At 32.5% G+C, this 70,715-nt stretch overlaps 11 protein-coding genes across 19 annotated transcripts in view; 7 read left to right on the top strand and 4 right to left on the bottom strand.

Moving 5' to 3' along the window:
• The first annotated feature begins 1,575 nt into the window (after window positions 1-1,575).
• Window positions 1,576-4,609, top strand: LOC11423424 (PLASMODESMATA CALLOSE-BINDING PROTEIN 3). Its single transcript, XM_003614033.4, has 4 exons — window positions 1,576-1,854; window positions 2,135-2,380; window positions 2,483-2,516; window positions 3,862-4,609. The coding sequence occupies exons 1-4, from the start codon at window positions 1,803-1,805 to the stop codon at window positions 4,298-4,300; spliced, it is 771 nt and encodes a 256-aa protein (XP_003614081.1). The 5' UTR covers window positions 1,576-1,802; the 3' UTR covers window positions 4,301-4,609.
• Window positions 4,610-9,061: 4,452 nt separating this feature from the next.
• Window positions 9,062-14,755, bottom strand: LOC11432057 (uncharacterized hydrolase YugF). Of its 2 annotated transcripts, none has more exons than XM_003614034.4 (10): window positions 14,387-14,755; window positions 12,517-12,611; window positions 12,333-12,430; window positions 12,185-12,234; window positions 11,751-11,846; window positions 11,537-11,626; window positions 11,359-11,451; window positions 11,073-11,168; window positions 10,059-10,124; window positions 9,062-9,870 (listed from the first exon to the last, which is right to left on the bottom strand). In XM_003614034.4, the coding sequence occupies exons 1-10, from the start codon at window positions 14,597-14,599 to the stop codon at window positions 9,700-9,702; spliced, it is 1,068 nt and encodes a 355-aa protein (XP_003614082.1). In that variant the 5' UTR covers window positions 14,600-14,755; the 3' UTR covers window positions 9,062-9,699. The 2 variants fall into 2 exon arrangements, with proteins under 2 accessions (XP_003614082.1, XP_013453824.1); XM_013598370.3 differs by lacking the exon at window positions 14,387-14,755 and adding an exon at window positions 13,295-13,522.
• An 8,718-nt stretch (window positions 14,756-23,473) lies between these two features.
• On the top strand, window positions 23,474-24,523 carry LOC11431588 (aspartic proteinase CDR1). The gene is made up of 2 exons (XM_024784801.1): window positions 23,474-23,570; window positions 23,754-24,523. The coding sequence occupies exons 1-2, from the start codon at window positions 23,474-23,476 to the stop codon at window positions 24,521-24,523; spliced, it is 867 nt and encodes a 288-aa protein (XP_024640569.1).
• Window positions 24,524-27,875: 3,352 nt separating this feature from the next.
• LOC11431589 (protein DMP9) lies at window positions 27,876-28,532 on the top strand. Its single transcript, XM_003614037.1, has one exon. The coding sequence runs from the start codon at window positions 27,876-27,878 to the stop codon at window positions 28,530-28,532; it is 657 nt and encodes a 218-aa protein (XP_003614085.1).
• A 4,241-nt stretch (window positions 28,533-32,773) lies between these two features.
• On the bottom strand, window positions 32,774-33,352 carry LOC112422069 (pollen-specific leucine-rich repeat extensin-like protein 2). Its single transcript, XM_024784802.1, has one exon. The coding sequence runs from the start codon at window positions 33,350-33,352 to the stop codon at window positions 32,774-32,776; it is 579 nt and encodes a 192-aa protein (XP_024640570.1).
• A 3,167-nt stretch (window positions 33,353-36,519) lies between these two features.
• Window positions 36,520-37,074, top strand: LOC11423425 (early nodulin-75). Its single transcript, XM_003614040.1, has one exon. The coding sequence runs from the start codon at window positions 36,520-36,522 to the stop codon at window positions 37,072-37,074; it is 555 nt and encodes a 184-aa protein (XP_003614088.1).
• A 3,507-nt stretch (window positions 37,075-40,581) lies between these two features.
• On the top strand, window positions 40,582-41,190 carry LOC112422070 (proline-rich receptor-like protein kinase PERK10). Its single transcript, XM_024784803.1, has one exon. It carries the CDS (start codon window positions 40,582-40,584, stop codon window positions 41,188-41,190), a length of 609 nt encoding a protein of 202 aa, XP_024640571.1.
• A 2,855-nt stretch (window positions 41,191-44,045) lies between these two features.
• Window positions 44,046-44,755, bottom strand: LOC11435821 (uncharacterized). The gene is made up of 2 exons (XM_003614043.1): window positions 44,323-44,755; window positions 44,046-44,245 (listed from the first exon to the last, which is right to left on the bottom strand). The coding sequence occupies exons 1-2, from the start codon at window positions 44,753-44,755 to the stop codon at window positions 44,046-44,048; spliced, it is 633 nt and encodes a 210-aa protein (XP_003614091.1).
• Window positions 44,756-54,280: 9,525 nt separating this feature from the next.
• Window positions 54,281-58,672, bottom strand: LOC11430041 (probable LRR receptor-like serine/threonine-protein kinase At3g47570). Of its 4 annotated transcripts, none has more exons than XR_003011995.2 (4): window positions 55,898-58,672; window positions 55,417-55,785; window positions 55,168-55,282; window positions 54,281-54,780 (listed from the first exon to the last, which is right to left on the bottom strand). XR_003011995.2 is itself a non-coding variant. In XM_013598371.3 (4 exons), the coding sequence occupies exons 1-4, from the start codon at window positions 58,593-58,595 to the stop codon at window positions 55,248-55,250; spliced, it is 2,814 nt and encodes a 937-aa protein (XP_013453825.1). In that variant the 5' UTR covers window positions 58,596-58,672; the 3' UTR covers window positions 54,955-55,247. The 4 variants fall into 4 exon arrangements, 3 of the variants coding, with proteins under 3 accessions (XP_013453825.1, XP_039690460.1, XP_003614094.1); XM_013598371.3 differs by lacking the exon at window positions 54,281-54,780 and having other exon boundaries at window positions 54,955-55,282; window positions 55,898-57,994; window positions 58,283-58,672; XM_039834526.1 differs by lacking the exon at window positions 54,281-54,780 and having other exon boundaries at window positions 54,955-55,282; window positions 55,898-56,563; window positions 57,872-58,667.
• Window positions 58,673-60,784: 2,112 nt separating this feature from the next.
• Window positions 60,785-64,881, top strand: LOC25494660 (probable WRKY transcription factor 31). Of its 5 annotated transcripts, XR_003011984.2 has the most exons (8): window positions 60,801-61,155; window positions 61,283-61,440; window positions 61,519-61,563; window positions 62,204-62,388; window positions 63,565-63,650; window positions 63,947-64,036; window positions 64,246-64,524; window positions 64,623-64,881. XR_003011984.2 is itself a non-coding variant. In XM_039834790.1 (3 exons), the coding sequence occupies exons 2-3, from the start codon at window positions 64,300-64,302 to the stop codon at window positions 64,719-64,721; spliced, it is 324 nt and encodes a 107-aa protein (XP_039690724.1). In that variant the 5' UTR covers window positions 63,947-64,036; window positions 64,246-64,299; the 3' UTR covers window positions 64,722-64,881. The 5 variants fall into 5 exon arrangements, 1 of the variants encoding a protein (XP_039690724.1); XR_003011983.2 differs by having other exon boundaries at window positions 60,803-61,440; XR_005646423.1 differs by having other exon boundaries at window positions 60,803-61,440; window positions 62,204-62,318.
• Window positions 64,882-70,550: 5,669 nt separating this feature from the next.
• The window catches only part of LOC11436395 (ureide permease 1), a 3,641-nt gene continuing 3,476 nt past the window's right edge, over window positions 70,551-70,715 (top strand). The window contains exon 1 of the mRNA XM_003614048.4: window positions 70,551-70,715. This exon is cut by the window's right edge and continues 101 nt beyond it. Within this exon, the coding sequence (XP_003614096.1) occupies window positions 70,589-70,715 (127 nt within the window). The 5' untranslated portion in view covers window positions 70,551-70,588.

The raw sequence follows: 70,715 nt of genomic DNA on the forward strand, positions 1-70,715 counted from the left end.
CAATTTGCAGATAATTACCTAAACCCAAGCCCATACCCACGAAATCGGGGTTGTACCATACCCATTACGGATATTTTTTGCGGGTATCCATCGAACCTGGATCCAATTGTCATCCCTAACTGTCAACCATTCTTCCACCATTGGCCGTTGTCGTTTATAATGATTACACAACCAAGGAAAAAAACGAATTTGGAAAAAAGAAGAAGAAAAAATAATAGTTAAAATAACCCGTATACTGAGTGTTTCTTAAGAAAAAATCATGGTTTAATTTTTTAGGTTAAATTACCGCAGGGGTCTTTAAGTTTGAGGTTTGTAATAGATTGATTCTTTAAGTTATTTTGGTGACACATAAGTCTTTTAAGTTTGAGATTTTTAACATTTTGATCATTTAAGTTATTTTGGTTACACATAAGTCATTTAGTCACATCATAGTTTATGTACTGTTTGGTTAACAGAAGGACTAAATTGAAAAGTTTACTAACTTAAATGAGTTACGTGGGACCAAGATAACTTAAAAGATCAATCTGTTACAAACATCAAACTTGAAGGACTTAAATAACTTAAAGGAACAATCTGTTACAAACCTCAAACTTAAAGGACCCATGGTGTATTTTAGCCATTTTTGTTATTTTTTTTAGTGGATCATAAATGTATAGTTGTTTCTATGATACTTGTGTTGTGCTGATATAAATTTGTCTATTCCTTTGTGTTTGTAGGGATGGATTTTGGCGCACTTTAAGACTCTTGTTCCGAGGAAGGTTGAGGAAGATTACCTGCGTGCCGACCCGGTTGTGAGTAAATGGAAACCTGACAGGGGTTTTTGATATAATATATTTACACTCGCGCGTTTGAGCATTTTTATGATATTTTGATTAATTTATAGGTTTTTGATTTTGTGTAATTTTTTTATTTTATTATGCGTATGTTAATTATTAATGAATGAATGATTGTGAATGAATGATGAAAATGATGGAATGGATGTATGAATGAAGGAATGAAGAAAATTAGGGAAAATTGAGTTTCTGCGTGCTCTGATTTTTTGCACAAACACAACGTGAGATAACTCATACAGATGTTAATCTATGTGTGAGTTAAGTCACACAACTGTTTAACACATGCGTGATTTAACTCACGCCGATTTAACACATACGTGAGTTAACTCACCAGAGACATTTTCGAATATTTAATTGAGAATGAACAAAACTTGTTGGGAGAAGAACATTTTTCACATGAGTCTAGGGGTTCAACAAAAACAAAACAAACCATATGCAAAAAGACCCATAGGGCAGTGGTCCATTTCCCTTTCCCACATAGTCAGCCTAAACTAGGTTGAGTTACCCACATGAGTTTAGGACCGTTTGATAATATAGACAAACTAAGTCATTTACGTATTTTTCTATGTATATACTAGTAGACGACACATAATATTATATTGTATAGTATTACATAAGCTTCAACTTTAATACAATTCCCCATATCACTCTCACCTTTTAAGCATACATGAAGTTACTCTTTCATTAATATACTAATTAAATACATATAGTACATAGTATAATAACGTTACACATGTAACATTTTTTTTTTTGAAGGAGTTACACATGTAACATAATAGTGCTAGAATATTGTACAAGACACACCTTCCCCACTTTCTCTATTCCAGAAAATCTCCATTCTCCTAGCTACTGTCTTTCTTCTTTTTTCTCTCTCTTTCTCTCTGCCACATATTAAAGTACCCTTCTGAACTTGATCCAATTTTCATCAAATAGATTTCTCTTATAACATCATCATAATTATTATTAATCATGGCTCTTCTTGCTTATTTTGTGCTCTTCCTTTCTCTGACTGGATATTCAAGTAAGCAACTAAATTTGGTTGTTTTGATTTCATTCACAAGTGTTTAAACATCCTTTTTAGTTCTAAAAATCCACTTTTTCATATCTTACTTTTGTTTTGATTATGTCATATAAGTCTGAAAATAGCAAAATTAATTTTCTTCTAAAAGTGCCTTTTCTTCTTCTTCTTTTTTCTACACTTTTTGCTTAAAGATTTTAGTTCATTTTAGTTAGTGTCAATTTCATTAAACCCTTTTTTCTTTAGTACCAATAGATAAGTTTATTTATTTTTTGTTCAATAGGTGGTGCTCTTTATTGTGTGTGTAAAGATGGTGTGGGAGATCAAAATCTTCAAAAAGCAATAGATTATGCTTGTGGTGCTGGAGCTGATTGTACACAAATTCAGCAAAATGGGCCATGTTTTCAGCCAAATACTATTAAAGATCACTGCAATTATGCTGTTAATAGCTATTTCCAGAAAAAGGGTCAAGCTCAAGGAGCTTGTGATTTTGCTGGTATGGCTACTCCAAGTCAAACTCCACCAACTTGTAAGTTAACTCTATTTTCAAGCATCTTTCAATTTTTTTTGACTTATTTATCTAAAAATCATTTTTACTAACTTTTTTTTTCTCTCTCTCTCTGATCTACAGCTTCAACATCTTCATGTGCTTATCCTTCAAGTGGGTATGTTTCTTGAATCATCATCTAGTGGTTTAGATCTTGCTCTTTTCTTTTTATACATTTTCTAATTACAGTATATTAAGTTAATTTATCAAGTTTTTTGTTTTTGAAATAAGCTTTTTATGAAACCAAATTAGTTGTTTTGTTTGGTTTCTTTCTATGAAACACGGACACTCCTCGGATTAGGTGTGTCCAAGTGTCGGACAACACTTGTCTGACACCGACACGACATCGACACTTATATACACTTAATTATGTGATTTTTTCAAATTATTAACTGTGTCGGCGTGTCAGTGTCCGTGTCGTGTTCGGTGGCCGTGTTTGTATATGGGCTTCATATAGTTCCTTTACTGGATTAAGTTAAGATTAAACTTAGAGTTTAGCATTTTCCAAAGTAGCTCTAGGTTTCATTTGTAGTGATGAACATGTATTTTTATTTTTATATTTATATTTTGTTACCTTTATTATGGTAATACTTTTTCAAGTTTACATTAGCCAAAAAGCCATTTTGTTAGGGGTTGATGTATCCACCGCCACTAGACAAGATTTACATTCAAGCCATGACATGATTGCTCTTTTGTTGAACATTAGCTGTCATGAATAGGATGTTTCACAATTTATTATTGTTTTGTACTCTTCATCCTCAAATGTTTATTATTCCTATTCCTAGATCTGTGATCTTATGGTAACCAAAAAAAAGATCTGTGATCTTTTATATTACATATCTAATCTTGCAAGTGAGAATGGATCTCAAGGGCAAGTGTGATTTTTTACATTAGAGGTTAAAAATCTAGTTATATAAAAAGTAACAATTATAATTTCCAAAATCTTAAATGTTGGTTAAGTGTATGTTTGGTTTCACTTCAACGGGACCAAAACTGATTTTAAATGTTGGTTAATTGTCTCTATAGCCGATTCTTTTTTAAGTTAGGATTTGTAGATTTTGATTCCAGAATGGATTTTTACACGAATGTATCGGAACACACATTATTTTATTTTCAACTCACTTTTAATCAGAATCTATGTGGAATCAATTAACCTAAAATCAATTCTTGTCACCATAAAACCAAATATACACTAAATTAATCTCTTGTGAGTACTAAAATATCACTAGATTTTTATATAAAAACTAATTTGATTTACCTTTGAGATATTGTTGAACAACTTTGACTAACAACTTTTTATTCTCAATGATATATACATTTTTTAATATTGTCAATATGGTCTTACATATAGAAATGGGAAAGTAGTAGTAATATTTAATCATATAGTTTCTAAAATTCAGATATTATCATAGTCCATATAAAAATCATATCATGTGTTGATTTTATTTGGCTTCAAAATGCAGCAATACAGGAGGGGGTACCACCACAACCCCAGCAACTAATACACCTGTAGGCATATCACCACCATCCACCGTAACTCCAACTACTCCTACAGGTACAACACCAAGCACCGGGACCGGCACACCAACCGGAACCGGCACAGGCACAGGCACAGGTACGGGCACGGGCACTCCAACTGGAACAGGCACGGGCACAGGCATGGGCACACCAACTGGAACAGGCACAGGAACAGGTATAGGAACTGGAACAGGTACAGGAACTGGAACTGGTACAACCACAGGTGGTCCTAATGTGTTTGGAATAAGTCCAACAACATCATCATCTGGTAATAGTGGCTTCAGTGATCCTAATGGAGAAGGGGTTCAATTAAAAAAATGCACTTATGTGTTATTAACATCCCTTGTTTTTACTATATGGCTAGCAGCAGCAATAAGAGACTAAATAATAGTATAAAACTTTAGGAAAAAATGTTGTGGGTGAGATTTTGCCACTACATGATGGGTGTCTATGTAATTTCATCACTTGGAATCATCCAGAAGCAAACCCCACTTTGGTCTTCTGTTCCTTTTGCTTTTGTTTTGTTCCTTCTATGTGCAAAGGGGAAAAAAAGTAGAGAGAATTTGGTTCCATTTTAGTGGTGAATATATTTGATGAGTAATGTGAGAGGGTATAGAACCTGGTCACTTTTTCTATTTGTAAATTAATCTATTTTATTATATCACTTATGAGTTTATGATCGACATGCACAAATTTTTAATTTGTTAGAACCTTTCTCCACCTCATATAATTTGAGTTTACCGTTAAATTTTTTCTTTAAATCAAATGTTGAACTATTTTTTCTCGTATGATTGGCATTGATAAAATTAGACATACATCGTTTTCACTTTTTCAGCAACCAAGACATTGCTTAGAATTTGAGTTGTCATTTTCCTATGGACACAATGATTTGCCACGTTTGTCAGCTACTACTTGTTTTGGCAATCAAAATGTAAATGAAGATGTCAAGGTATTTCTTGTGGCATCTACAAGTGTATGGTTGCAATAAATTCGTACTACATGCAATGTCAAGAATTAAAATGGAATAAACACTCAATTTAGTTTTTAAACTATTTTTTCTTGTTGATTTAGTCTAAAAAATATCACAAGTCTAAAATTGGTTGTTTTTATATAAGCTTTCAGGAATTTATGGTATGTTTCTTTCAAAGGAAAGAAAGAGTTTCCATTGTTTGGAACTCTCTAAAATAGTGAAGGAAAGAAAGGATTTATGTGGGGCCTATATCAGAAACCTTTCCACCCGCACATGGACACGGAAAGTTTCAAGAATACAAGTGTTTTGCTTAAAATTACCAATATGCCCCAACTTTCATTATTTATTCTTTATCAATTTAACTATTCAATTATTGTCTTTTTTTATTTAATTTTTCGATTCACCTCTAACTTCTTTTTTTAAATAATTCACCGCTAATTTCTTTTTATTTATTTATTTACTATAGACAATTTGTTTATATATACTAACATATTATTTTTGTTTAAGGATTTTTATGTCAATTACTAAATTTATGTCTTTCTTTCCTTCAACTTTCTATTCCACTTTCTTTTATACCAAACAACCAAAACAATCTTCTTACTTTCTACTCTTTTTCTTTCCTTAGACAATCTTTCATATCTCATTCTTTCCTTTCATTTTCTTTGTCCATGTTTGCACATCTTGAGTTGGAGGATATTTAGTTGATCAATGAATTGTTCTTTGCAGAAAAGAAAAAGAATTACTTTTAAGTTTATAACTAGATCGCACACTCGTGCGATGCATGGGTGAATTATATGTAAAATACATTGTTGTCATTAATCGACTTGAATAAACTTTTAGTTATGCATCCAATTTAAAACCAATTACTTATTGGTTAAAAATTGTTTTTCTCTAAACCAAACTAATTCGTTACATCGGCCCCCATTTTATTCTCAGAATAAAAGTTCAATTAAAAATGACAACATCATGAACTTGCATACATACAAAAATACCTATATATTCAGCAACCACTGAAGGAAAACCAATATGTTACAATTGCTATTAAAAATGGTTCTTAAAGTATTTCATCATTTTATTATAATTTTTTTAAAAGATAATTTTTTACAGAAAACTTCAAATGAAACATTGGATTAAACAATTTTACAATATTATTTAAGAGTTATTCATCCTTTTGCTACAATTTTTGAATAATATTTAAGACAAATGTTTAAATGAAAAGTTATTTGAGTAGTTTCTAATAAAAAATCGTTTTTGAGAAGTCTCTATTTGAAAAATATGTAATTTTTATATAAATCTTCAACAATGAATATCTAAGTTGCTACATGTCAAAATTAATATTTTAGTTTATAACAAATGAGTTCCAAGTAGATTTTCTATTTTTTTTTTTATAAGTTCTCATAAAAAACTTTATTTAAAATATATAGTTAAAATATATATTTTTAATCTATAATAAAAGGACCTAAATTACAATATCAATTATCTGCAGTTTGTGGTGTAATTGGTGAACTGTATCCAGAGTTTGAGTAGACCAACGAAAAACAGTTTAGAAATTGATACTTCCATATCACCAAGTACCTCGATACTTCAATGAATTTCAATGTTAAAATCATTATTATAACAATTAATGTGTTGCACAAACCCAATTTGAACCATCTTATATTTCCATTTACTTAGTTCTGTCAACCTCACTCAACACATACATGTATCTACTTGTCCTGGATTTGCTCCATTGTATTTATTTTATTTTATTTGAGAGATTGCTCCATTGTACTTGATGGACCAACACTTCATAATTAGTAGTTGTAAGTTCATTCCAAGTTCAATACATCACTACACAAATATTATAGAACCAAGGATTTATTTTCTCTTCCCAACATTGGACATAGTTCAATTAATACTATAAGAAATGAAGTCTCGGATGTCATTTTCAAAAATAAAATGTAACTAATTTATCAACCTGACTTTACTACAGCAAATAGAAAAAAAAAAAAAAAAACTTTTCAAAACAAATAAAAAAAAAAACATAGAAAAGTTTGCTTTGAAAAGTAAATTACTTGTTTACAAACCCTTTAAAAAATGATTTTTAAATAAAGTTTAAAAAATAGATTATGGTTAACGTTAATCATAAATTCACTTTTTATGTAACAAAAATAGTGTCCAAGACTTTAATAGAGCAAGAGGAAAATTGTTGCCAAATCAAAGTAAGATGATGATAAATTAATTTCCTCTTACTTTGATTTGGCAACAATTTTCCTCTTGCTCTCTTGAGTTTCGACTAAAGTGTTCCCGCGTTCATCCACCATAATATTATAAGTAAAATATACATACTGCAAGGTTTTCCAACCATATGTGCCTCATTTGGATGCTTTGTTAACACTATAAAGAATAGAAAATAAAAATTTACATAACGGTAAGAAGAAAGATCATTGCAATGATAAAAAAATTACAATTATGAATTCAATGAAAAAACAATTGTTATGAATTCAATTAAAAAAACAACAATCAAATAAATAAAAAACCACTAAACAACATAACATGTAAGTTCCATAAACAAAAAACCATTTCCAAACAATGAAAATCTGTTAATATCGTAATTTGTAGATAACAAATTGCTCCATCCATATGCAGATCTCTCCATGCAAACTGCAAGCATTATTGTATGTTCTTTCAAAAAAATATTGGATGTGAGCACTGAGTATACAAAATATATATGAATACCCTGAAAAAATGCAAATTCTCTTTAAGAGCTTAAATACTGATATATTGTTGGAACTGAGAAAGGATTATGAAATTAATCTACTTAAAATCTCATATACTCAATACAGGAAAATACTGCAACATGATTAAAGGATACTATTTGATTTGTGAAAAGAGAAGTTATTGGAACACGGAAGCTTGAAGCCTATTGTGGGCAGAACCTCTCAAGTATTGGTAATACTTTCATGCATTGGGAGTATGCATTTTCAATACTTATTTTTAGGGGAAATGAATTTTCAATTAATGAATGGCACAATTTTCATGTATTTATGTTTAGTGGCTCGGTACATGAATAAAGCATTGGAATGTTGGGAAGGTGTTTGAGTGGAAATGTTATTAAATGTCACAATAAGATTACTCTTCTCATGCATCGGCAGACTTCAAGAGTTATGGGAGGGAAAATTTGAATTTGAGATTTGTGTGATGATTAGGATAAGCACTTAGAAAAATTAAATGCTTGTACAATGGAGAAAAACATTAGGGTTAAATTAGGGTATGAGATAGCTTAACCAGATAAGCTTTAGTAAGAAAGATAGCATAAGGAGAATTTTTCATATGCAAAATTACGTTTATAATAACATGTGTTTGTGCACATAGAAAATAGAGAGAATTTGAAGTGGTTTTCAACACTTTTACATGAAAAAATCTCATACAAAAATGATAAAATAGTGTCATTTTATAACATAAAGGACTAAATCGTTACAGAAAAAAGATAAAGGACGAAAGTGTTACCTAAAATTAAGTTAAGGGACTAATTGTGTAATTTTGCCATGATTTTTCTACATTAGGATTGTAGAAAAACGGAGACGAGATACTACATTGTGAATAAAAGAGAGATAAAATGAGAGGATCAGTTCATGTTCAGAGAAAAAGAAGCACGCACAATTTTTTTTTTTTAAGAAGTTAAACTAGCCCGCCCAAATTGACATAAAAAATAATCGAACCTTGAGGAGGAGCATACATTATATGTGTCAAAGCTTTGAGTTAACATAGTGGATGGTATGTTGGTAACAATCTAGGCGAACAAGGCACACTAAGATGGTATATTCAACCAAACACGCCTTTCATCAGATATATGGTGGTAAAAAAAACAACGTCTAGGGTGATTCTTAACATATGTCTGTATAAAGTTATGCCGACGATGATGGGATGGATGGAGTTCGAGAAATCTATTACAACGATAAAGGCGGCAGGTTGCATGGACAACACATATAATGAAGTTAAATGATCTACAGGCGAAAAACAGTATTTAACAGGGTTCTCGTTTCTCACATTAACCAAGCATTCTAATGAGACCCTGCTTGCACGCACCGAACACAGTCATATGTTTCCATGACATCCTTGCCAAAGAATAACATAATAGATTTAGAAGGGACACAAACCAGACTCGACAAAAAATTATTGTCACTCCCAATCAATGGTCATAAGAGAATCTTGGTACTTGAGATTAAGTGGCCAAAGCGTCGCAATAGAAAAACAATGAAGTCTTCACACTACAGATGAAGTTGGTTACATGATAAAATAATGATATTGTGCTAGGCTACATGACACTGAACCAGGCTACTTCAAAAGATGACACTAAAGAATATTTATCAGAAATGATATTTTTGACAACACAAATGTTGCCATGACACCATATAATGACAATGTTGTGGGTTTTTCTATTGAACTTTCCTCTCTTTCGGTCACTTCCACAGTTGTGTTGGCCGTTGGAAGTATTTTCATTCATGTGCAGGAACGGTTTTGAATTTGTGATGTCCAAATAACACTGTTCAATATTTATTCACTGAAAACAGGGTTCAACATCGAAGAGTAGTGAGTAATATTTGTAAATTTTCGAGTCAACAACTAAAACATCAACAATCAATGTAAATGATATATAACAATATGGTAAAGGCATATCAATATTAGGCTACTGCAGCACACATTGTTTCTATCTTCCTCTAAAACCCATTAGGCCTGCAGCTATATGGTTTCTATCTTCCTCTAAATCCCTAGTTATGGAAGGAGCATTCCAAAAACATATGTAGCACTATCACCTGTAGGTTTGCTAAACTTAACTGCTCACTTGGCTTACTTGTGAAACACGTTGACTTAATTTCTTTTTCTCTGTCTGAATAAATTCAACAATTAATTTGATAGTTGAATCCGGTCTTTCCAAATGAGGAATATGCCCACAATCGGGTATTTGGCGTAGAATTGCATCAGGTAATTCACAATGTAGTTGCTGCAAGAATAAAAGTTTAAAGTCAACTTTAGTTGCAGCATTAGTGTCAAATATTGCTACCTAGCAGTCCAATAAAGGGAAAAATATATCAAATATGTTTCACAACCATTACTTTCCAGGATAAAAATAAGTATTATAGATTTATTTTTTATCGCATGCTATAAAAGTAGAGCTACATGATAACTAACCACTGCAAGCTTATTGCTGACAATGCGGTCATTTTCACCCCATATTATCAGTGTTTTCTGCTTTACCTGTTAAAACAAATTCAAAAGATCTTATTGATAAGGAAATCAAGCTTCATGAAATAAAATGAAATCTAAGGTGCGGAAATTAAGGAAATAAACTTCTTCAGTTAAGACAAACGGACTTAAACAGTTGCGAATATATGGACCTATCCAATTGGTTTTTCAAGTATACAAGCATGTTTTTGACATTAACTAACTCGTAGGATTGTTTATTTTTCTATGAAAACTGATACCTTTGTCAATCTCAAATTTCATCCTCAATTGATTGTTTTTCTAACAAAAATGGGGCTATGTTTTCATTTTGGTTTAGTGTGTGTAATCAAGAAACAACATACAAATATAAAAACTATCATGCAACTTAAGCATGTGTCATTAATGGTGATCAAAGTAATACCACAACATTCCATAAAACCAATTGCCTGTTTGTATTAGCTTTGGGAGCCTCTTGTTTGAATTGGGTAAAGTGCATGTTGTTTCAATTATGTGTTGGATTGAATCTCAAGATTCTCAAACAAGTAGTGTATATAGCACTTGCATCCAAATTTCAAATTCATAAGCATTTTCCTTACAATACATATGGAACCTAAATGAACAAGTCAAATCATAATCGTGTACACCTAAAGATCATGCCTACAAAAATAAGCTTTTGATTTCCTTAAGAAAAAAAAACATAACAACAACGACTAAGCCTTGTCGTACTAGGTAGGGTCGGCTGCATTGACAACACAATCACAGTACTTACTGAAGAAAGTACAGTTAAGAAATATGATGCTTTGTGTTACATAAATTTTCCAATGCTGCAAAATTGACAAGCAGTCGACAAGCAAGTGACTACTGTCATCATACCCCATGGTAAGAAGGTCCGATGCGAAAAATCATATTTCAAAGTATTCATTTGTTTCGAAGGTGATGCACTCCAAAATCTATAAAATTAACATAAAATGTTGCATATACCTTTCTTATGAGGGGTGCAATCTTGTAACCGCCACTAGTCATAAAATCAACAGTAGCATCATCCCACCAAGGCAATAAGCAATGCAAGCGGCCCACCTATAAAGAGGATATATGAAAAATGTTAAAACATATGTTGGGTTGTTAAAACTCTCGGCTATCCTGTTACCAACCAAGCACAAAGTTCTTGACCAAGTTATCAAAGGGACATGTGCCTAATGTCCCAATATGAAGACAAAAATGTAAACAAAATACAAAAAGTAGTCATTTTAAGGATAGGAAAACTCACATTAGTCCCATCAAGGATGGTGCGTAAGGACATGTTAGTGAAGGTCAAATAGTTGGCATATAAGCGTAATGGAAGACTCTTCAATAAATATACCTGATACCAAACAGTGTCAGCATTGAATTATAATGGCGATGATCAATATTGGCTTAATGTTTTAGTAAGAAGCGGAGATATTTACCCCAGCATAGGCTACCGATCTAGGCAAGGTTGCTAAGTTTCCAGTTCCCTCTGCATATACACTAGCATCAATCAAAATAAGTTTTTCCACCTGAAAAGATGAACTGCAAATAAATCACCAGAGTCATTTGATGAACTTTATTTTAATGAATAATCATTTCACAAACTGTGCCGTGGTGGATATTAAGATGTAAAATTATTGGATGGCAACATACAGCTTCTGGATAATTGACAGCAAAGTCAATGGCAACAGCAGAGCCGAGGCTTGGTCCAACCAATATCATTGGCCTTCTGATGTAGGACTTCCAAAACTGTTATACATAAATACAACTCACCCTCAACACAGTGTGAAACAATGCAAGGAAAAGAAGAGATGTTGAAAGAAATTGACCATCGGTGAAGACAGCCAATTCTTCAGATGATAGTTTATGAACAAGTCAAAGCCAATAATTTGACAGATTTGATACTATGTAGCACCCATACATGTGGTTACCTTCAACCAACCATTCAATTATCTTGAATTAAGTGTCATTGTCAGTGTTGTGTCGGGTGCTTGTGTCTGTGTCAGTACTTTATAGGTTTGATACAAGGTTTGATTAACACTCAGGGATACAAGAGATACATTTAAGTTAAAAGAGTACATAAGAACCTGATAGAAGTGATTGCGTTTTGATACCACGTCACAAGGAGGAAGATTTTCTGATGGATAAAACAAAATTTTGAGTTGAAAGCTAAAAAAGCCTTACAGTAAAAGGGGTAGAGGAACAAGTTGCATTAAGCAAAGTAATAAAACAAACCTAAATCAGAGAAACCCCAACCAAGAATGTCGATAGCCCAAGTCTCGAAACCAGATTCTTCAAGCAATGGATATCCATATCTCCATTCTAAACATGAACTGAATAATAAGACAATATAAAATTCAGGATCAACTTGAGCATAAAATGTAAAAAACTAATTTTGTCTCTTGCAAATTTTGAGCACCTATCGAAACCATGTAGAAGAACAATCGGAGGTTCCTTGTTCTGCACCAGTGGCTTCACACAACTGCTCATGATGGGATTTTCAACAAAGCTAACCTAATCATATCATACGAAACAAATCACACACTAATTAACAGCAAAAAATAGTTTTGAGAAAAGCTTATTCTTACCACAAGCACAAATCAAACAATCTTTTCAAGTGATTGCTATTCCAATTTTTTTTTTGGCAGATAAGCCGTTTTTCAAGCAACAGAAATCGAAAGTGAGTTAATAAATGTTAGGCAGAGAGAAAAATATACATCCACAGGGTTATGTTAGTCAGTTTTAAGATTTCAGCAAGTGAAATGAAGACCATTAATCCAAAGAAATAGTATTTTTGTTAATTGTGTATAATATTTCCACCAATCAACCACAAAGTGATAGTTCCACCAACCAACAATAATTCCAATTGTACTAAGGATATCTTACAATAAATTTAACAAGACACATTCTTTTAGTTTTTGATCTAAGATCCAGTGTATCTCAACAACTTGGATTAGACACATTCTACAACAACAAAAGCAGTTTTATACAATGTTTTGTAAGGAATTTCGGAGACATGTGTATGCTGACCCACAATAAATAACAACAACCACCACAAGTACCAAACAAATTAGAACAATACCCAACCATACAGCAACAGTGCCAAATAAAAATGTACACAATCACAGATTCAACAAATTTCCAGGTCTTCAAATCAAAAACTTTCAGTCACAGATTATTTTGAAATCAAAAGTTACCATCAGAAGTTTTACAAGACACATTGATCTATGATCAGGTCTATCAGAAGATTTACAACAAAACAACCAATCATTGTCCTGTTCGCAACTGCGGCTGGACAAGCATTTATTTTGTGCACACTAGAATGTCTCAGAATTGACCTTGCAACCACTTTGTTAAGAAACACTCAACAACCACAAAAATATTCTGTTTTGGGAGAAATGTGTCTAAAATAAATAAATAACAGCAACCACCACAATCAAACAAGTTAAAACAACACCCAACCAATTAGCAACAATATAAAAAAAACAATGAAAAAATGAAATTTTTATAATCTATTTTGTGACAACTTTTGAACAACTCTTTCTTTCTGATACTTTGAACAACTCTCTATCGGATTATGTTCTTACTCTCGCTCTTCCATTTTCTCTGTCTATTGTTTTTGATCAATTAAAAGAGAGAAAAAGAATATTGTCATAATTATTCAAAAAAATGTACCCAATTACAGATTCAACAAATTTCCAGGTCTTCAAATCAAAATCTCCCCAAAAGTTTCAGACAAAAACAATTATTTTGAAATCAAAAGATACCATCACTATTTCAAGAATAAAATAAGCAAAAAAGTAAATGTATGTTTGGTACAGCTTTTACGAGAATTGATTTTAAGTAAATCGAATGTATAATTGATTCTGGATAAAAATGAGCTGAATGTAAAATGATTTATGTTTGAATGTATTTATATAAAAGTATATTTAACAATGAATTTAAGACAAAAATCAATTGAAGAGACCAAAAGCTACAAATTATAGCTACTAGTAGAATCATAAAAGCTAGAAATTATAGCTACAGCTACAAATTATAGCTGCTAGTAGAATCATAAAATCAATTCTAAGTACCTCTAGAATCACTTTTGGCACTCTAGAATCGAAACAAAAGTAAATGTACGAAAATCAGAGTAACAACAAAGTGAATTTGCACAGTGAATTTTTAATATTTTTTTTAATTATACCCTACACACTGAACTTTATAAGAGTGAACTTTACACAGTGAATTTGTAATATATTTTTAATAAAAAAAAAAAAGTAGAGAGAGAGAGAGAGAGAGAATATTACAGGGACAGGTAGTCTCTGAATCCGCATTGCGAACTTACGAGCAAAAGGGTCTTTGATTGAGTGAATTTCTTTGGGAAGAAAAGGAGGGAAAGGTTGTTGAGAAGAAGAAAAAACAGTGAAAGGTTTGAGTTTGAGGGTATTGCATTTTCTAAGGGGTAATGAAGGAGAAGAAGAAGAAGAAGAACCAAAGGGTTGAGAAAAAAGTGATACCATAGTTAATGCAAGAGAAAGAAGGAAGGAAAGGTCGGTGTTTTAACGTTTAACATAGTAATGAGCAGAGTGAGCAGAAGAAAGATGTCATGTGTGTCAGTCATGCAAGGCAATGCAAAGTACATTGTCAATTTGAATTTGTCACCCGTCCCCTTCTTCCTGAACTGCCAAAGTTACTGTACTACTATTGCTTTTAAAAATACTATTTAATGCACTCATAAAACTTTCTGGTGTTCACATTGATATTTGGAATTAGTCACTTTAGTCCTTGAATAAAAAAAAAAAAGTAGTCACTTAGTCCATTAATACACAGAAATTGCAAAACAGTTTCTAAATGTAGACTCTGGTGATCAATTTCAGGGACTAAAGTGATTAATGGAGTCTACATTCAGAGACTAAATTGACTAACGGAGTATGGAATCAAGGAATAAATTGACTAACGAAGTTTACATTCAAAAACTATTTTGCAATTTATCTCCATTCAAGGACTAAAGTGACGACTGATTTCCTATTTAGGGAGGGACTAAAGTGACTAATCTCCCATTCATTTGTTAGTTCTTCTACGTATAAATTATGGATAATATTTATATGAAATTTTGATTTGGTTAAAACTATATGATCAGATAATAAATATTTTGCATTTTCATATAATAAACTATATTGTTCTTTCTTTTATAACGTTATTAACAATATAATAAATATGATATAAATTTTTATCTTTTTGAATGACATCTATAAAATAGTAGTGAAATTTGTTTAAGGCTGTATTTGGAAATGAAAAAATAAGTTGAATATCATGATTCTCTTTATTATAGTATATATAAATATTTTTAAGAGAATGTGGTGTCCAACATTTTTTCTTATTAATCATGTGAAATTTTCATCAACATAATTTAGCAAAATCACAATTTTAAATCTTAGTAAAATTTTCCGTCAACGTTTTTGTCCTTAACAAATTTAAATAAAAAAGTTACATGGATTAAAAAATACAATTTTTTTAAGGATTAAATACAATTCATAATTTTTATAGAGACTATTTTTCTGATTAGAAATACTTAAAATCAAGGCTAAAATATGGTTTTGGTCCCTGCAAATATGTCTCGTTTTGGTTTTAGTCCCTGCAAAATTTTTTTGTTGTTTTTGGTCCCTGCAAAATATTTTGTTTTTGGAAATAGTCCCTGCAGGGACTATTTCCAAAAACAAAATATTTTGCAGGGACCTTTTTCAAAATCAAAAGATTTTGCAGGGACTATTTCTCTAATAAATGGTTAAGTCATCATGTGACACGTGTGCAAATTATCACAAAAGTAGAGCCAGGGACCAAAACCAAAATGAGACATATTTGCAGGGACCAAAAACAACAAAATTTTTTTGCAGGGACTAAAACCAAAACGAGGCATATTTGCAGGGACCAAAACCATATTTTAGCCTAAAATCAATCATACGAGCCTTGTGGATTGGTGGTGAACAATCCTCTTATGTGGAAAATTGGGTTCTCCCCATCCAGTGAGGGTAATACTTAGGTCATTATGGAGTGAAGTTGGGAATGGTAAAGTTGACGAGTAATATTTTGTAGGAAATCAAAGAAGGCCAGAAAGTGGATTTGGAACTAGTAGATCGCTTGGTGTCGATTAACCTAGGTAAGGAGAAGGTTTTAGATTGGATGAAATTAGAGTTATGAGGTTTCGTGATCGAGTTTGCGTACCGGACGTACCCGAACTTAAGAGAAAGAATCTAGACGAATGTCACAGGAGTAGTTTGAGTATTTATCCTAGAGCAACGAAGATGTATCAAGATCTTAAGAAGTTGTTTTGGTGGCCAGGAATGAAGAGGGATGTAGCTGAGTTTTTGTATGATTGTTTCGTTTGTCAGAAATCTAAGATTGAGCATCAGAAGCCGTCTGAAATGATGCAACCGTTGTTTGTGCCAGAGTGGAATTGGGATAGTATTTCGATGGACTTTGTTGGAGCTTTGCCGAAGACTGCGAAGGGTAGTGACTCGATTTGGGTTGTTGTTGATCAGTTGACGAAGTCGACACATTTTATTCCTATTAAGACCGATTTGTCTATGGTAAAGTTAGCGGAGATCTACATTGAGCAGGTTGTCAGATTGCACAATGTTCCATCTAGCATTGTGTCAGATAGAGATCCGAGGTTTACATATAAGTTTTGCGAGAGTTTGCAAGCAGCTTTGGGAACTAAGTTAAGGTTGATTTTTGCTTATCATCCTCAAATGGACGGTCATTCAGAGAGAACTATTCAATCTTTGGAAGATTTGCTAAGAGCTTGTGTTTTGGAGCAAGATGTAAGTTGGGTCGAATGCTTAACATTGATTGAATTTACTTACAAAAACAATTTTCATTCGAGTATTGGGATGACGTCTTCTGAAGCGTTGTATAGGAGGAGATGTAGAACGTCGTTGTGTTGGTATGAGTCAGGAGAGAGTGCTTTGATTGGACTGAAAGTTCTTCAGCAGACTACGGAAAATTAGATTTTGGGAAGGTTTTGGGAGGGTTTCCCTGAGAGGAAACCCATTTTCTAGGTTCCCCTATAGTAGAGAGCTTGATGGGCGAGCAGGAATCTCGCCACGGCGAGATGTGCAAGACAGTGCGAGCTGTTCTGTGCGTTCTGGCTTTTTGCGGACGTTCCTGGACATCCATGAGTGTTCCTTATGTGTTGTTTTGATGCTATTTTGATGAATTGAGTTTATGTAATCATGTTTTCTTCGGATTGAATGAACTATGTTAATTTGAGATGAACTTTGAAATATACATGAGCATGGATTTGGAATGGAATTGAAGTGATGTTTTTTCTCAAATGAAATGTTGATGTTACGATTTAACTACTGTGATAATGAGTATAGAAGAAACATGTAGGTTTGATAAGGATGTTTATGATTGATGTAAATTGGATTTTTTTTTGATGAAATGTGGAAAAATAGACAAACTTTGAGAAAATATACGAACTTTGGTGAAATGATTATTTATAACATGATAACTTGCAAATGATTGTATGTTCATGATAATATGATGAATAGTGATTGAATTAGTGATTGATATTCATATGTTGAATTGATTAACTTAGTGAAAGTACTTAATCGTCTTTAAAATGCAAATTGTGCTAAATGAACGAATATTGTATTTATGATGTGATAAATGCTTGATGCTGATTATGATGTTGATGATTTTGGTGAAGATGATTTATTGATGATGATAATTCATGATGTGTGTGTGTGTGTGTAAGATGGTGAAGTTTATGATGGTGATGTCTTGAATGAACGTATGCATTTGGTGAGTCATATGCTCATGCATTCATGAGTCTTGGTGTAGTATATTTCAATATCCAAGTGGAGATTAGGATAATTTTATCCAAGTGGTGATTAAGGATACTTCAATATCCAAGTGGAGATAGGATTAATCGGTAAAATAACTCTGACATCCGAAAATGGTACCACATACATATAAAATGGTGCGTAGAGCATTGCATGCATATGAATCTATGTGAAATGATTTATACTTGATTTTGGTGAATGATGCGACGTAGGTGAATTATGTGAATTATGTGAATGATGTGAATGAGATGCATTAGATGAATTATATGCATTATGTGGACTATATGCTTTATATGAATATAAGTAGAGATGAGTATATGGTTATGTTTTCTAAATGATGATGTTGAAGTAATTTGATGATTAAGATAATTGAAAATGATGTAAGAAACTATTGTATGATTAACGTTCTTGATTTTTGAAAGTATGCATATGTGATATTTGAAATCCTATTAAACTATACTTGAATTTGTTGTTTTTTAATGTTGAATGTAAACTTATCCTCTAGTGGTTGTTTTGACCACCTCGCCATTGTAAAATGGTGTAGACATGCAGGTTGAAGGTGCTTGAGACGATGTGAGTATCGAGGGATAGCTTGAGGCTTCCTCCTTTTCTTTTCTTTTGGAGTTTAGATTAGGACTCTGATTTAGAAATTTCAGGTGTTTTCTTATTTTATATTATGTTGGATTTATGTCGAGGACCTTTTTTATTTAGTTGGTGTATTTAGAGACTAACTTATGATGTTGAGACCTTGAGATAATTTTTTTTTGAGATTGTTGTTATTCCGTTATGTAACTTTGATGAAAAATATTATATGCATGTTTTGGAGTTTTAATGACCTAACACTTTGAGCATTATATGAATTAATTGTCGTATTTATATTAAATATTATTGGTGGGGTTCAACAGTGTTACATATACCAAGGCAGAGGTCATTTGAGTAATAGACAAAATTTGTTCCTTTTTCAACAATAAGAAATATGGCAAGATATGGACTATGTATCATCTGTATCTCAAGTTCATGGAATTCCTCTCAAAGTGAAGGAAGAAGAAGTATGATGTGTTGTATGTATCCTTTTGGCCACCCTGGTCAAACATGTTTTAAACTAATAACGTAAAAGAAGTGCTTATTCGAAAGCAACCTAGTTTTGAATTTTATGCCTTTTATTTTCAGTATTTTTAGTTTTAATTAATTATTATCAAATTAAATTTTGAAAGAAGTAAATCCTTTCATGGATACCGAAATTGAAATTAAAAACCCTGTTTTCTACAAAATTTTCTAGGCGAGGACCTATTCGACTAGCGAATTTGCTAATTTTTGAAAAGAAAATTACATTGAGGATTTGTTCGCTAGTCCAGGAACGAATTTGCCTAGCGAACATTGAAAATTTAGTAGTTATATATTTTTCTTTCTGGGTCATTGATAAAACCTTAATTGATTGTGATAGTGATAATTGGGATGTTGATGAATTAGGTTTCATCGATTTGTTCAATCAACTCCTTCTTACTATGCCTTTCAATTTCAATTCTCTAATGGATTGTGATTAGTGCTGGTGTGGAGAACTAAACGGGGGATTAATTTCAAATTGTAGTGATGCATAGTGATGCATTTTGTGAACAGAAAAGGGGAAAACTGGAAATAGCAAAAACGAAATGAAATAGACAAAACAGAAAAGGGGAAAACTAGAGATAGCAAAAAAATTGGATTTTAAAAAAAAATTTGATTTTTTTATGAAGGTTGATGAAGGATATATGAAGATGAAGATGGAAGAAGATGAAGATGGAAGTTATCATATGTTGTGAGTCCACGGTATGCCATGTGTTCTTTTTAAATCCAACCGTTGATTACCAATCATATGTCTCTATCATAATATTTGATAGAGCAGTTCTTTTATCCTATTTTGTTTACATGTGCAGCCAGACAAATGACCTCAACAACAAAGAGAATGCAATGGATAATTCTTCTTTCATCAAAGGACTTTCCAACGAAATTATCCATATCTAGCAAAGGGCCAACATTATTGATCAAAGCTTCTCAACAACTCTATTTTCACTGACACTCTTCTTCAACGTCTCTCAAATCACTACCTATATAAGAAGTTGAAGACCTGAAAAAGAAGTAACAAGACTCTACTATTTTACTGTGTCATTACTCTGTCAAATCAAATAGTGCAAAACACTTGGGATATATTTTCAAGTCTATATCTTAAAAATCCTAAGGAGTTTGTTCATTTGTTCAGGGTACACTACCATTGTTAAATCTAGTGTAAGAACAAATTAACTTGTTTGCAGTTGTGCAAACATTTTAGAAAGTCTCTCGCCTACGTGCTTGAGTATATAAGTCTTTTGATTAAACCTTGAGCACCTAAGATGTATCTTGGAGTTGTCCTTGAGCAAGGGAAAGTCTTAAGCAGTTGTGCTTATGCAAAGGGAAGTTTCTTGGAGTTGTCCTCGAGTAAGAAGTCTTTAGGTGGTGTCCTAAAGCAAGAAGTCTTGAGCAGTTGTGATTGAGCAAAGATAAGTCTCTTGGAAGTCTCCTTGAGCAATTTGTAATTTAGAGTGATTATAGTGAAATCCATTGAAAGTGCAATGAGACTGGACTACTCCTCTGTTGTGGGAGGAACAAATATAAAATTCCTTTGTTCCTGCTTTCTCTCTATCTCTGTCTCTTTAACTTAGTGTTTTGTATTTAATCTGTTGCATTCATACTCTGTATCAGAATCTTTATACCTTAGATTCTGATCAAGACTTAACACTCAAAAAAATTAATCATAAAAAGCCAACTCAATTCAACCTCCTTCTTGTATTTTTCTCACCTTCAGATTATTCCCATTCATTAATGCTTTGTCAATTGGTTAACTCCGCGTGTTATCTTTAGGATTGATCTGTAGGATTAAAGTAGGCCCTGAAAACCCAAAATTTTACTAGTTTCATTGGCTTTTCTAATTACCACTTCTTATAGAGGTTAGGAAGTTTCAGGTTTGAATTATTTTCGTCATCACACTTTCTTTAGACAACGTATTACATGACTCTGGTTGGTCCTACAATAGTTATTTTAAGAAACTTTGTACGAGTTTTATCGTTGGGATTCATTACATCAAAGTAGCACCACATAAGTTCTTTGGTTTCTTAAAAGATAATTCCAATAAAGACGAAGGGGGGATTCAAAGATACCATAATTGTCATTAATCATCTGAATCACAAAAACCTAATCTTGCATTCGGAATGACAATTCAACCTTGCAATTCTATTCACTTTTTATTACTTTCGCCTTTGAAATAAGTTTTAATAATTACTAAGTTGAATGACAATCCTTGTAGAGAACGATAAACTTACTACTTTATTATTTGTTACGATTTGGTGCACTTGCAAATTTAGTCCATCATCGTACATATGATGTAAATTCTTGTATATAGTTGGTACAGTTGTAAAAAGTCAATAAATGTTCCTTTATTCAAAGTCTTTTTTAACAATTCCTACAAAACAAAATAAATATTTTAACTTGGCCTTATTACATCCTTTGAAAGACATTAGTGATCCATGTTTGAACAAAGACTCTTTCATAACTTGACTAATGCAAAAGTTTAAAATGATCAACACAATTCAAACCCCCATTTTCTTGTTTTTCCTTCACCTTTAAAAGAGCTTTCAATATATTGGTTTAAGTAATTGTTGTAATTAATAATTATTTAAATATGTAAAATATATAATATTAATATTTTTTTAATTATTTTTTGTATGAATTATTATATTTAATTGTTGTATAATTTATTAGGTTAAGTCAACTACATTTTTAATAAAAAACTTAACAATATATTTTATTTTCTAATTTATGAATTTATACGTTTTTATAGATAAATTTATTGAATAAATTTTCAAAATTAATTAAAAAAAATATTTTTTATTATTTAAATCATTATATTACAAAAAAAAAAAAATAGTACTACCTCCGTCCCTAATTATAAGGCCCTTTTGAAAAAATAACGGGAATTAAGAATTTAAGATAGTGAATATTTGTATTAAATATGTTTGTAATTACCATTGTTTTTACAATTTTATCCTTTAAGAAAGAGGGTTGGCTTATGTTTTCAACATTATATTTATTGCTGATTGAAGAAAAAGATGTATAATAAATAGGGGCATGTGTGTAAAGAAATAATTAATATAGTTGGAAATAGTAAATGGGTCTTATAAAAAGGGACAAAAAAAAAATCTCAAAAGGGTCTTATAATTAGGGACGGAGGTAGTAATAAAAATCACATCACGTTGGAACCATAAAAAATAATTTATAGTATTTTATGTTCCGTGAGGAAAAACACTATTGATTACAATTTATAGTAAATTATAAAATAAGGGTGTTGCTAACCGGTGCCTCCGAAGCATTGATTAGGGAACAATAATATTAATGTGTCTCATTTAATTTCATTCAATTAAAGTGAAAAGTTTATCAACTTAATTAAAATAGGAAAACGCTGCATTTAATATCTTTAGAAAGATACTATTCCTTTCATTTTTTTTTCTTGTGAACTTTTTAGAATCCTTTTTTTTTTAGTCCCCTTGCTTCCTTTCATATCTTAACAATTTTTTCTCTTCTTGTGAATTTTACTCCAACCGAGTTTTTTTTTCAATGATTTTTTTAATCATTTTTTTCTTGCAAGCCAATTCACTGTAAAGCCTATACTCAAACCAATTTTTTTCCATAACTTTTTTTCGGTGAAAAAAACTATTGTTTTTTTTTTTTTTAATTAAAAGCTGTAGAAATAATTAAAATAAGACAAACACTAGTCCAAAATAAATTTGCAATTACAAAGATAAAACATATCCAATTAAAGTATGAAATACAAAATCATATTGATGGAGTTTAATGAATATTGAATACAACCATTCGTATTTTAATTAAGTTGACCAATTTTTCATTTTAATTAAAGTAAATTAAGTGGAACCAAGTTGCTTGGGCTCCAGTGGCAAGGAGCTCCTTCCAAGGACGTATCCGGGGAATACCGGGTTAGATTCCCAGGGGGAACAACACTTGGCCAGTGCGCATGCCTCTACGCATGAGCCGGATTAGTCGTTCACCATTGGTGGGTTGGAAACCAGTGCGAAAGCCAAAAAAAATAAAATAAATTAAGTGGAATCAATTATTTTTATTGTTCCTTAACCAGTGCCCCTGGGCAGGGGCACTGGATAGCATTACCAATAAAATAATATAATTGTTGAATGATAATCCTATAAATACAACCTTACAATGCCTTCGTGGTCACAAACCACAAATATTGATCTCATGGTTATTTTAACAATGAGATTTTATTCATCTTTTGTTCTTCTACTATTTTGCTTTTGTAGATTATCTCTCACTAAGACTCAAAACCATGGCTTTAATGTAGAACTCATCCATCCAATCTCCTCAAGATCACCATTTTACAATCCTAAAGAAACTCAAATCCAACGAATTTCAAGTATTTTGAACTATTCCATCAACCGTGTTCGTTATCTCAACCATGTGTTTTCTTTTTCCCCAAATAAAATTCAAGATGTGCCTTTATCATCATTTATGGGTGCTGGATATGTAATGAGTTATTCAATTGGTACCCCTCCATTTCAACTTTACAGTCTTATTGATACAGGAAATGATAACATTTGGTTTCAATGTAAGCCGTGCAAACCATGTTTAAACCAAACATCACCAATGTTTCACCCTTCAAAATCATCAACCTACAAAACCATTCCATGCACTTCTCCCATATGCAAAAATGCAGATGGGCATTGCTCTTCCAAAGATTAAAAGATATGTGAATATAAATATACATATGGTGATGGGTATTCGCAAGGAGATCTTGGTGTCGACACTCTTACTTTGAACTCTAACAATGGCACTCCTATCTCATTCAAAAATATTGTGATTGGATGTGGGCATAGAAATCAGGGGCCATTAGAGGGGTATGTCTCAGGAAATATTGGCCTTGCACGCGGGCCTTTGTCTTTTATATCCCAATTGAATTCTTCAATTGGTGGAAAATTTTCTTATTGTCTAGTTCCATTATTTTCGAAGGAAAACGTTTCAAGCAAATTACATTTTGGAGATAAATCAACGGTTTCTGGACTTGGAACTGTTTCAACTCCCATAAAAGAGGAAAATGGTTACTTTGTAAGTTTGGAAGCATTTAGTGTGGGAGATCACATTATAAAACTGGAGAACTCTGATAACCGTGGAAATTCCATCATTGATTCAGGAACAACGATGACTATTTTACCAAAGGACGTTTATTCTAGGTTAGAATCTGTAGTGTTGGATATGGTTAAGTTAAAGCGTGTTAAGGATCCCAGTCAACAGTTCAATCTTTGCTATCAAACGACATCAACAACATTACTGACGAAGGTTCTAATAATCACTGCACATTTTAGTGGGTCGGAGGTCCATTTGAATGCTCTAAACACCTTTTATCCAATTACTGACGAAGTTATCTGCTTTGCTTTTGTTTCTGGTGGAAATTTTTCTAGTCTTGCGATATTTGGTAATGTAGTGCAACAAAACTTTTTAGTTGGATTTGACCTAAATAAAAAGACTATATCCTTTAAACCCACGGATTGTACCAAACATTGAGTTTATGTATGATTATGGTGGTAGATTAAATCAATAATAATACTAAAAGTAATTTTTATAGTGCTTCATGATATTATTGTACATTTCAATATGGTCGATAAATGAATCCCTTTATTTCTAACCATAACTTGTTGAAAACCCTCCCCGTCCCGTCTTATAAATGTGCGCATCCAACCAAATGATGAAATTTTTTCCACTAAACTAAGTTTACCACACATAACCACATAGACTAATTTCCGACGAATGTGCAATAACTGCTTGCCCATTCCCAAAAATACTCCAATTTTCTATGTTTATTTATATTACCAATGGTTGAATTAAATTTTACATATTTTTCCGATGTGTCCTTTAAATGCATACTCCCTCCATTTTTGTCTTTTGATGTTTTAGGACTTCAATTAAATTTCAAAATATTTAATGTTTTAATATATTTAATATTTTTTCCCAAGGTCACCCTTGTTGAAAAAGACACCATAAACTTTTAAATGACTTATGACATTTGACTTATCGTATGTGAATTTAATTATAAATAAAAACTTTTTACCCTAAAAAATACAAATATTTATATACTTTAATTACTTCTTAAGACTTGTGCCAAGAGTTAAAACATCAAAAAATAAAAAAAATGAAGGGAGTATTTGTACTCTAAATCACACATAATCACACACGATTTTAAGATCAAGGTATGCACCCCCATATTTTTTGTAATTTCTGGAATAAGATAAGGAAATAAAATATACTAAATTAAAAATACGGATTAAGATAAGGAAATAAAATATACTTTCCCATGTATATAAAATAAATGTTTGCGCCTTTCTCTATAATACTCTTATTTCCTATATGTATATTACTAATGACTGCAATAAATTTTACATCTTTTTCCAATGTGTTTTGTGCTTCTCTAATTATAACTATAACTAGCCCACTTTTCGACACTAACCACACATAACCATACACACCACTTTGTCATGTACACGCAATAATTGCTTGTGCCTATTCCCTATATTACTCCATTTTCCTATGTTTATATTATCTATGGTTCCATTAAATTCAACAACTATTTCCAATGTGTTTTGCTCCTCTTTCCGCACACATAATACGCGTAATGACATAAATGTCGATGGAAAACACAAGATAAAATGTTTAAATTAATTGTGTTCATAATTTTAAACACTTTTTATTTATTTATTTACTTACTTCCATTTAGGCAACTTGTTTACTAATTGTTGGAAGCAATAAGGGAATGCATTTCTTAGATGTTGTTTTGAGCTTGATCATATTCCATTGTCAATTGAAACTTATCAGTTGACAGAGTAATAGGATTAAGTTCAAAAGAATATATTTGAATGCATTCCTTTATGTCCTTACTCATCTTATATGAATGAATTTGATGTGAGAGCATGTATAGTTGATTTGATATAATACAAAATGTGTTCTCTTCATTATTTTGAGTTTTCATAGAGACTTGCAATTTTTTACACCAAGTATAAGATATTTCAATGCCAACATTTTCGACAAACTTTCATGAATTTAATTTAAATCCAACATCATGATGATATCACATCCTTATGGAGAATGTAATGTAACGCAACACTTCGTTTATTGCCCGATTTGAACGAAGATCGAATTAAAACTAAATAAATTTGTAGTATTATATTATTTGGAATTGATTTTGCACATTCTTGTGTATTTTTAGTTAGGATTTATTTTGGAAATGAATGAATTGATCTTTCAAAGACATGCTTGCCATTGATCAAATGAATGTCTTAAAAAAAATGTAGTGAATGATTGGAAATTAAAAAAAATGAACATAAGGTATTGAGAATGAATGAATGTAGTGATAGCCGATGATGAATATTGTGAAAAATGCATGTTTAGTGGCTTAAAAAAACATCTTTGGCATGGACGATTTTACCCCCCAGTTAGCCCGAGCACGCGCCCGGGATCAACCCATACTTTCTTTGTATCGCTACGAAAAATTTACAAGAAATTTGACTTTTAGTGACGGCCAAAATCCGTCACTATAGGGAAAATTTCCGTAGCTAAATCTGTCTGTCATTGCCAAATGACTGTCATTGCATGTTTTCCACCTTTACCTACGGAAAAAACCGTAGGTAATTCTAAGGAGACCATTTTAAAAACATTATGGACCTCTACCTACGGTTGCGGCTGTCACTAAAACTTATCGTTGTTTTATTTTGCCTAGGCTCCAAAAAAATTCTGGCTCTGCCACTGATCTTTGTCAAGACACTTTATGATATCAGATTGAGTGTGAAACAAGTTTTCAAGTTCTCTTATGGCAAGACACTTTCAGCTTATAGTGTTTCTACTTTGTTTGACTCTTCCTTTCATTGTTCATGCTCAGAACAACCAATCAGGTTTGATAGTCTCATCTCATAACATATTATTCTACACATAAGACTGTTTAATGTGCTTAGAACCAGTGGCGGAGCTAGAAAAAAAAGTTCGGGTGGGCCACTAAAATTAATTATAATATATAAACACAAATTAAAGTTGTAATACGCATAAAGTACGAAGTTGAAATGACAGAATTTGACTAAAAAGTTTGGGTGAATACTTAAATAATTACATATTTAACAACTACTATAAATTATGAAACTTTTTTTTGTACATTACAACTGTTAACTAGAGAATTTTCAGTTGACAGGACAATATGCGGGAGATTTGAAACCCATGCAAATCTGAAGGTCTATAAGCCTCCGCTAACATGCGTATAAGTATAAAAAAAAATCATGTATGTCACTTTTAAAATCTCGGAAAACTATAACCGTTGAAAAATTGTTTAATGTCTCGCAAAACAGACCTATAATTAAATTATTTAAATTTTTCGAGTGGGCCACTACACCACTTTGCGGGAATTTGGATCAACCAAAATCTAGAACCGACACAAAATTGTATAAAATGTTGCAAAATAGATCTATAATCGTTAATTTTTTATTTTTCCGGGTGGGCCGTGGCCCACCTTAGCCCATGAAGGGCTCCGCCACTGCTTAGAACATGTGTACGTTTTATTTAATTATTTGACAAAAAATTATGCCTCACCGATATTGAGAGTCCAGATACGCCCTTGGGTTCACTTGACATGACCGAATCAAACCAGACTAGGGTTCCCGGTAAACTGGCCGGATCGTTTTTTAAAATATTGCATCTAACTTCAACGTTCAACATATTTAAGTTACAAGTTAAAATAACAATTGGTTAACCAACTGCTCAAAAAATTTAAACTGATACGGATGTACTTTGCACTATATAACCAACATTCAAATCCATTTCATTGATTCACAATCACCAATATTGTATCACATCACACGCTCTTCACAAATAATCAAATATGGAACAAACTCAACAAGAAATTGGGATCAAAGTCTACAATGCAACTCCTCCACCACAAGAGGCCATAGGCGGCGTCACACACCAGCCTTTCGATCCACCGGAACCTGGCAAGAAACGTCGCGCCATAATGGCAAAAGGTGTCCAAAAAACCCTCTCAAAAACATCCTTACTCGGAAACTTCCTTCCAACAGGAACACTCATAACATTCGAAATGGTCCTTCCTTCAATCTACCGAAATGGTCAATGCACTCATGTTCATACCATCATGATCCATTTCCTCTTAATCATGTGTGCACTCTCTTGTTTCTTCTTTCACTTTACCGACAGTTTTCACGGCGCGGATGGTAACGTTTACTATGGTTTTGCTACTCGGAACGGGTTGTCTGTTTTTAAACCGGGACTCACTGTTTTGGTTCCTAATGATGACAAGTACAAAGTTGGGTTTCAAGATTTCGTGCATGCGGTTATGTCGGTTATGGTGTTTGTGGCTATCGCTTTTTCGGATTATAGGGTTACTAATTGTTTATTTCCTGGACATGAAAAAGAGATGGATCAAGTTATGGAGAGTTTTCCTTTGATGGTTGGAATAATTTGTAGCGGTTTGTTCCTTATTTTTCCTACTTCAAGGCATGGAATTGGATGCATGTCTTCCTAATTTATTAGTATATATGTTTTCTATTTGTGTGCTTGTTTAATTTGTTTGCTAACTTTATGTATATATATCTGTTTAATTTGTGACAAAACGATACAATGGCTGTGTAATTTTATAAATATTGATTCGAGCAAATTTAGTTCAGTTTTTTCACAATCTTTCTGAGTCTATAACAATTGAATATGCGTAGCACTGGTTGCAGTTTGTGGTATTTCAATTTCATATCACTCTTCTACCCTGATTACACTTTCGATTATTTTAAAATTCATTCATGTAAAAAATTATATATGTATATATGTATAATGAGTATATATTCATAGAAACCATAATTTTCAAATGTTTGAATTCAGCATTCATGTAAACCATTATATCCAAATGTCTGAAATCAACATTCATGTAGTAGAATTCTCTGATTTTTTTTTTTTTTTTTCTTTTTTGCAAAAAAATATATTCATGTAGTAGAAAAAATAGATCTGGTAGATAGTAATAAATAATTCATAAATGTAGCAAAAAAATATATTCATGTTATAGACACTTAAAATAATTCATAATAGTACTAGTAGGATATGGCATACTTAGGCAAAGATCACTCAGAGCAACAACTGACATTGTTGTCAAAATTCCAACTTAAATCATAAAATCCAGGATTTTGCGATTTTCTTCACCTTCAACGACTTAAATCCATAGTAGAATCCCAAAATAAGCAAAATCCATCGATTTTGATTGCGACTTTACGATTTCTTATAAACTAAGTCATTTATGACTATTTACCATTCATAACATATATTTGGTATTATTTTTTTTTTGGTAAAATCCATCGATTTTGATTGCGATTTTACAATTTTCTATAACGATTCTACAAAAGTCCTTGAGTGAAATCCTTCGATTTTGATTGCGATTTTATGAGTCCCAATTTTGCTTACTCCCTTTCGACCTGAAGTAAAATCCCGATTTTGACTACCTTGACTGAAATTACATATATTATTAGTCAATTTGCTTACAGAATCAAATCCACCAGCACTAATATCTCTAGGCAAAGATTACTATGTGGAATGGCCAATACTAAGAGGATATAACGGATTTTATACTAGCATATAATTGAAATGGATTTCCTATAATTTACGTTTGTAAGTGGAATTGAAATAAAGAACATATACATATGAATGTGCCGTGAAATAAGATGATGTATTCCCTTATCATATCATACTTATATCTAATCTTAATTAACATTGAACAGAACAAAAAAATAACTATATGGATAAAAATTATTTATGCGATGGTAGACGGTTGGCTCAAAGAACTGTTTCGAGCTATGAAGCACGGATACGTACACCGACACCGGATACAACACGGACACTGATACGCCGACACAGCTAATAATTTGAGAAAATCACATAATTTAGTGCAATTACAAGTGTCGGTGTCGTGTCAGTGTCGGACACGACATATGTCTAACACCGGGACACGCCTAATCCGAGGAGTGTACGTGTTTCATTGGAATCGAGTTGTGGACGTCTGGAAGAATCTCGACCAGGAAATATTTCTTGAAACCATGACTGTGTTGAGAATCTTTTATTTCATCAAAAGAATTGGGTTCTGATTCTTGCGGCTGCGGCTGAGAGACTTGTGGTGGTGGTTGCAACGGTGGAAGAGGAGACTTGGTTGATGGCTGCTTTAGTGTAGGAGATTTGTGCGGAGAATCCTTGAATCTTATATATCGATCACTCTCTCAATTATGTAATGTTTAGTGGTTTCTTGGAGAGAAAGTATGTGGAAAATATTTTATGTCATATTGATAGATATAGTTAGTTAGTATGCATTACTAGTACTGAATCTCTTGATCAATTTAAAACACCTTAATTATTTGGTTAATGTTTTTATGTTTCTAGTACTAATTGTTCTAGACTTGCTTTAATTCTTCTTTCAGTGAGTTTTGATGTTAACTAATAAAAGCCTTTCTGTTATATAACTCTTGAGTATTTTTAGTTTGTGTCCTGCACGCTTGTTCTTATATGCTTGTCAAGTTATTAATTTCTTGAAGTAGAGAGTTTGTTGCACTTTGAGCTTAATGATGTTGAAATGTGTGTTAATTCTTACAAACTATGTATGAATTCAGCACTAATGATGTTGGAAATTGTTTTAAAATTATTTGATAGGATTTTTGTTTGAAGACAAGCAAAATATTAAGTTGGGGAGAGTTTATAAGTGTAAAATTTACTTAAAATCCAATTTATTATTAGGCATTAATTTGATAGCTTGTTTTGCAAGATATCTTATAAAATTCCCAATTTTCCTAGTAAATATTAGATAACTATGTTTTGAGTACTTTTGTTAAGGTTTACCAAGGGAAAAAAATGTTTTTTTTTTTTTTTGTTTTGTTTTGTTTTGTTTTGTTACGAAGGTCTCCTATTATAGCTCTCGAAAATGAAACCAAACGTTTGAATTTTACTTGAAAAAGTACATATGGATTATACCAATTTCGGTATGAGCAGTGCTATTTAAAGGGAAAGAATTGTTCCCGAAAATTTCACGTAATTTTTTTGGACCAATCAAATCTTGGTATAGTCCAGAATTCACGCAGGTGGCGGGGTTAATTTTTCGAAATATTCAACAAACATAGTGGAACTTTTGCTCGCGATGCCACTCGTGAAATGGGTTTTCGCTGTGTTAAGCATTAGCCTATCTGTATATTTATTTGTTTGAACTACATTACTATTGCTCATTACAGAAGAAGCTACACTTTAATTCAAATAAGAATTTTTTTAAGGGTTCTCTTGTCATATAATTGTTGGCGATGTCACCTCACTTTGAGGATTGCAAGTAATTTACACAATGAATGAGAATTAGCCATATGAATAAATTTGCAAGTGATATCCACGAACTAATTTCTACTTCACTTAAAAATTTACTTATAAATTTACTTATGTGGCTAATTTTCATTACTTGTTGAATAAATTGCCCACTATCTCAATGAAACCCCAACGAACCGCAAATTGGTTAACCAGTACCATTCCATGATACTTTTAAGCATTGGTTCACAATATTTTAGAGAGAATTTGCAAAAAAATGGAGTATAAAAAAACCGCAAATATCATGACATGACTTTTTGAAACAGATCTATCGACGATTTTTTTAAGAGGCGAATTACGAAGCGTGGTGAGCCGCGTATCCGACCCAATACGATTTACTTTAGAAAAATCATATTTGTTTAGTGGTGATATCCATAAACCTATTTTCCTACATCTGAAACAGTTGGTTAACGACAGTAAAAAATGTGGTTAATGTAGTTGAGTTGATGATTAAAAAAGTGGTTAATGTAATTGAGTAAATAAACAATTCAATTAGGATAAAATTTTTGATAAATTCAACTACATGATTAACTACAACTACATAATTTTGAGTATGATTTAAATGAACCATTTACGCAAGTGAATTAACAAGGTATCACATACGTAGGGAAAATTAGTGTCCAATTAAACAATTTTTATAGTTATTATCTACATAACGAAAAGTTAATTAGAAGCATATGTCTCCATGAAACATCCAACAATTTCACCCAAAAAGAAAAGGCAAAACTCAAAGCAAAATTAATAAACTAGAAGCATACAATTAATATGAAGAAACATACATATATCAATCTAGAATGGTGCATTTTATTAAAATCAACATAACCCTTCTAATGAACAGATAATTGGAAGCATATGTCTCCATACCATGGTCATTAGAAGCATATATCACTTAACCCAAAAATAAGGTTTCAAGTATAACCCTAATTTGAACCAGAAATGCATTATTATTATTATAAAAGAAAACCTACAAAGTCACTCAAGAAATATTCTCCATATGCAAAACAATGAATAACGAGTTCCAGCTTCACACAAATATATTTGGGGACCTGAAACAAGAATCATAATATTTTTTAATTAAAATAGCATACTAATGAATGAAACACTGAATAATGAGTTAATATTCTTTGTTACCAATTTGATCCCAATAACGTAAATTTCAATAACTCATGCATGCATGGAGATTAATTAAACTTTAACTATCACCTTAATTTCATTTCAATAACATGAAAGTAAATTCTCTTCATTAAGATTCTAGAATTAATTAAACTTGATCAATATATAAATCAGAAAGCCAAAACAAAGTATCCCTTAATAAAAGAATTCATCAAGAATGTTCTGATGAGTCCAATGATGATGAAAACTACTAACCGGACTCGGAGGTGGTATTTGCATCTGTCATGGTGACGGAGTAACAGAGGGATTATTACTTGCTGATGATTCTAATGTATCCGGTGGAGATCCCGATGAGACGGGTGAAGGGTCTGATGACGCGACGGGTGAAGGGTCTGAGGAGTTCAATGAATTGTCTGATGAGACCGGTAAAGGGTCTGATGAGCTCGATGAAATGTATGCGGCGGTGATGCTGATGATTTGTCCTTGTGACTGTGAACTTCCTGGCGGTGGTTCTTGGATTGAAAGATGTCGCTTTGGTGATGATGGCTGAGGATCTTGGAGTGGATGTTTTCGCTTTAGTGGAGAGTTTTCAGGTGATGGTTGTGGCTGTGTTGAAGAGTATTGGGGTGATAGCAAAGGAGAGCCAGGTGGTTGTTGCAGCTGCGACGTGGCGGCTGGTGATGGTTGATGCTGCGACATGGTGGCTGGTGATGGTTGATGCTGCGACGTGGCGGCTGGTGATGGTTGATGCTGCGACGTAGGTAAGTGCGTCGGTGATTGTGGCGGTGGAGAGTTGTTTGGTGGCTGTGATTGTTGTTCAGGTGAAGTTTGTTGTGGCGGTGGAGAGTTGTTATGATCCATGGTGTGATTTCTCAAGAATTCAATGGTAACATGGATTTGATTATATATATATATATAGTGTGTGTGTGTGTGAGAGCTTCAATTAACTGACTAACGGTATTTTAGTTAGTTAGTTAGTTACATATATGTAACTGACTGAAATGATTCAGATAGTTAGTTAGTTGCATATATGTCACTGACTAATTGTTGTTAGTTGCACTTTGGGATGAAAACAACTGATATACACACATCTTTTAGAGAGGAACTTCATATATTAATTGAAATTGAATATCTCTTTAGAATAAAAAATAAGACATGAAATCAACACATTATCTTAAATCATAATGAACTTAAATGAGTTTGATGCACATTATCTTTCTATTTAACCCTGTAAAGTTAATCACTCGAGTTATAGGACGCTTTGTGCCTAGACGGAAGGAAAGATATAATTTACCTTAAAGTCGGCTGTTATTTTCAGATCGGCTCGGATCATGTCACTGTCATAGTTGTATTACAACGAGAATTATGAGCTTCTATGTCTAGAGACAACATCGCTATGATGTTTTAGAAAGTGCTTATAAAATTATAGTTAAATCAGCGATTAATAATTTCTTAGAATGATAATAAAGCCACAAAGCAGAAATTTATAGTTTCAACTTCTGCAACAGAATTACAATGAAAGACGATTTCAATTAGCTTCACAAAATATCATTTCAAATACATTGTTCATAAACCCAAATGATAGAAAAGTATATAAGCAAATTTGACAGTAATCCATTATTCAGCTAGTTAGAGAACCGTTATTCAGTTATACAGCCGGTAAATAACTAACTATAAAAAAAAAACGTTAGGGAGTTAATAATATCAGAAGATTTTATAAATTTTCCTCAAAGAAACCATTAAGTTGTATCGGTGCTTTGTGATTGTGAGTCAGAAACCCTTAATTTGTATCAGTTCTGCAGTGATTGTGAGTCAGAAACCGCTATGGATCCAAACGGAAAATAGGTGGCTAAAGAACAACGATCACCACGGGATGACTCTCCACAACCACCGCAAGACTCTCTTCCGCAATCAAATGTTGTCACGGTATCCTCTACTTAATTGGAGTACTATGGATAGAATTCGAAGGAACTTAAACTAATGTGTTTCATCATTAATTTTAGTACTCATGCAAATGTATGAAAAAGTTGTCGATTTTTGTTTTAATATTCTGCACAATTTTACTTTAATATATCAATTTTAGGTGACCAATTGTGATTTCAAATTTCAGGCTAAGAATTTGTGGCGAGTACAGTGTATCCTACTCAGGACTATTCAAATCTAGTTGAGTTCTCTATCTAATGGCGCGTAAATATGTATGCAAAATGAGTTCTCTATCGTGCGGTCTCTATGTCTATCGAGCATTCTTTAGTATTTTTGTGCTTATATTAATTTCCTTTTACCTATTCATCGACCTCACATGTAATTTTCTATGAATTTTAAATAAATTACTATGATGACTCCAATATTAAAGACCCGATCGAGAGACCTGAAAGATCTGAAGTGATGGTAAAGGTGAATACTGAATTGTCATATAGAAAACTTTGACGATGATCGACATGTTTTGTCGGGGAATTGAAAGAATCGGAGGCTGCTTAGAATTAGGAGTCTGACCTTGTTCTGATTGTTTGCAATGTTGTTTCTGGTTTGTCTTAAAATGTTAGCTGGGGACAGAAAAAGAATTTCACTATTTTATTAATTTTCTTTTGAATATTTTTCTTTGGTTATAGTCATTTTAGAGTAGAAATCTAATCTTCTAGTTAAGTAGTGTGATTTGTATTGATTTCTCTCTAACGAGGCAATTCTTGAGGGTTTATAAGTATGGAGCTAGATTTATGCTACATCTTTTGAGAATTCACCTAGTACCGCTCTAGTTAAGCACATTTACAATAAGTCATTCCGTAGATTAATCACAATTTCATAATCAACATATTTTTTGTGTTTATCAAGCACTTTACCATATTTGGTATTGAATATTGCATTAACCCTTCAAAGAAAATATATGGGATTCAAATAATCATAATCGCTATCTAACCTCTTAAACAACTCTTTTTACTTTTTTGCATACTACCACTCGCATCCAGCACACAATCCAAAAGTTAAAACCCTTAAACCCCTTTAAATGCTTTCTTAGTTTATATTAGGTATAGAGTATTGCTTAGTTGACAACAATCCCTATAGAGACGATAATTTACTACTTTATTATTTGTTGCGGCTTGGTGCACTTGCTAAATTTGTTATCAACAAGCTAGGGTTTTTTATTCTAGTTCATCAATTCTGACGAAAATCGAAGGAGTCTATGCCGAAAAAGGAATATTGATGAAGATTGTCGAATGATCTCATAGGATTGAAGATTTGAGAGATTAAGGTGTCAAGTTCATGGATCTCGGAACTGGATAAAGTTAAAGGTGATCTTGCCAACAAGTGGTTTAGGTTCTTGATGATCTTTTGGTTTAAAGACTCACACAATTCGTTAATTACTTGTAATCACACCTTGTAGCACTTCATGAAAACATTCAATCATAGTAGAATGTTCTAGATTTTTCTACGAAAAATGGATGTACTCCATAACGAAGAAGATTGAGGAAACCACTAAAAAATCGATATATTCTCTTCACTTGTTATTTAGTTTTAGCATAAATTCGGTATATTCGTTCTTTATATTTATACATTTTTTTTGTGATTATGATTTATGTTCCCTTTCGTTGTGATTTAATTCTTGTGCATGAATCTTTTAATGCCTTTTTGTCTATACATCGTTAATTGATTAAAGAAAAATGATTTGTGTACACGTACTCAACATCTTGAGAGAGAAAAAAATAGAGTGAGTATGTGATGCATATGATAGATCGACGATACCGTATAAAGAGAGAGATAAAAACATAATGAAATATTGAATTAATGTAAAAAAAAAATATTGAGCTAATATTATTAAAAAAAAAAGTGTCTACTAAAATTAAATATTAGTCAGAAACAACGTTGACTAACTATAATACCGTTATAATCGGTTATATATATATATATATATATATATATATATATATGACACCAAAATATTCTCCCTATACTACTTTCTCAACATAAAACCACTAGATATTGCATACTTGAGAGAGTGATCGATATACCATTCATTTCCATTCCTCAGCCGCATGGATCCTCCGCACAAATCTCCTCCACCAATGCAGCCATCAGCCAACTCTCCTGCACTGCCGTTGCAACCACCGCAACAAGCCCCTCAGCCGCAGCCGCAAGAATCAGAACCCAAGTCATTTGATGAAATAGAAGATTCTCAAGCACAGTCATGGTTTCAAGATATATTTCCTGGTAAAGATTTTCCACCATGTCTTCAACCGCAGCAAGAAAATTATCAAGATTCTTCCAAACTTCCACAACTCGAAGAAGGTCGTAAGGGAAAACCTCGACCATGGCATGAGTCACCAGAACGATTAATATTTCTTCAATTATATCCTAATTTTGCTTATGTTCTGGCGCCACTGGATTCACCACCACATTCACCGTCGAAGCAAGAAAACATTATTTCACCACCATGTCAACAACCACCACCGCAGCTGGAAAATGTTCTTGCACCACCATCTCTTCCTCATCATTCTACATCAGAACCTTCACCCGTCTCATCAGGCTCTCCACCGGATTTATTAGAATCAACCGCAACAAATAATCCTTCTATTCCTCCGTCACCATAACCGGTTAGTTGTTTTCATCATCATTGGACTCATCAGAACATTCTTCATGAATTCTTTAATTAAGGGATACTTAATTCTGGCTTTCTGATTTATATATTGATCAAGTTTAATTAATTTCATAATCTTAATGAAGAGAATTTAATTTCATGTTATTAAGGTGATAGTTAAAGTTTAATTAATCTCCATGCATGAGTTCTTGAAATTTACATTATTGGGATCAAATTGGTTACAAAGAATATTAACTCATGCAGTGTTTCATTAATTAGTATATATACTATTTTAATTAAAGTACTCATATGCAATAGTTTGATTCTTGTTTCAGGTGCCCAAATATATTTATGTGAAGCTGGAACTCTTTTGCAATTTGGACTTTGGAGTATTACTTAGCAAGAGAATTAATCTTGAGTAACTTTGTAGGTTTTCTTTTATAATAATAATAATAATGCTTTTTTGGTTCAAATTAGGGTGATACTTGAAACCTTATTTTTGTCTACTCCTTTTTTGGGTTAAGTGATATATGCTTCTAATGACCATGGTATGGAGACATATGCTTCCAATTATCTGTTCATTAGAAGGGCTATGTTGATTTTAATAAAATGCACCATTCTAGATTTATATATGCTTCTTCATATTAATTGTATGCTTCTAGTTCATAGATTTATCCTAATTGAATTGTTTATTTACTCAATTACATTAACCACTTTCTTAATCATCAACTCAACTACATTAACCGCATTTTTTACTGTCGTTAACCAACTGTTTCAGTTGTAGGAAAATAGGTTTATGGATATCACCACTAAACATATATGATTTTTCTAAAGTAAATCGTATTGGCTCGGATACGCAGCTCACCACGCTTTGTAATTCGCCTCTTAAAAAAATCGTCGATAGATCTGTTTCAAAAAGTCATGTCATGATATTTGCGGTTTTTTAATACTCCATTTTTTGCGAATTCTCTCTAAAATATTGTGAACCAATGCTTAAAAGTATCATGGAATGGTACTGGTTAACCAATTTGCGGTTCGTTAGGGTTTCATTGAGATAGTGGGCAATTTATCCAACAAGTAATGAAAATAAGCCACATACCCTAAATTTGTAAGTGAAGTAAAAATTAGTTCGTTGATATCACTTGCAAATTGGTTCATATCGCTAATTCTCATTCATTATTGTGTAAATTACTTGCAATTCCTCAAGGGTAACATGACATCACCAACAATTATATGACAAGTGAACCCTTCTAAAAAAAATTCCTATTTGAATTAAAGTGTAGTTTCAAACAAATCGAAATACAGAAAATGGTATACTCCATGTACTTTTTCAAGTAAAATTTAAACGTTTTCTTTTCGTTTTCGAGAGCTGTAATGGGAGAATTGGGAATTTTATAAGATTTCTTGCAAAACAAGCTATCAAATGCCCTAATAATGAATTGGATTTTAAGTAAATTTTACACTTATCAACTCTTTAAACAAAATTTTATCAAATAATTTTAAAACAATTTCAAACATCAATAGTGCATAATTAATTTATTCAAAGTTTGTAAGAATTAACACACGTTTCAACATCATTAAGCTCAATATGCAACAAACTCTCTACTTCAAGAAATCAATAACTTGACAAGCATCGCGTGCAGGACACAAAATAAACCAACAAAATTTGAGTACAGAATAATACTGTTGTGAATTCGGACAAAATCACACCAATGAATAACAAAGATGTGTGGAGCAAAGGAAGTGGTAATCAATAGATAAAGCGTCTCCAAGCAACAACAACAAAAAAAGACCTAAATCTAAGTGTAGAGCAACACCACAAGCATAATCAAAGCAATAAAGATAAGCAATGAAAGAAAGGAACAAACACTCAAAGATTGTTGACCCAGTTCGGTCCAATATGAACTAATCTTAGGGAGAGAGCAGCCCTCCAATCCACTATGATGAAAGTGTTACAAAAGAGTTACAAGAAATTACCTTATAAGCTTACACAAGAACAAGACCTAATTTCTACCCTTTTTGTGTCACCCACAATCTCAATGAATCCTAAGAGAAAACACAAAAGGAAGATTTTTGATCCTTCCAATGGTGAAATCTCACTGCCCAAGATGTTTACAATGTTTCCCAACCCAAGAGATCCTCACTACAAAGACACTCAACCCTAAAATTACCTCCTTTGGTGGTGATGTCAATTTAACCATCAGCCACCATGCTGCTCTCTCCAAAAGGGAATTACTCTTCATCAAACTTGATCAAGTCCAAGCAATGCTTGAACCTTGATCTAGGAAATGACTTGGTAAACACATCCGCCGGATTCTCTTTCAATGCCACTTTTTCCACGCACCACAATCTCTTTTGATTCAATCATGTCTCTAACAAAGTGCAAGTGAATGTCAATGTGCTTAGTCCCCTCATGATACACTTGATGATTAGCCAATTAAGTGAATGACACTTTGACTATCACAATGTATCTTCACACATTCTTGAGTAATTCCTAACTCACCAATCATACCTTTCAACCATATGGCCTCTTTCACCCCTTCAACAAGGGAAATGTACGCCCCTTGAGTTGTTGATAATGCCACCACGGATTGAAAAAAAAAAAAAAAAGCTGAGAACCTCAAATCTGAAGAGAAGAGAAGCTAACCTTGAAGAGCTTGAGAAATGGTACAAATTTTTGGAAGAAATTGATTGAAGAGTTTGAGAAATTGATTGTGAAATTGATTTTAGGGTTATGGAAGAGTAAAGATGGTTATGAGAGGAAGCATTACACACGAGGGAAATTTTGATGTGGATACGCGGGATATAAAATTTTCACAAAATATTAGCCGTCGGAAATCTGTCTCAAAATTTCACAGTTTTGGGACGGATGAGTTTTTTTAAGGAAATTCGTGCGAAATTTGTCGAAAAAAAACTTTGTTGGAACATGTCATAAAAGTTTCACACGATTTTGGGACGGATTTGAGACGAAAATTTCGCTCATTTAAAACCGAAAACAGTTTTTTTAGTAGTGTTCTTACTCACAATCACTGCAGAACTGATACAAATTAAGGGTTTCTGACTCACAATCACAAAGCACCGATACAACTTAATGGTTTATTTGAGGAAAATTTATAAAATATTCTGATATTACTAACTCACTAACGGTTTTATTGATAGTTAATTAGTTTACCGGTTGTATAACTGAATAACGATTCACTAACAATAACAAGCTGAATAATTGGATTACTGTCAAATTTGCTTATATACTTTTCTTTCATTTGGGATAACGAACATTGTATTTGATAATATTTTGTGAAGCTAATTCAAGTCATCTTTCATTGTAATTCTGCAGCAGAAATTGATGCTATAAATTACTCTATTGTATATGCCCAAAATGTAACTAACAAAAATACAGTTAGTAAGTGACATATATATGCAACTAACTAACTAACTAAAATACCGTTAGTCAGTTTATTGAAGCTCTGACACACTATATAATCAAATCCAAGATACCATTGAATTCTTGAGAAATCACACCATGGATCATAACAACTCTCCACCGCCACAACAAACTTCATCTGAACAACAATCACTGCCACCAAACAACTCTCCACTGCCACAATCACCGACGCACTTACCTACGTCTCAGCATCAACCATCACCAGCCACCATGTCGCAGCATCAACCATCACCAGCCGCCACGTCGCAGCATCAACCATCACCAGCCACCATGTCGCAGCATCAACCATCACCAGCCGCCACGTCGCAGCTGCAACAACCACCTGGCTCTCCTTTGCTATCACCCCAATACTCTTCAACACAGCCACAACCATCACCTGAAAACTCTCCACTAAAGCGAAAACATCCACTCCAAGATCCTCAGCCATCATCACCAAAGCGACATCTTTCAATCCAAGAACCACCGCCAGGAAGTTCACAGTCACAAGGACAAATCATCAGCATCACCGCCGCATACATTTCATCGAGCTCATCAGACCCTTTACCGGTCTCATCAGACAATTCATTGAACTCCTCAGACCCTTCACCCGTCGCGTCATCAGACCCTTCACCCGTCTCATCGGGATCTCCACCGGATACATTAGAATCATCAGCAAGTAATAATCCCTCTGTTACTCCGTCACCATGACAGATGCAAATACCACCTCCGAGTCCGGTTAGTAGTTTTCATCATCATTGGACTCATCAGAACATTCTTGATGAATTCTTTTATTAAGGGATACTTTGTTTTGGCTTTCTGATTTATATATTGATCAAGTTTAATTAATTCTAGAATCTTAATGAAGAGAATTTACTTTCATGTTATTGAAATGAAATTAAGGTGATAGTTAAAGTTTAATTAATCTCCATGCATGCATGAGTTATTGAAATTTACGTTATTGGGATCAAATTGGTAACAAAGAATATTAACTCATTATTCAGTGTTTCATTCATTAGTATGCTATTTTAATTAAAAAATATTATGATTCTTGTTTCAGGTCCCCAAATATATTTGTGTGAAGCTGGAACTCGTTATTCATTGTTTTGCATATGGAGAATATTTCTTGAGTGACTTTGTAGGTTTTCTTTTATAATAATAATAATGCATTTCTGGTTCAAATTAGGGTTATACTTGAAACCTTATTTTTGGGTTAAGTGATATATGCTTCTAATGACCATGGTATGGAGACATATGCTTCCAATTATCTGTTCATTAGAAGGGTTATGTTGATTTTAATAAAATGCACCATTCTAGATTGATATATGTATGTTTCTTCATATTAATTGTATGCTTCTAGTTTATTAATTTTGCTTTGAGTTTTGGCTGAAATTAAAGGATACTTGAAACTATTTTTCTTTTCTTATTGGGTGAAATTGTTTGGATTTTTCTTTTCTAATTAACTTTTCATTAGAAGGGCTATGTTGATAAGAATCATAAAAATTGTTTCATGCACACCAATTTTCCCTAAGAATCATAAAAATTGTTTGGAAATGGTGAATTCACTTGGGTAAATGGTTCATTTAAATCATGCTCAAAATTATGTGATTGTAGTTAATCATGTAGTTGAATTTATCACAATATTTATCCTAATTGAAATGGCTGTATCGCTTTCGAAATTTTTGAGAGCTTCAGCTTGATTTCTTTCGCTTATTTAATAAAGGACTTCATATTTAAAAAAGAAAAAAGGTTCATCCTTTTTTGGTAGAAACAGATCCCTTGTACATAATCAGCTAAAAAGAAAAAAAGAAAAGAAAAAAAAAAGGTTACTACAGGCTTCTCCAAAAGAAAAAGAAAGCGATATTTCTATCATATCCACTAAAAATGTAACTAATATGTAATATTTTATTTTGTTGTCAAAAAGAATAATGTAAATTTGAGCAAAGGGAAAGGAATTAAGGGATTGCTTGATCATCTTCAATCACTCCTCATTCTTGAAGTTGCATATCAAGTTTTTATGTCTTTGATTACATCATGGATGATTAAATACGCCTGAAACAACAATAATTAAACTTCACCATCATCCAATTCTTTTTATTTATATATATAATAAATAAATATATTAGAAATAAAGAATGAACAAAAGAAAATGAACTCACGTACCACGTAACTCATATATATAACACAAGAAGTTACGGCTAAGGCTATACAGATGTAATCTTTTATATTTGATGCCTTCGATGAATATGATGCATCAGATGGTGATGTTGATCGTGATCTAGATGGTGTTATCCACGTTGAAGAGCGATATCGTGGTGGGATGAAACTTTGTTCCATATTAGAATGGGATGATCGTGGTGTTTCCGACGAATATGGTGTAATAGAATAATATGGTGGTCGTGCTGGCTGCGATGAAGAAGATCGTTGAAAAGAATAGTGTGGTGGTTGCGACAAAAATGATGGTCGACTAAAATGATATGGTGGTCGTGGTGGCTGCTGCGACGAATATGATGGTGCAATAAATTGATATGGTGGTTGTGGTCGCTGCGTTGAAAATGGTGCATTGGATTGGGATGGTAGCTGCGGTGTAGATAGTGTTCGATGGAATAAATATTGTGGTGGTGGTCGTGGCTGTGATAAAGATGCGGGTGGTGGTGGATCCGATGAAGATGTTGGTTGTTTGTGAGCCATAGTGACTTTCAATGTGATATGATTTAAAATAGCATATGTCACAATACACTTAGAAAAATAGAATCGGTTGAGGAATGGGTACAAATGGCAATTGATCCACACTATTAGGAAGTGAGACGAAGCAAGTGAGAGAGCGCTGCTAAGTTAAATATTCCTACGTAACTATATGGGGAATATTTGCTATAGGATGGTCGATGCACTAAAACGAAAAGAAAAAAAGATCACAGAAAAAAAAAATCAAAATGGTGAAGACATATTAAGGTTAAAATAAATAAAATTTTCAACAATTATTCCCACTTCAAATAATAAATAAAAACAAAAACTTGTACTCAATTATTCAAACATGATAAATACTAAAAGAAGAAAAAAAACATAAACACTTAAGAGTGTTTTGCTAGGAGGATATGGTAAGATCCCCACTTGTTTCTTGAGGAATATCGTTGTGGCTATTTGAAGATGAGTTTTCAGCTGAGGGTGTTGACATCATAAACTTGTTGTTGTTTTTATTTTTATTATATATATATATATATATATATATATTATAAATAATTTTAAATCTTTAAAATTATTTTAAAGAATAGTATAAGGACAAAAATTGTAAGAAAAAAATGCAAGAACAATTTTTATTATGTTGTTTCATTATGTAATTATTTACTTCTAAAATATATTTTTTTTCTCCCTAAACCAGGAGAAAGAACAAATATCAAAGGGAAGCAACGACATCCTAACTAGGTTGGTACCTTGATGAACCCCCATCATCTACCGCCAATCTCAAAATATTATTAAAAAAAAGGAGGGAAAGATACAAGAGGGGGGACTAAACCAAAACCCTCAAAAAAACAGAAGAAAAAAAGAAATAGAAAAACAGCAACCGCCTACGGAAACCTATACCGAGGTAGAACACAACGGTCCGAATAAAACTCCGCCTGTAAATCAGGAGGTAAAACTAACAACCACACATCCCCATCAACCGAGTGACCCATAGAAGCCAACCTATCAGCACAACAATTACCTTTACGGAAAATATAAGAGGAAATAACCTGAATTCCAAGAGAACATCCATTATACCCAACGACTGCGAAGCAAAACCGGCACCAACGACATATTATATTCTTGAAAACTAAAATAGCGCTAGTAGAGTCACTCTCTAACCATATGTTCGTCCACCATTATGGGCAGCATACTCCATATCCCGAATAAAATCATGCACTTCAGCCGTAAAAATAGAGCAACTACCCAAATTACAGGTAAAGGCATGAAGGAAAGTACCTAAATGATCCCGAAACAATCCGCCACAAGCACCATGATTACCAATGACAAAGCCGTCGGTGTTAACCTTTAACAAAGGAACCGAGGGAGCCTTCCAAAACACCAAGACCACCTCTCTAATTTGACGATTATGATGAGAAACAAAGAACAAGTCATATAGCGGAGCATCTGAGTCAATACACTTACCAGTGGACAAGAAACCACTCATACCAATCAAGGAGTGAACACGCACCTGAACAACATGTATGGTGATGCTATTAGAAGAAAACTGAATTCCTATCCCACCATAGCGAATGCAGCATGTGAACAATGGCATCCAAATAAATATCTGACATTTGAGAGGAACAATGGGGATGGATGCAAAGAAGCAACGCCTGAATGAAGGAAAGGTTGATTACAAGATTTAACTTTAAGGGGTCTACGAATTTTTACACTTACAAAAAAAAATGTATAATTCAACTATTTGCTTTAATGTGAGTCTTTTCTAAAATATTCAGAATTTGATGGAATGTTAAGCAGTGAAATTTTTAAATTAATATATAAAACATAATGAAATTTATAAACAATGTAAAAAAAGTAAAGCGGTATAAGTTTAATTTCTTTTTGACTGGAATATAATTTTTCCCAAAATTTAAAATTTAGAAGAACAATGAGCCAAGTACAGGACAGTGTTCTCCTTTAACTAATATGCTTTAAAAAATGTTTTTATTTTTATTTTTTTGAAGGAAAAAATGTTTTTATTTTTTTTATTTTTTATTTTTTGAAATAAAAAAATGTTTTTATTTTAAAATGCATTAAACTAAATAAATAACTATTTCTTATTTGGATATATGGACAAAGAAAACGCAAACTTATTTTTTACTGTACAAAATAATAAAAAAATTAGTTTCGATCTTCTCATTTCATATCTCTTTACCCTAATTTCATAAAACTAACTATCTTTCGTTGGATTTATTATATACATCTATTAAATGAGAATATTATTCAAGTATATTATAATACTTTTCCAAATTGTCTTAAAAGTTATGATTTTGTTAACTGTGATGTGTGTAGGTGCGTGTTTGAATATCCCACGAGTGTTGAAAAATATGTTTCTGTCAAAATATTAAAAAATGTATCTTCTAATTTGTCGTAGTCGATATAATTTGTTTAATATGTAGTGTAGGTCATAATAAAAATATGGGTTTGGATTCTATGTAAAGATTTAAAAATTTCCTTTTAAGAGCGATAAAGATTATCTACTAAAAATGCTATTAATTATTCAAAAATGTCTGTCTCTTTCCAAATAAAAGTTCGATTACCGTAGATTAATTATTAAAACTAAAATTTTACAAGTTATCTCATAATATAAAAATAAAGGAAAAAACATGAACACAATAATGATCTATGATGTTTTGTAATATTAACTTTTAATATATTATATGTTTTATTTTGTATATTTTTTTACAAATGTTATATTTTGCATATTATCTCGTAGTTTTATAATATAAGTACAAACATAACTTTTTGTCATGAATTTGATCAATCAAAATCCGACGCAATCTAAAACAAAATTTTATTGCATTTTTTGAATTTTTGTAAGGGACTCATCTAAAATGAATCGTGGTTGTTTTCTTGTTGAATTATATGATCTTTTGATTTCAAAATGATCCAAACTACACCATAAAAATGACATGTGTTGAATCCAATTTAAGCCTATAGGTTTATTATTATGAAAGTTCAATCAATGTATTGCCGTTAATTTGTGGAAACGAGTGTATATAAATATAAACCTACATTGAGGAAATGAAATTATAACAGTTACAATAATATACGGAAAAAGATAGGTAGACATCCTTTTTTGAAATACCTCTTATGTACACCCCATGTGTCAGGGGTAGTTTAGTCATTTCACATTACATTATCACTATTTTCACCTCTTCTTTCAATGTTTTTGCCACATGTCACAAATGTGCGTGGATGTAAAAAGGTGTATGCCACCTAAGGTGGTTCATGTATAACAGCTCATAATATACTATAGAGTTAGTGCTTTTTATAGAGATCATTGTTACAATGAAAATTATTTATATTACTTTTTAATGTGTATAGATGTGTTATTTGACAATATGCACTTGATGAATTATTTAACAAAGTATAATTGATGAATCATTTGATTATATGTAATTTGTGAATCTGAGTCAGACTCTAAGTAATGTATAAACAATTAGAAAAGTTCATAAAACGGAAACACAAAATGAAACTTGACACAAGACACTTTAAAGAACCATTCTAACTAAAATTATAAATATACCTTCTAGTTCTAAATATAATTAGATCAAAATTTACCTACGTATATAGTCAGCTAATTTAAGAACAAAATATATTATTTGAATTACTGATCAACCATTTATTTATTCATGAACAAATACAATACAAAGAAAAAAGACTGTCACAGTCTTCAACCCTAAGTAGCTAAAAAAGAAAATAAAAGATGAAGAAATGAACATTTTGCATGATCATATCTCCTGAAAATGTAACTAATATGTAAATTTGAATATCTTTATTCACTCCTTAATCTTCTTCATTCATTCCTCAATCTTCTTTGAATTGTCTGATAATGTGAAAAATCTGAAACAACAATAATATAATTAATTAACAACTGATAGAACTTCACCGAATATTACAAAGAAAGAAAGAAAGAAAGAAAGAAAAATAAAGTAAGAACAAAGAACATGAACTCCCTTACCACGTAAGAAAGATAGAAAACACAAGAGGTTGCGGCAAAGACTATGAAGATTTCAATTGGATCAATGATCTGCATATTATCTTGTTCATTAGATTGCGATGCTCTTCGTAATGGTGATGATGGTGGTGATACTGTTGGTGATGGTGTTGATGGTCGTCCTGATGGGTATCTTCTAGGGATCACTGAATGATATATTGGTGGTGGGTTCACTGAACGAGGCCATGGAGGACGAATGTGACTCGATGAAAAATTAGAATGGTATGGTAATGGTGATGATGGTGGTGATACTGTTGGTGATGGTGTTGATGGTGGTGGTGGTGGCTGTGACGGAAAAGAGTAACAAGGTGGTCGTAGTGGCCAATACGGTACCATATTATAATACAGTGTTCGAGGTGGCTGTGATGAAGAAGATGGTACCAGCGACAGATTTGTTGGTAGAATAGAATGATATGGTGGTCGTGGTGGCTGCGGTGAAGATGGTGTATTGGATTGTGATGGTAGCTCCGTTAAAGATTGCGTTCTTCTTCGCAGGAATGAAAACGGCCTTCGTGGCAATGAAGATTGCTGTGGCTGCAGTGAAGATGGTGGTTTCTCTGATGAAGATAGTGGGTTCTTTGATGAAGATGGTGGTGCATTAGAATCGGATAGTTTTGGTGGCGGTGGTGGAGGAGGTGGTGGATTCTTGGATGAAGATGGCGGTGCATTAGAATCGGATAGTTTTGGTGGCGGTGGTGGAGGAGGTGGTGGATTCTTGGATGAAGATGGTGGTGCATTAGAATCGGATAGTTTTGGTGGTGGTGGTGGTGGAGGAGGTGGTGGGTTCTTTGATGAAGATGGTGGTGCATCAGAATTGGGTGGTTTTGGTGGTGGTGGAGGGGGAGGAGGGGGAGGAACGGGAGCCATAGTGACTTTGAATGAAAGGTTATATTTTTATGCTATGCTTCAAATAGAAGATGAATGTTATGCTGAAAGTATATTGAATGGTTAGTGACTTTAGCTATATATAATAATTTGGTTCAGTGTTTAGAAGCTTCAGAAATAACAATAACCAATTTGCATAACGGTATTTCTAACTAATCAGTTAACAAAAGCTAACGATCTGAATAACCGTCTCATAGAAATACCGTTATAATAACTGTCTCACACTAGTGTTCATTAAGTTTTTTGTTTTTATTTTCTTAAAGGATTAAGATTCTTAATTTGGTTATGTAGTTTTATATTATTTATTTATTGATGAATAAAGAGTTTAGCTAGTTATATATTGTACTGAATTATGCAAAGGATGGTATCAACAAGGAGTATTTGACATCTCCATGTTTCCTTGGGCACAAAGTGTTTGCTTGGGGAAAATACTTGGGTGACATAGAGTTGGGTAACATTGGTGACATTGGTCAATCACAATACCACAATGCTTGTGTTTCTCTCTCTTTCACAAGCATTTGACATTATGATTGGTTAATGTCACCCAACTCTATGTCACCCAAGTGTTACCCTTTGCTTGGAGTCTTTCACATTTCCAGGTTTGCTCGGATACATAGTGCCGGCTTGGAGTGTTTGACATCTCAATGCCCGGGAACAAAGTTCTGGATAAGAGTCTTTCACATGTCTATGTTTTCTCGAGAATGAAGTGTCGGGTTGGAGTGTCGTGTTAGTTTTTGCTCCTTAGTCGTATGCTCCCTTCGTTTGCAGGATTTGAGGTCTGCTTGGTAGGTTGGATCTCCGTCCTTTTATACATAGATAATGATGGTGTATCTTGTGGAAGAGACGTACGCCTTATTTATTACTCCCTCCGTCCCAAATTATATGCCGCTTTGGCACTTCTACGCATATTAAGAAATCTTTAACTTTTGTGAACTTTGTTAAAATTAAATATGTTTTTTCCTCTTTTACCCTTGGCAACACAATTACTCCAACTTGATTGCCACCGTCCCAAATTCCTCAAACTCCAAGGCAATGAATTCACACGGTTCCTTCTCTCTCTTCAATTGCACTACCAAGGCAATGAAATAATGAAACAATCCAACGATACCTTTTTCTCTCTTTCTCCCGTGTAAAAACTTGAAAAAATTCATTTGATTTAAAAAAAACCTCCAATTTGTTCATGAAAATATTTCAAGTTTCCCTCCAAAAAAATTAGTATGTGGCTGTTCTTTTTCCTATGATTAAGATTATTGAACTAAACAAAAACATACCAATATGACTTCAAATCATGAATCTTCTCTTTTGATACATGTTTGAATGATGTCCAGGAGCATATTGGTAAGTAACTAAACACCCGTTTATTGCTTCTTCACGCCTCTATCTTATGATTGTAGTCAAGAGTAAACTTTGTCTTATTTTCTCACACTACAAACTTGGTCAATTAATTTCAATTTAATGTGGATTAGTATGGGAACCGTGAATAACAATAAATACATGGGAACCGTGAATAACAAGTGAATTATGGATTATGAGAACCTTGAATAAAAAGTTTTGGAAAAAGAGAATAGACAAGGGCAAATTAGGAAGAACATGAATAATTTTACATTGATATTGCAAAACGACTTATAATTTGGGACAATTTTTTTTCTCCAAAACGTCATACATTGTGGGACGGAGGGAGTAATTAATGTTCATGGATGATATTTACCCCATATTCTTTATGTTAGGAAGAAAAGAAGAAATAAAATACACTGAGGACTTGTCGTTTTGGCGGATTCTCTTGAGACCTGAAATGTCACAATCAGGTATTTTCCTCTTACACTGAAGTGTGGCTATTACCTCCTTCTTTTCCTAGATCATGCGGCGGTAGAACCTCCATGACGGTGACAGGTGGAAAGTTTGGGAATCAGATCTACTTTCCTTCTAATCCAGATTTAACATCTATTACTCCGATTAACGGAGTAACGTTTTGCTGGTTGCACTATACGACCTCAATCTAAGATGCATTTTCAATAGGATTTTTATAGTGATTTTACTCCACTAGAGTGAGGCATGCATTTTGTTATTTTAAGGGTTAATAGGCCTTTACCCCCCTGTAATATAGGTCACTTTTGGTTTTGCCCCCTCTTAAAAAAAAAAAAATTGGATTCGGTCCTTGTAAATTTTTTTTGTTTTGGAAAACCCCCCTAGACCAGCCGACTGTGCATTTTTGCTAATGTGGCATGTTGCTTCACCCTTTTTGGATGACGTGGCGCGCTGACTGTATAATTTTTTATTTTTTTATATATGGTTCACGTGGCATTAAGGATTATTTTTTTAAAAAAATTCTTAAAAAATTTTAAAAAACGAAAAAATATTATAAAAAAATGAAATAAATTCTAGGAAAATAATAAAAATGATTAAAAAAACGAAAATAATTATGGAAAAATTAATAAAAATCTGGTAAATGAAAAATATAGAAAATTTAGTAAAAAAAATTCTGGAATAATTTAAAAAATCTGGTAAAATGAAAAAAATATAGAAAATTTATTAAAAAAAAATCTGGAAAAATTAATATATTTAAAAAAATTTATATTTCCATATTATTTTCAATAGAGGAAAAATTTTAAAATTCTGGAAAAATAAAAAAAAAAATCATATTTTTTTTTTCGAAATTAAGAAGTTTTATTTTATAGAAAAATAAAAATTCAACAACTTAAAATATTTCAAAATTTATGAATCTAATAAGAATAGAATTAAAAATGAAAGTTCATATTTTTCTTTCGAAATTAAAAAGTTTGTTTTTTTATTTTTTATACAGAAAATGAAAATATTGGAAAGTATATTCATAATTAAAAAAACATAACATTAGATCATGAAGAATAGAATTTCGATATATATTAATTTTTTTTTTATAGAATATCGATATTTTTTTTATAATTTTAATTTAATTCAGATTTTTTTTATAATTTTTTTTGAAAATTTTGATATATATTATTTTTTTTCAGATTTTTTTTATTAAATTTTCTAGATTTTACTAGAATTTTTAAATTTTTCCAGATTTTTTTCATTTTTATTTATTTTTCCATAATTATTTTCGTTTTTTTAATCATTTTTATTTTTCCAGAATTTATTTTATTTTTTATAATATTTTTTCGTTTTTTTAAATTTTTTAAGAATTTTTTATTTTTTATTTTAAAAAAAAATCATAAATGCCACGTGTACCCCATAAAAAAATAAAAAATAAAAATAATTATATAGTCACAGCGCCACGTCATCCGAAAAAGGTGACGCATCATGCCACATCAACAAAAATGCACAGTCAGCTGGTCTAGGGGGTTTTCCAAAACAAAAAAATTTTACAAGGACCGAATCCAAAATTTTTTTTTTACAGGATGCAAAACCAAAAGTGACCTATATTACAGGGGGGTAAAGGCCTATTAACCCTTATTTTAATATAGTGAAAATATCCACGAGCTTATTTTTTGGATTTTGAGCTCCAAGCAGTGCCACTAAATGTTGAATGAATTGCACCTATGATTGTGATTTTGCGCGTGATTCTCTTTTGTATGTTGTGATGGAACATGAAGAAGAAAAATTATTCACACTTGAAGAATTTCTTGAGTGCCTGGAGGTGGAAGAGTTTTCTCTTAGAAATTGTTGACGCTCAAGGATGCTAGTGTCATGTTCTCCTTGATCTAGAGAAAATACGACAACCCTACGATCTTCGTGAATCGGAATAAAAGACGTTTTTTGTATTGCCTTTAAACAACAAAGATATAACGTAAAATGTGCGGCATTCTTGGAACGAGAACGAGTTTTGACCATCACAAAATGTAGGAGAAAACTATTAAGGTGGTGAATTTGAGGAAATACAAAGGAATTGATGACACAATTCCATTCCTCCTAGCATCAATGATGTGGAGCAGACCAGCACGATGAGTAACCAATGGAAGTGCTCATATGAGACAGTGATGTGATGGAAGCGGTTCTTTAGTGCAATGAATGTGATTCTCCGATGAAGAGAAATGAACCTACAACACAGGTTAGCACTCTGACACTCAAGTCGATTAGAGAAATGTTGAAGGAAAGTGTGTGAAAAATGGTGAAAATATGATCGTATCTAGGGTGTGGCGCATAACAACACTTAGACCATCTACAATGGTGGGTGCGTCACCTATTTAATTAGGACCACATTAAATAGACACCCTCCTTATAGAGTATAATATATGAGTGTCTATTATGATCTCTTAACTGCCCTTGGCATAACTAACTCCGAGATATCCGACGAGATATGCTAAGGGCAGTTAAGAGATCATATATATGGATGATTTACATTGTACGACATGAGGTCAAGTGTCAGCACATAAAAAATCTTTTGTGGTTCCTTGAACGCCAAGGATTATGGGTTATTAGACCGTCATGTATTCATCCGGCGATGTTGACCGAGGTCCAATCCAAAACAGTATTGATACCAAAGATGCATTCATTCTGCTTTTCATATGTCCTTTGTAACGTATACCCCGCCTCCAATGGAAGGCATATATAAAAACAAAAGTAAATAATGAAATTAGAAGTTGAGGAGTAATTTTTAAACGGGCGTTCTATCCAAAAAGAATTAAACCGACAAACATGATAAATTTATGCCGTTACATGTTAAGTTTTTTTTTTTTTTTTTTTTTTGAATAAATGTTAAGTTATGATTACCTTTGGCTGGCAAAAAATACATAAACAACGGAAACTATATTTATTTCAAAGAAAAAAGTATTAAATTCACACTATTTTTAAACCCGACTCATATGGACCATATTATGATTCATTGATTCTTATTATATCTATAAATTCCTCTGTTATATAATAATGTATTCATGCAGTGTTTCCATCGAATCATCACAATGTCTTCTCCGAGTAGTGTTCATCAGTTCCATAAGTCACAATGTTTTTTCAAAGTCATCGTCGAGAAAACCCTTAAAAAGAAAGAGATTGTAAGTGCATGTTAATCTTTTATTTAATTTTCTACATTAATATTTTTGGTCACAACCTTTTTTATTTAGTTTATTTTTTGTGAATCTAAAATGTTTGCAATGTAACAGATACTTCCTAGGAGTTTTGTGAAGAAATATGGAAAAAAATTATCAAACCCAGTAACCCTAGTTCTACCAAATGGTGATAAATGGGAAGTACATTGGATAAAACGTGACCATGACGTGTGTTTTCAAAAGGGTTGGGAAAATTTTTCACAACATTATTCAATGAGTTATGGCCATTTTTTAGTTTTTAGACTTGAAACAAGGTCTCAATTTCAAGTAATGATATTTGACAAAAGCGCTTTGGAAATGGACTATTGGAGTATACCAAGCCCTAGATATCAAGTTGAAAGAAACATTCATCGTCATGAAGATGCTGAAAAGAGTGGCGATAAAGACGATTATATTGAGATTTCGGATGAGACTGAAATGCGAAGATCTTCATCACCTCAACCTCACAAAAGAATGAAAACCAGTGACGGTCCATCTCAAAGGAAAATTCTAAAGAAAGAAAAAATAATTGTGGATCAAAAAATCAAAGGAAAGTTATAATTTTCTCCTCCATCATAATGTTAAATTGATACTTGAATGTTGAAACTATTTTATTAACTATTTCAGGAGGTAATGCTGAAATTTTCTTCAAAGAAAAGAATGTCTCATCAAATGAAGCTATGAATTGGAAAGAATTACTACAAAATACTAAAAGGAGAGCCATGAATTTTCATTCCGATAACCCCTTTTTCATTCGTCCGTTGCATCCATCCTACCTTGAACATATGGTATCTATATTTTTTGTTTTTCTTAGAATCAATCAATTTCCACATTTTACTATATAGTTTATCAATCTAGAAATGTTTTCCTATATAAATATTTTTTCATGTGCTTAAATGATGATTGGATCCAGTTTATACCAACATCGTTTTCGAAAGAGTATTTGAATGGCAAGAATGGGATTGCAACCGTGTTGTTTGGTGATGAGGATAAGACTTGGCGCTTAAACTTCAAGTTCAATGATACAACTAATCGAGCACTCATAACTTCTGGTTGGGGACAAATTGTTGACGAGTATAATTTCAAAGTTGGTGACACTTGTGTATTTGAGATGACTGATAGTACAAATATTTTCTTTAAAGTTCATATTGTTCGAGCCAATGATCAATCTAGCTCCGAACACTTTCAAGGTATTAAATTTTTTTTTTTTTTGGGTAGATAGACAAAATGGCAAAATAACATTACAAATGCGTATGTATTCTTGCAGATTTTGGAAATCCTAAATTGAAGAGGAAATCAAATTCAAGACAAAACTGATATATGTATCATTCACAGCTCAGGAAACTTGGAAGTTGCAATTTCAAGACATTGCTATTGAGATTTACCTTAATGTTACCCTACAAGTCAATGTTTTTTTTTCTATTTCTTTTGTCATTTCGTCAATAAAATGTTTCTTCAAGAGGGCACAGCTGCTGGTTGTGTGTTTGCTGCTGTGGGGTTTCGGCACTGCTGGCCGCTTGTGTTTTGGCGCTTTGTCGTTATTTTAGGGGCCCTTTGTGTCGGTGGTTTTAGTTGTTGTAGCAGCAGTTAGGTGCTGTTTTTCTTACCTGTTATTTCCGTACTTTCTGACCACTTGTAATTGTTCCGCTTTAGCGTTCTTGGGTGCTTCTTACACCAAGTTCTGCTTAATAAATTTATCTGATTCAAAAAAAAATGCGGACTCTTGAGCATAACATGCAGTTTATATACATTCAGTAGAATAATGATCTTCTATGGATATTGGATTACTTTTAAACTTTAAATAATTTTATTTTGGTGAACATGACTTTTAAATAAACCAATACATTAATTTTAGATATAAATTTATGTATCTTAATAATCCAAATTTACCATCCCTCTTGTTACTATTATTATACTTAAGTTGTTACAAGGCGGCTCATGGAGAGGGCCTAGAAATTCAAATACGGTATACGATGTTTCTTTCCTAAAATTTTCATATCTCTCGAATAATGTTTTATGTTATATAAATGATGAATTCATGCATTCAAATAGCAAGACAAGAGAAAATTTAGCAAACTATTTTACACTTGTGATTTGGGTAGAGTTGCACTAGTAGCAGTGTATCATAGTGCATTCTCTTATGTTTCTCAAATTATTCTGGAAGTTTATTTCAGCTTTGATTTGTGATGAGGGTGAACACCTGAAATTCAAAACAAAACTCATTAAGTCTGTATGTTGCATATTAGAAATTTTTAAATGCATAGCAACATTGATGAAATTTAATATTAATTAGATACTAGCCAAATATGCTCTTGGAATATGAATTTATCTTACCAGTGAGAAAAGTCTTTCTGATTATGTTTAGCTCTCTAGTGGCATCTTCTATATTCATTCTTTCTTTGGGAGATTCCATCGAACAGGCAAGTCCAATCCTAAAAATGGAAACAAAGCATTTATCCATCGTTGAAATAAGATGCCGATTGCTTCCATCATCTATTGTTGCTTCTTCAACTCTTGGTACAATACACGGGTCCAAAATCTTCATAATGTTATCAGGAAATGAAATTTCAACATACAAACGCAGATTTTGACCATCTGTAAACATGTCATCCGTCGGTCTTCTTCCCGTAAGCATTTCCAATATAAGCATCCCAAAGCTATACATATCACCATGTGTGGAAACTTCAGAACTCATTCCATACTCTAAAAGTATAGTGAAAAATTGTTAATATCGTATAACAAGTAAAATATCGAGTCTACAACAAAATTACAAGAATTCAAAGAAACACTAAATGATTCAAAGTTCATGGAAAACCTGGAGGAGCATAGCCAATGGTCCCTTTTATTCCAATTGTGCTAGTTTCTTGACAAGAGTTATTGTCAGCAGAAGATACAAGTCTTGCTATGCCAAAATCACTCACATGTGCAACGATATCGTCGTCAATAAGGACATTGCTTGGCTTTAGATCACAATGAAGGACCAATTGCTCACATTCATGATGAAGGTAATGTAATGCAGAAGAAACATCGACAAGGATATTTAATCTTTGCTCAAACTTCAATGTTCTTGGATGATCTGCATTCATTGTCCCGGGATGCAACCATTGTTCTAAGCTTCCATTTCTCATGTACTCAAAAACTAGAGCTTTGAATTCTAGACCTTTGTTATCAATACTAGAACAACAAGTTAAAATCTTAACTAAATTTCGATGTCTAATATTTTTGAGAGCATTACATTCAGTAATAAAACTCTTGTGAGCTCCCTTCTTTTCAAGGTTCAGGACCTTAACAGCAATAACTTTATCTTCTGACATAAGATTTCCTTTATACACGGAACCGAAGCCTCCTGATCCAATCAAGTTTCTATCCGAGAACCCATCGGTTGCCTGATATAAGTCTTGGTAGGAAACCATAGGTAATTGGTCAATTGTTGGTGAATCTGAAGATGGTTTTTTGTTTCTCTTTCTCCTCAAGTAGATAGCTACAATAAGAAGCATTATGATAACAAAAGAAATCACACTAACTATCACCGCCATCAAAAGAAAGTTACGATGTTTTTTCTTTTTCATACGTTTGACACGGCATGGTGGTAGGTGCAGATGCGAAATACCTCCACAAAGCTTATTGTTCCCGGTCACTGCTAATGCACTAGCATTTCCAAAGACACCTTCTTTAGGAACCTCTCCATCCAACATGTTAAAAGAAACATTCAAGTATTCTAAAACAGAAATATTTTGCAGAACACTAGGAATTGATCCAGTCAACCGATTTCTTGATAGGTCTAAATATCGAAGACCTCTAAGAGAAGCTAAAGAGGATGGTATGATTCCGTGAAAGGAGTTCCCTTGAAAATAAAGATATTCTAAGCTTATGCATTCACCAATGGTTTCAGAAATGTTACCAGAAAGTTGATTGTCAGAGACATCTAAGGTATCTATTGTTGTTAGCATACTGACTTCTTTCGGTAAGTTGCCACTGAATGAGTTTTTTGACAAATCCAGTAATATTGATAAAGAGGAAAGACGAAAAACCTCTAAGGGTATGGTTCCACTAAGATTATTTTGAAAAAGGACTATGGATTGTAACTTTTGACAGTTTCCTATGCTTGAAGGAATATTTCCTTGTAGCATATTTTCACCTAAACCTAGGTAATACAATTGACTGAGGTTGCCTAAGGTGGTTGGTATAACTCCGGACAGTTTGTTTCGACTCAAATCCAACAATTGCATGTTTTGAAACTTCCCAAAAGAAGATGGAATAATTCCATCAAGTTGGTTAAGTTCTATGGTCAAGAGAGTTAAGCCAACTAGATTTCCTATTTCCATAGGAATCTTTCCTGATATGATATTACCTCCAAGATATAGTTGACTAAGTTGGGTGGATAAATTACCAATGGAATTTGGCAAACTACCTCCAAAATTATTATAGGCTATACTAACAGCTATCAACTTACTACAGTTTTTCAATGACTCTAAAAATTCCAAATCCTTGGTTGAATTTTTGCCTAGATTATTTTGACCCACATTTATCATCCAAAGATCTTGTAGCTTTCCTAGACTCGGAACATGTCCGACAAAATAGTTTTCACTAATAACAAATGATGTCAAGGAAGAACCATTTGTAATGGAAGTAGGTATTGGACCTGATATTTGATTCCCACCAATTGCTAAAGTTTGAAGATTGCGGAGAGTATTGAACATGTTATGAGGAAGAGAGCCATTAAAGTGATTAGCTGCAGCTGATATCATAGTAAGAGATGACATATTGAAAAGACAAGAAGGAAATGTACCAGATAATTTGTTGTGAAACATTATTATCCCTGTCAAGTTTTTGAGGCGACAAACTTCTTTCGGAATATTTCCCTCCAAGTTGTTATAACCAATGGAAAGTGATATTAAGGATGAAAGATTCCCTATAAATGATGAAACACTTCCAGTTAACTTGTTATTCCGAATATTTAGTACTTGAAGCTTTTGAAGAGAGGTGATTTCAATTGGGATTTTTCCAATCAAATTGTTCCCTCTCAAGTATAAGCCTTCAAGATCGGAACAGTGGGTCAAGTTTATAGGAATCTCCCCTGAGAGGGTGTTATTGGTGAGAAGGAGTTGTTGCAATTGTAACAACCTTCCAAGTTCATTTGGGATGTTTCCAAAGAAATTATTCTTTGCAAGGTTTAAGTTTCTGAGAAAAGAGAGATTACCAATATGAGTAGATATTGATCCATGCAATTCATATCCTTGTAGGTTCAATTCTATAACTCTTTGATGCATGGGGCTGCATGTGATTCCATGCCAATTGCAAAAGTGTGTTGAACTATTCCAAGAATCTAAGACTCCATTTGGGTCAATTGATATTGAATCTTTGAATTGGAGCAATGTTAAATAATCAGTCTGATTTCCTAGCACCAAACCTGAAATTCTGTTTGGGACAACACACATTGCAGTTAAAGTAAAAAGAAGAAGAAGAAGATGTGGGTATGCATAAGGAAGCAGCAAGAAAGAAAAATGCTTCATTTGGTTGAGTGTTTGAATAATTAAGCACAAGAAGATGAGGTTTTATTGTCATCATGCTATGTGGACCAGTTGATGTTGCTAGACACTTACTAGTAGACAGACTGGTAGATGTCATTACTCCTTTCTTTCAAAAATAAGTGACATTGTTGACCGGTCAAAAATTTAATATTTTAAAACTATTTATTATGATAAAAGGGAGTCCCCATGAGCATAGCTCAGTTGATAGGAATATGCATTATTATATGCAGGGGTCGGGGTTCGAACTCCGGACACTTCACTTATTCACCTTAAAAAAAATGAATTCTAGCACTAGACTACTTAACAAAAAAAAAAAAATGTTAACAAGTGCTTCAAGGCACTTAATAAGAAGTTCAAAAAGGAAACTTTATCTTGGAATTTGTCTATTCAACACATTGAAACATTAAAAAGTAACTTTTTCTACATAAAAATTATCAATTATTTCTATTTTTTAAAATCCTTAGCATTTGTTACAATGAAAAAGTACGATTCTTCTCTTTGAAAAATGCTACATATAGCCAATTAATGAATGCAATTTCAAATCTTCCCGAAAGTCATATTGGCGTGTTTTGACTGAGTTAGGATCCGCCAAACAACATATTTTGACCGGCCAATTTTTTTTTTTTTTTTTAGAAAAGGTAAATTATATCATTTCATTAAAAATTAGATCGGTAATACATGCTGGAATATCATCAAACACCTGGAAGCTAATACTAGATGTGGCTACTTTAGCTAAAACATGAGCAACCTCATTTGCTTGCCTCCTAATAAACTCGACATGAGAGTTTGTTAAATAATTATTGCAGAATTGGACATTACTGTCCATAATAGAGCCAAATTCAGTGACATCTCCACGACCATTGTTGAAATAATCAGCTACTCTTTTTGAGTCAACTTCAAAATCAACATTTAAAAGTTGAAGTTCATGAATCCACCGAATCGCATGGTGTAATGCCAGAGCCTCCCCAACATCAACAGAGCAAGTTGGGTTAAACCACATAGTTTTTGAACGAACATGATTCTCATCCGAGTCTCTGATACACATTTCAAAGCCTACTTTATTTATCATGGTAGGGAAAGAGGCATCAACATTGCATTTGTATCTACCACTTTCTGGTTTCCTCCATCTAATATTTGTATTGTTACTAGAATTTGAGGCACTCGGGAGTAGAGCTTGGTTATCTGACATTATAGGAACTCGCTTCCGATTACCGGCCAAATTTTCTTGGCTACCAATATTTTGGACTGGATCATTTATTTTGGGTTGGAAGCAAATTATTTGTAAATAAAAGCTGAATCTGAGATGGAATATGTGTATGTTTAACTATACGATTGAATCATATAGCAAATAAATAATGTGTTCTAGATATAAACCCGTGCGTTGAGCGAATATCATGAATATTTAGTTTGCGAATAGCTTTTTTAAAATAGAAAAAAAAAAATTATACATGGAGTATAGTTATCCATAACCTATGAAATTGACGATGAGAAAGAAATATAAGGTTTTATTAAGGGAGAAAGAAATATAGGATTATTTTTAAGGAAGTAAGAAATCTAGGTTGTCATCAATTTAAAAGTATGCAAGTAAATATTTATAACTAAGTGTAAAACTTAAAAAACCTAAGAGGTATTAGGCCTAAAAATTGAGATTGGGATGATGATGTTGAGCACTATGCAGTAGATAATAGAAGCATTTTTATCTCAAAAGTTAGAAGAGGGAATATTAGAAACATCAATGTTACTTCTAAAAATAAATCAATCACAATTTTAAGTAGATTTGTGACATAATCCTTCGCATCTAGCTTGCCTTATAATTTCAGAATCTTCATCAGAGAGGAGATATAAACATGTGTTGGCAGACAACATTCTCTAATATAATATGAGCTTTGCTATATGGTGTGAACTATACACGCACGACCTGGACACGATAAATGAGGGTAGTGGTTTATATTTTTAAGATAATTTAAAGCTAAAATAGAAATCTAATCAAATGATTGTTATGTATGATCCAATGGACACAATATATTCGTTGATTTTCATCACAATATATTCCTTATAATAATATATAAAAGAATTGATAATGTGTGTAACCTAACACTACTGCACATATGACATTTTGCAACATTTTTGCGGTGATAATTTTAAAAAAGTGTTACACACATAATTTATTTTCAAAGCACCCATCAAAATCTCACTTATCAAAATGATAACTCAACACTGCAGTGATAACTCAACTCTCGTTCTCTATTCTCTCTCACCAAAAATCTCACCGATCAAAATGAATCGATGACAACAATCAATCGCCACTGTCGCCGCCACATCACCACCGTCACGCATCATCGTCGTCACGCCTCTCAGAATTCAGTTTTCTTTTCTCGACCACAAACAACAAATCGATCACAGAAGCAGAGCTATTCACCACATTAATGTCTTTCTCTCTTCACAACCTCGAATAATCACTTCGATTCTTCGTTCAATTCACAACGTCAATTCATAGCTCGATTCATCAGCATTCCATTCGTTGTAGAATCTTCATCTTAGGGTTCGTGATTTTGTTCTAATTAATTCAATTTGAGATAAGTGATAATTTGTGTTTTTGTTCTTAGTTATAATTTGTTGATTCTGTTATTCTTTATTCATTCATTCATTTGTTCATGCTTCTGCTTTAGCTGAAGCTTAACAATCATCGATTTCGGCAACCGCCAATGTCCAACATCAACAATTCAACGATATCGATCTTCGGATTGCAGCTCTAGCTATCAAAAGACAGCATTGTTTCCCTCGTTGTATTATTGTGAAATTTGACAGTGAAATTTTCTCTTGCAAGGTATTATTGTGTTGCATAGGAGGTGTTTGATAAATTGTCTCAATGAAATTTGAACCTGTTTTGCAATTTTTTTTGCAGGTTTTGGTGTTGGTTGAGGTTTCGGTGTTGGATACGATTTCAGAGGTCTCTTTCTGCACTGCCTTTAATTTCTTCTCTATGCTTCAATTTTAAATTCTCTAAATTCTTTTAGGCTGCAATTTTATGTTGGACTTTGTTAATCCAAAAGTGTTTTTTTTTTTCTTTTCAAATTCCCTTTTGTTCTATTCTAATGTCAATGTTATCACTTTAGACATGCTCATTATGTATGCTTATATAACTGATTGTATATTGGTACTTAGTAGAGCTTTTAATTCACAAGTTGGAAAGTTGTTTCTTGGCAGAGGAGGAAAAATAGGTGAACTAGAATTTTCTCAGATTATAGGGTAAAATATTGGTGGCAGGGAGTTAAAAAGTGTTTCAAGTTCCTATCAGTATGTTTCAAGTATATGTCTAAAGACTTGCTAAATTTGATACAAGCATAGCATTTGAAATAGAATAGAGATGATGTCAGGGAGTAGATAATATAAATACCAGGCTCCCCCCGTCTTTATGTATAAACATAGGCTCCCCGCAATGTAAATATATAAATAATAGGCTCCCCACCGTTAAATGTAAATAATGTGCAGTAAACTGATTTGTACTCTGTTCTTAGCACTCAGCATGGGATACTTTCTTTTGCTTCTTTTCCTTCAGTTAATAATATATAGGTTTGACGGTGATGCAGGACCAAAACGGAAGTTATTTTGATTCAGGGCAGTTCCAGATTGTTGCCTAACAAGGGTGATTGGGAAATCAACCTGTATGAGTTCGATTTCTCAAGTTCTACGCGTATTGGAAAGGTACTGCCTCCTGCGTTTTATTCTCTTGGAGACAATGTGACTGATGAAGGAAAAGCCAGTACTATTTGAGGTACTCTAGCTAAGTGATGCGCTGTTTTTTATTTATTTTTTGACACATAGCTTAATCGATTAAGATCCTAAAAGTGAATTTCATTCGCAACGATCTAGCTCATTGTAGATTAAGATTTGAACTGTATCGTATATTGTAGATTAAGATTTGAACTATCCAAAACAATAACAAATTAAAGGTCTCAGACATCTGAATTCAACTCCAAGAATTAAAGGGAATCTAAAGAGTATATTTGCAAAAATTAATTAATCTGGAAGAACTAGGACAAATCTATGTACCCAAAATTGATAGAAAGCAAAAATCTGAGTTAAAGAAAATAATCAATCAAAGCAAGTTTCTCAAATTAAGTCATACCCATGTCAATAACCGAATTATGATTGAATGTATTGAATATTAGTGATTCAAATAGGATATAAAAATCATGATCTTTTGGCAATTTCTTTCGGCTGACAAGTTCTAACAATTTATCAGGCATTTCTATGGAATCTACATGTGGTTGGAGTCTACTAGTTGGTCTACTGTTTTTTGAAAATGTGTCATTTAGGCATGTCAGAGATGCTGCACAAAGTCTTATAGGCAATCTTGTGGACCCTCAAAATTATTTTAGTGCTATTTTCTGTCATTTAATGGAATATGAATCTCAAATAAATTTGTGTCCACCTATATATAATATTGTTAGTTTCTTATCTATGGTTGTTGTTTCTTACTTGATAATGCTGTAGATTCATGATCTGCATGTAATTGGGCCCAGTGATGTCAATTGCGAATCACGGAAAATAAGTTATTTGTTCAATTTTAGCTATGCACCAATGATATAGTGCTGCTATAACCACTTTTTTACAATCTTATCTATGCAAGAGCATATAGAGCTGCTACAGCAGCTATATTAAACAATGACTGGACCAAAATCAAACATATGCTTGTGATAACAATTATAAACTTGATACAAGAGATGACTCCAATGCACTTCAAAAAGTAGTATCTTCCTTGAGATTTTCTGTTTATGCTCTCTCCATGGCATCACAAAAATGAATTGCAAGAACTGGTTTTACAAGTGTTCATGAATCTAGATTTCTGCTTTTTAAGCCAGACCGCCATTAAGGATTTGTTTGCACCAAATCCATAGATAAAGTTAAATTTCACCTCATGCTAACTGGTAATCAACTTGTTTAACAGGGTGGGGAGCTCTGTTCTTGGAGGTCTGACTTGACAGTTCCATTTTCTAGATTTGCAGATATGGATGGTCTGACATCTTTAAAAAGGTCTTACTTGTTTACCATATTTATGAAATTAGTACTGATCAAATTAATTTTTGATTTGTGTTATGGGAATATGTTTTGATTTCAAGAGGTTGTCTCTTATATGAATGTTGGTTCTTTGGTGTCAGCTTTTATATCCCTATGACCTATGCTTCCCCTGCAACTAAAAATAAGCATGTTATTGTCAGGCCAGCTGTTATTTTCATTGCATGATTCTTTCTCTTTTTTTTTCTTTTTTTTTATGTTATTCAGAGATGTGGGTAAAAAGCTTACCTTATGCATTCTTTGCCTTTGATCAGTTTATTCATTGAAGAATCTCAAGCTGGCATTAAAATATCTCCTCAAGATAGTAGTTACTATGGACAAAATGATAGAAAGTTCATGAACAGGTCAGGTCAATCTCTTAACATATATCATGGCTGCTCAATCAATTATAACAAATTACAGAAATTTCATTACTACTTACTTATTTGCAAATATATACAATTGTTTGTTAAATTTTTAGACGGAGCAATTGCAAGAGGAGCTTGGACGTGCAAATATATACAATTTGTTTGTTAAATTATGAAACTGAATGGATATGTTTTTTACATTTCAGATTGTCAAAGGAAAAGCTGAGGAGAAAGGAGATGGTGTGGTGGCTAGAAAGTTCATGAATGGTCCAGCAGCAAAAGTAGATGATCAGCAAGAGCCTGAACCATGCACACCTCAGAACAATCATAAAGAGCCTGATCCGGACGCATCAGAACTAGTACAACTTTTGGACCGAAGTCAGCTTCCCAGATTAAACCCCTCCAACGCTGCTGATCAAGCCAATGCAGAAGCCACTATGAGAAAAGCACGAGTCTCAGTCCGTGCTAGATCAGAAGCCCACATGGTATAGTATATTAGTGTGCATCGATAATAGAAATCTAATTCAATTATATCATTGATTACTTATAGCTGAATTGATTAACTAATTGATCACAATTGCAGATCAATGATGGATGCCAATGGCGAAAATACGGACAAAAAATGGCTAAAGGAAACCCTTGTCCTCGTGCGTATTATAGATGCACAATGGCTCTTGGTTAAGTATATATTTTGGAGTTCTTCATTGCAGGAAGGAAGTAGATGGAGACATTACTTTAATTAAGTATATCTTCCCAACATATTGTTAGTTTAGCTTGTTAAGTTCATGTACATTTATACTTTTTGCTTTCCTTTTAATGAGCCGGGCCCATCTGTCTTTCTTCTGACTGTATTATTTACTTTTAGTGCAATTTGTGTATAGTGATCTTAATATTAATAAGAATTTGAGATTGAATCAATTGTTTGTGTTTTACTATTGATCTACCCAGACTTCACTATTCAGCAACATTTATGCAACAAATTTTCTGCAATTCCAATTAAAACTATTAGCTACAGATTGGCTACTAATTAGCTTCAAATTAATAACATTTATGTAACTGAATTTCTGCGATTGCAACCTAAACTGTTAGCTATAGATTGGCTACAAATTTGCTACTAATTAGCTACTAAATGAGACAATTTTTAAGTGTTGCAAGTTTTACTCTCAAATGTTACTGAAATCATTTAGTAACATGGGCTTTACCTAACATTTGTCAAATGTTACAAGATCTAAATAGTAACAGTTGTTTTTGATTTAGTTACAATTTTGAAGTGTTACTAAATCTTATATATGTAGTAGTGTAATTACAAAACAATACATAATTTTAAACCAAACCTATATCACAATAAACCTAATTATCAATTGAAATTCCAATACACATGAATTTGATTAATTGAATTGATATTGCAAGTAATTGATCCAAGTAAAATAGTTTTAACCTAAATCAAATGGATTTAGATTATTCTTTTGAGAAAGCACTACTTAGATCAAAACTAGCAATTCACTAATCAATTAATCAAGTGCTATTAAAAGCATATTTGTTTTCAACCAAAACCAAAGTTATATATAGGTTAAATTGCATTTTTGGTCCCTTGACTATTTAGGTAGTATCAACCACCATGAACAACAACATCTGATGTGGCGATTAAAAATTAAAAAATGAATTTTTAAATTTCAAAAATCAATTATAGTATTAAAAAATATATATATTTTAATTAAATTTAAAAAAAAAAAAAAAAAAAAAAAGACATACGAGAATGGGAGGAATTGGGTTTCTTCACCCATTCTTCTTCCTATAATCATTTGATTTGATTTTTAATCTTCAAATCACCTAATTCATTTTTCGTCATATGAAGCAAGCATTCAATTTCATGAAAAATGGTATCCAAGGAAAAGGTTTGGGTGAGAAACTCCAGAAGCAATTGTTCTTATAGATCTGTCATATGAAAACGTTATAAATCTTCAGAAGCAAAATCCAGAAATACAAACCCAGAAAAGTGCTCCTAAACTCTAAATTCCAGAAGCACGGTTGGTATCGTAAATCGTTCATCTTCTTCATATGAAAAGTAAACCCAAAAAAGCAATCCCTAAATTTCTTCAACATAAACCCATAAAACTTTACAACAGAAACCCACAAACTTATAGATCTATCAATCAATTCTAATCTACAACACAAACCCAAAAAGATAAAAGATCTATCAATCAAAGTTGCAGAATGGATAGTGGGTTGCTGTTTTCTAGAGGGAGAATGAAGTTGTTGGTTGTAACAACCTATTTAATTATTAGATTATTTTATTGAGTTTAAAGTCTATTTTATGTGATTTATATGATTTTTTGGTGATGTCTTGTTGATTTATTAAGTGGCTTATTTTTATTATTTAATAGAATAAGATTTGAAAATAAAATAATATTGAGATGAGGGGCTGTTTTGAGAATTTAGAGAGTTTAGTGGAATAAGTGGAAATAAGATAAAGAGGGTTGAGGAAATAAATAGGAGAAAATAGGTCATAATAGTTTTCACGTAAAACAAGTTTTGGAGAAAAGGGATAAAACAAGAGAAGAGAAGAACCAAAGAGGAGAGGCTGCCGATCATTAATCATAAGGTAATGATGGGACTAATTCTGAGTATGTGATTCTGAAATTGAATTTAACATGGTTGTAAGTTGAAGTTTTAGAATTTGAGAATTAGGGTTAAAATTGGAGAATTAATCGATTAGATGATTGAAACATGTTGAATTAGTATAGAAACTGTGTACATACCTCTTTTCACAAACACCTCTTTCAACTCACGTTGAAAATCTTTTCTTTATTTTTTAATATTATATTTCAATATATTTTTTTCTCTTATCATTTTTTGTGGTTGAACATATTACCTGTTTAGGCATTCATGTGTAATGACACTTGGCCACTTTTATTTTGTAACCTTTGATTATACACAAAAAAATTCACATCAATTGACAATTCAATTTGACATCACTTCCTAATTATATTTTTAATAACTCAATATTAATAATTAAAAACTGAGTTTTTCTATTTACACCCCATGTTTTTCTGGTTACACCCAAATTTTCTTAAAAGTTTTTTATAATACCAAAATTGCCCTTTTATATAAATTTTCTTAAAACCCTAATTTTATTCATTGTGAGTTTCACCCTCTTTCACCCCACAATCGATCAAACAATTTGATGTTCAATATCAATCTCCATGAAAATTAAAGAGTGAATCAAAATATTTTTCATCCATACTCAATTGGATATAAGTAAGTGAATTTCTTCTTCTATTTGCTAGTTTCAATTTTTTCCCTTCAACTGCACTGATGCACTGTACGATTACGGTTTTAATTTACATTGGCAAGGTTAACTTAAATTGAGTTTACATGAACCTACTTAAACTGAGTTAACATGAACCTACTTAAACTGAGTTTACATGAACATACTTAAACTGAGTTTACATGAACCTACTTAAACTGAGTTTACATGACCTACTTAAATTTAAATTGAGTGTACATGACCTAACTTACATAAACTGAGTTTACATGAACCTACTTAAATTAAGTTTACATGAACCTACTTAAACTGAGTTTACATGTGCATTCTTAAACTGAGATGACGTATAATCATTGAATAAGATTGAACTTTTAGATGTACACTTAAACTAAGTTTGCATGATCTACTTAAATTAAGTTTACATGACCTACTTAAACTTAGTTTACATGAACCTACTTAAACTGAGTTTAAGTTGGTACACTTACTTAAATTTAGTTTACATGAACTCAGTCTACATGACCTACTTAAACTCAGTTTACATGAACCTACTTAAACTGAGATTAAGTATATACACTTAAACTCAGTTTATATGACCTACTTCAACTTAGTTTTAGATTAAATTTTATGAAAGGGTAATCTTGTTATTTTGGGGTGCAACTATGATTAACTAGGGTGCAAGTAGAAAAACTCTTAAAAACTTCACTTCCTAATTATGTATATATTTTTTAGGGGTTCGTACTTCATATCATATATTTGACTTCTACACATATCTTATCTAATATTAATTTTAAGGGTTAATTAAGTTTTTAGTCCCTATAAATATTCACAGTTTTGTTTTTAGTCCCTACAAAATAAAATCACATTTTTTAGTCCCTACAAAATAAAATCACATTTTTTAGTCCCTGCGACATTTTCCTTAAGCATTTTAGGGACCAAAAATGTTGATGAAATTTTTTTATAGGGACGAAAAATGCTGATGTAAAATTTTATAGAGACCAAAAGCACCAACCAAAATTTTTATAGGGACTAAAAAATGAAATTTATTTTTATAGGAACTAAAAACAAAACTGCAGATATTTATAGGAACCAAAAACTTAATTAACCTCAATTTTAATAAAGTACAAAACCCAACTTATTATAAACCACTCTTCTTAAGTGTCACCATTCTTTAATTCCACATCATCAATAAAGTAGTAATTTTATTTTTCCTATTAAGCATTCACTTATATACCCACATTGAAATTATCATGCCTCAATCAGTGTTGGTTTTTTTTTTTTTTTACAAATACCTCAATCAGTGTTTAACTTGCCTCAAATATGATTTCTTACAAAAAAAAAAAAAAAAAAAAACCTAAAATATAAAATAAAATCATTTCAGTATATAAAAAAAACCCTCGGTGGAGAGAACTTATGAATAAACTAAAAAAAATATATTTAGGTAAAACTACTCGAAATTTATATTTTTTTTGTGGTATCAGGGGTTTGAACCCCACTCGAAATTTATATAAAATAAAATAAAAAATATCAATTCTTAAAATTTGTTCTAAAATTCAAAACTTGCATTTTCTATACATCATCACTTCATCCAATATCACATTCATTTCCATCATATGAAAAGTAAAAGTCACATGGATAATTACTACAAAAAAAAAAAGGATAATTACTACAACACACCAATTTATAAGGTGCGGATGTATTTATTTATTTTGTTAAAACAACAATCAATTGTGGAAAGCATTTCTAATCATCTCTTAAGTCAAACTTGAAGAATCTACTATCTACCTTTAGATCAACAGCCGACGTTGTCGTAGCAGGCTAGAGAACGACGACGGCTGTTTAGAAGAGTAGTGTACTTGCAAATATTTCAACCTTTAAATTAGGTTATGATCAAAAGCAATGGTAGATCCAGGACTCTGCTCTAGGATTTCAAACTTTTGAGTTCTTGAGCTTCTTGGGTTACTAGTGCAAGAAAAAAATAAGGGGTTCAAAATGCAAAATAATGTACTTTTAAACTTTATCATTTGACCCTATATATATAGGACAGATTTTAGGGTTTCAAGGTGAAATTCGTTGGTTTTGTTGAGTTGTATTTGACGTGGTTTGCAGATAAGCGTTTGGTCGCCATCAAGTGGCACTGATGAGATCACTAGAGTCACTAACGTGTGCCGCTAATACGTCATTGTAGCTTGCTACGAGGTGATCCGGTCCATTAGAGTATTGAGGTAAGGGCAATTAATGTAAAAAAAGGTAATTGCAGTACATAAACTCGATTCCATAAAAAAAGTGTTTCACGACAATAAAGAAACGATTAAATTCGATGAAAACTAGACTCAGATTCCTCAAGCAAGATCCCGATTTCGAGTTTTGTGGATGAAAAAATATATAGTTGGGTGAGGAGATCTCATTACATATGACTAGCCAAGTTCTCTGATAAAAATTAGTCATTGACAAAGCTAGTAGATATTTTACTTCAATAACTTGGTCGACAAGAAAAATTAATTCAACGTTATTTTATAGATAATATAATTAATTTAAAGTTTATGGACCACCTATCTTTGTTTTTTTCCTTTATAGTCAAAAGACCGAAATAGTATTACATTAAGTCGTTCTCTTTTCTTAGCAATACTACATTAAGTTAATATGTCAAATGGTGAATATCATGTAAAAACATTAAACTAGGTAACATCTATTTCCTTCAGGTAATAGACAACTAGCAATGGTTGGTTACTTATTATAAAACTAACACAATCTTATGCGACTTATGTTTGATTCTATCTATTGACGTAGTCATACTTTGGTCCCTCACACATAATTAACTTTAAAGACACATGACGTTGCTGCTTGTATAGTTATAGAAAAATTTATTTTGCTTTGGTGCATGGTTGAAAGTAGATTCCTCTGTCTCGAAAACTTTCGCGTTCATGTAGTCAAAATACTCTTTGTTGTCCGATTTAGATCGGACGGTCCGAAAATTCAGATTTCAATTTTTTATATTATAATTTAAAATAACAAGTTTAAACATTGTTCGTCCGATCTAGATCGAACAATCACCGACGTCTCAAATGTGTGAAGTCATAAATACAGTGGAGGCAGATACTTTTTTTTTTGAAGAAGTTAAATTATTTAAATTAGCCCACCCAAATTGACACTAAAGAGATTCAAACCTGAGATCTCGAGAACCCAATCCAAGTGGAGCCAGATACTGAAATTGGTATTGGTACATATATCTTCATTGTGTTAATTTCTTGTCACAAGTCATATGAAATTTCTTGGTGAGTTGAAAAATGTATATGGTAGAGAGCAGGGGAGGTGCCATAGTATGCATGCTGGTTTCCTTGTTCTTCTTAGGGACATGGCCAGCTGTGATGACTTTATTGGAAAGGAGAGGTCGTCTTCCTCAGCACACCTATC

Source organism: Medicago truncatula, chromosome 5, assembly GCF_003473485.1.
Source record: "Medicago truncatula cultivar Jemalong A17 chromosome 5, MtrunA17r5.0-ANR, whole genome shotgun sequence".
NCBI classification, from domain to species: Eukaryota; Viridiplantae; Streptophyta; class Magnoliopsida; order Fabales; family Fabaceae; genus Medicago; species Medicago truncatula.

Coding starts and splice junctions, on each gene's coding strand:
- LOC11423424 (XM_003614033.4), top strand. CDS start 1,803: ATGGCTCTTCTTGCTTATTTTGTGCTCTTCCTTTCTCTGACTGGATAT. Junction 2,381..2,482: donor AAGTCAAACTCCACCAACTT/GTAAGTTAACTC, acceptor TCTGATCTACAG/CTTCAACATCTTCATGTGCT. Junction 2,517..3,861: donor TGTGCTTATCCTTCAAGTGG/GTATGTTTCTTG, acceptor TTCAAAATGCAG/CAATACAGGAGGGGGTACCA.
- LOC11432057 (XM_003614034.4), bottom strand. CDS start 14,599: ATGGTATCACTTTTTTCTCAACCCTTTGGTTCTTCTTCTTCTTCTTCT. Junction 12,431..12,516: donor CTTCTACATGGTTTCGATAG/GTGCTCAAAATT, acceptor CTTATTATTCAG/TTCATGTTTAGAATGGAGAT. Junction 11,847..12,184: donor AACGCAATCACTTCTATCAG/GTTCTTATGTAC, acceptor TATGTATAACAG/TTTTGGAAGTCCTACATCAG.
- LOC11431588 (XM_024784801.1), top strand. CDS start 23,474: ATGGGTGCTGGATATGTAATGAGTTATTCAATTGGTACCCCTCCATTT. Junction 23,571..23,753: donor TGATAACATTTGGTTTCAAT/GTAAGCCGTGCA, acceptor ATTCGCAAGGAG/ATCTTGGTGTCGACACTCTT.
- LOC11431589 (XM_003614037.1), top strand. CDS start 27,876: ATGGAACAAACTCAACAAGAAATTGGGATCAAAGTCTACAATGCAACT.
- LOC112422069 (XM_024784802.1), bottom strand. CDS start 33,352: ATGGATCATAACAACTCTCCACCGCCACAACAAACTTCACCTGAACAA.
- LOC11423425 (XM_003614040.1), top strand. CDS start 36,520: ATGGATCCTCCGCACAAATCTCCTCCACCAATGCAGCCATCAGCCAAC.
- LOC112422070 (XM_024784803.1), top strand. CDS start 40,582: ATGGATCATAACAACTCTCCACCGCCACAACAAACTTCATCTGAACAA.
- LOC11435821 (XM_003614043.1), bottom strand. CDS start 44,755: ATGCCATTGTTCACATGCTGCATTCGCTATGGTGGGATAGGAATTCAG. Junction 44,246..44,322: donor TAATGGTGGACGAACATATG/GTTAGAGAGTGA, acceptor TTTGCTTCGCAG/TCGTTGGGTATAATGGATGT.
- LOC11430041 (XM_003614046.4), bottom strand. CDS start 58,595: ATGAAGCATTTTTCTTTCTTGCTGCTTCCTTATGCATACCCACATCTT. Junction 55,786..55,897: donor CATTGGCTATGCTCCTCCAG/GTTTTCCATGAA, acceptor CTATACTTTTAG/AGTATGGAATGAGTTCTGAA. Junction 55,283..55,416: donor CAGAAAGACTTTTCTCACTG/GTAAGATAAATT, acceptor TTTGAATTTCAG/GTGTTCACCCTCATCACAAA.
- LOC25494660 (XM_039834790.1), top strand. CDS start 64,300: ATGAATGGTCCAGCAGCAAAAGTAGATGATCAGCAAGAGCCTGAACCA. Junction 64,525..64,622: donor CTAGATCAGAAGCCCACATG/GTATAGTATATT, acceptor TCACAATTGCAG/ATCAATGATGGATGCCAATG.